Source organism: Nuphar pumila, chromosome 13, assembly GCF_984573655.1.
Source record: "Nuphar pumila chromosome 13, dmNupPumi1.hap1.1, whole genome shotgun sequence".
In the NCBI taxonomy this organism is placed as follows: domain Eukaryota; kingdom Viridiplantae; phylum Streptophyta; class Magnoliopsida; order Nymphaeales; family Nymphaeaceae; genus Nuphar; species Nuphar pumila.
Window position 1 is genome coordinate 44,872,620 of NC_143261.1, and position 72,089 is coordinate 44,944,708.

Below are 72,089 nucleotides of genomic sequence, written 5' to 3' on the forward strand. Positions count from 1 at the left end.
TAAATCTTTTTCATGTTGATCAACCAAAAGGATGAAAGAAATATCCTCGGTATGATTAGTGAAATAAATATTCAATGACATTGAAAAGCCAGAATCGAATTGATATTGATCATAGCTATGATGCATGTTTAAAAGACGATTTCCTGGCAATTAGGCAGTGGAAATATCCTGAGCCATAAAAGAATCCACTTAATCCATATCACCTTATCCAGTTTAAAGCTGCAATCAAATATCAGCAAAAGGGATCTCTCAATTGTCGTCAAGATGATGGCGAATTAAGCGAGTAGACCCCCGGGGCCAAAGAAGATTTGAAACATCTCCAAGATGACGGAGTTTGTGACGGATCCTTCCAGGGAAAGTTTGGATCACCGTCGAGATGAAGGCGGATGTGATGGACCTACCGACAAACCCTAAATGATATTTGATTTCAGTTATCATCTAAAAGACCTTTTGAGCCAATATCAATAGAATCCCTGAGATATAAGAAGGATCGAAACATCTCCCAGATGAAGGAGTTTGTGACGTACCCTTCCTTGAAAAAGAGAGAAAAGTCAGGACATCTCCAAAATGAAGGATGATGTAAAATGCCCGAAAAACTCAATGACTCAAAAAGAGTGCAAAAAGATCATCATGAGAAAAACACTCAGATATCAAACTGCCTAAATTGCCAGAAATCATCTTTTCTTATGCAAAATATCTTTTATCAATGTCTTTTCACTACCTGCTTTTATGAAATTGAGAATATTTCTTCTCTTCTCATATCAAGGAAATGGATAACTTCCTTGAAGAAAATCATCAGCGCTAAAATTTTGAATGTGACTCTTAAGACCGAGAAGTTAACCTTGTTGGAGGAAATACTCTAGGTAAAAGAGAGAATATCTTTTGCACACATGTGCACATTTTTAAGCATTGAAGTCAACTATAAAATTATCTTATTGGCAAAATTTTCTAGATATTCTAAAGAATGAAATAAATATTCAATATCTATTTTGATGCAACCTAGCGTTGTTTATATCTTCCAGAAGAGTTACCCCATTCAGTTGAAGTATCTCTCCTGTCCCATCACGGTTTCGAGAAATCCGTATGGTTGTTCCCACTCAGGTTAAGGGTCAAAACCTGTACTCCCTGCGAGAGGTCATTAAATTCAAAAGTTGGTTTCAGTCTCAGCAATGAGACACCCAAGATCATCCATTTTTCAACGCTTTAGGGAACCCCATTTCCTTCCTCCTTTCGCAAACCCCTTTTCAGATTTGTTCGTCCAAACTCCGAAGGTCCCATCATGGTCTCTTCACTCGAGGATTCCGTATGGTCGTCCCCTTCAGGTTAAGGGTTAAGCCTGAACCTCGGGCATCGAGGTATCTTCCTTTTTCAGGTTTGGGTTGAACCTGAGTCTCGTTCTAACGAGGTTTCTTGTTTTGACGAGGTGTTTCCTTCCAAGTCCCATCATGGTCCTTCCCATCAAGGAATCCATGCTTCGTATATCCATCCAGGACAAGATCCTACTTAAGCTTCATCTCACAAGGCATTTTCACAAAAATGTCCTATCAAGGTCCTCGCATATTCCTTTCCCCATTCAAGGTATCTTGATATATCTTCGTCCCATCCAGGTTAAGGGCTAAACCTGAGTCATTCTGAAAAGATTGATCTTGTCTGGCCCACGAGACTTGATCTAAATTCTTACCTTTCATCATTTCGGGACCTTCACCCAAAATCCCATCACGATTTCCTCATCTTCTACTCAGTCATATCACTTTCGAGGATTTCGTCTTCCAAAAACCATTCAAGGATAAAGTTTTAAATTCGAAAAACATGTCTTTTAAATTAAATTCTTCCACACCCAGTTCAGATCTATTGACTGGGGCATTTTTCAAAATTTGGAGTGTTTTCTTTGCCACTAAGCTCGGCTTTCAACCGGCTTAGTAGCAAAGAAGGGCATCTGTGAACACCCCAAATTTTTCAAAATCTTTTAAATATTCCCTTCTTGCCCCTAAATTCATTTTTTGAGCAAATGTGTCATTGTTAAATATAAATTCCAGTTCATTTCTCAAGTTTTACTGAAATCAAATTCATTTTATATGTTTAAATTGATTTCGGATCTGGATCCATTGTCCAGATCCAAATCTAAATCTCCTTGTTCAAATTTAAATTATAGAAAAATACCAAAAATAGTCTTTAAATAGCTCGAACAGTCCATTCGACATCCGTTTGGATCCATCACATGTATTTCTCAATTCGAGCTTCAAAAACTCAAACATTTTCTCAAAACTCGGGTCCGAACCCATTTTCTAAAGAAATTTCTCAAAATAGCCTTGAAAACCTTCTTTTTGTAAATATTTCTCAAAAATACAAAAAAATTAGTTTAAATCCTTGTTTTGCCGTACATTTTAGGATTTTGTATTTTCCAAAATACAAAAAAAATAAAAATACTCAAAAAAGAACAAAAGTAAATCAAAAATAAATGAAGAAAATTGCAAAATGGTTTTTAGAAACCCGTTTTCTGAAAAACTTTTATAAGGAGGCCTCTTTTGGAAAAAAATAAAACCTCTTGCATGGCTCACAAAATCGGGTTAGGGTTTCAAACCCTCTGGAGTTTTTCCCTCTTGCGGCTTCTCCTCTCCAAACAGCCGCACGCCCCATGTGCGAGCTCCTCCATCGCCCTCCAACCTTCCATCTTCAACAACTCCTCCACCACTCAACCCTTCATCTCCAACAACAAATCCCCCCCTTCGAGATGCTTCTAACCCCTCTTTAAGAACCAGCGGAAGCAAAAAGGAGGGCCACCGTTATCACCCCTCCACCTTCTTCAACTTCACGGGACCGTTATCACCCCAGCACCCCTCTTCTCCTTCACAATCGCCTTTCCCCTGCATCCCCTATTCTCCGTTGGCATCAGCTCCCGCCCTCGATCGAATGAAGGAGATCCTGCAATAAAGAGAAGACCCTACAAGCATAAGGAAAATCGTGCTTCACCCCCCCTTTTCCTCTTATTCTTTTTTTTTTCTCTCATTTCGGTCTTGGATTTCTTCCCGATCAGTTGAAGAAGATCGACTGCTCGAGGTAAGGTAATTAATCATCATCTCCCCTTTGCATTTTCTGTAAAATCGTTATCCCTTAGCATTCCCCTCTTTTAGCTTTCACTTTCTTTCCCGTTTTCATTCCTTTTTAGGCATTAAGGGTTTGATCGACCTACATATAGCAGGATCGATCCACTCTGTGCCATAGTAATGGAATCTCTAAATTCCAACATTTGTTTTTATTTCTTTAAAAAAAAAAAATTTCTTTAAAGATTTTAGTTGATGTTCACTGGATGCTCCATGTTGTTCTAATCCATTGGATGGATATCATGACGTACTTGCATTGGTTTAATTGGTCATAGCGTCCCTTCATTTGGATATGTTTTCTAGCATCATATTATACCAATATCGGCCTGAAGATCGCTTATGGGTTTGAGTTTGGAAATGGATGATAAAACCTTACTGTCTGAGGATGTTTACAGCACCACCCTCATCCATAGCCTGATGGTTCCTATCTGATCAATATGCCATGCCAAGTTGTGAACAAAGCCATATAATCGATTGTCAGATCAATGGGAGTTGTTATTGCTGCCTTACGTTTATGTTTCTCTTTTGCTGTCTTCGTTTTATCATTATGATTCCCATCTTCATTTTTTTCTCTTGTTAATCTGACTTCATTATGTCAGCACCATATTTAGCATATGGGATTGCATCGGTACCATCATTGGTCAATTCAAGTGCATAACAGGGCTTCCTGCAAAGACTTGTTATTGAGAAATTCCTGGATCTCTTATCAAGTCTCCTGCAGAACAAGCCTTTAAACAAGAGTCGCAGCTCCCTTTCAGCAGATACACAGGGTCGTCAGGCTTTGGAAAGGACCATTCAACGTCATCATCATTGTTTCAGACGCATAAGCAATTAATGATGGATTTTGCACTGGAGGTTTCAGCATTGTTGACCATCAAACATCTCAGCAGCTCTGGCGATGTATTTTTCTGCACCTTTGCCACTGTATCTAGCAACTGCTGCAATGACTGGATTCAATGTTTTAAAATCCTAATTGGCTGTCAGAGTTGAAGGATAATGTTTCTCTCCTATGGAGAGTTACTTGAAGATATTATTGAACGAATGCTGAGAAAAGATTCTGTGCTTTTTTTTGTTGTTTCGAAGAGGCATCAGAGTCATCAAAGTGAGTCGCCAAGTCCGTTTTCCCTGAAAATCTGGTTGATTAGCTGTTCTAATATTTGCCGCAATGCTGAGTTGTACAATGTGAGTTGGTCTCACTCCCGTCCAGTTGGGAAAATGGCCATGGTATGTCAGCTTATAAAAAAAAAAAAAAAGGGGAATTGCCTGCTCAAGTCATGTAAACAGGAGATTTAATCCTCTTGCTTTATCTTATTTCATTAAAATCTGATTTGAGGTGTCTTTATTTTTCTGACATTATTGACATAAGCACTATTACATTTTTTTTTATTATTATTGTCCACGAATTCCTCATTTCGAATTAATCTTGTTTACTTACCCACAGTAATATTTCACGCACTACATTATTCCCCGTGTGCATTCTTCTTTGTTTAGGTAAGGGCTCTTTATCGTATATCTGTTGAATCCATAGGTATCGGTATGTCATCTTACCTACATTTTTTTTTTTACCTTGTATCCACAATGTTAGCCCATGACATTCTTACATCATTGTTCATTCTAATCTTCTGTTTTATATTTTTTTTTTTATTATTTTGTCTGCGTCTGTTTGTCATGTCTATGGTATAAGTGGTTCATGGCATACTGTTGCTATAGTTTATTAGCTTCCAGCTCACTATCGCTCAATGCATTCCCTCATGGCCCTGTATATCTATTTCATTCTCTGCATGACGTCGATCCCCTCATTCCCATGTGTAAAATCATCTTTGTTGCTTTACATCATAATCATTCCCTACTTCCTGTGCGTGAGGCGAATATGAAAAAAATGAATACTAGGGCAGTATTTATGCTATGGATTGTGGAAACCTGTATATCACAGAACCTTTGCCTGGTGAAAGTGAAAGAGCCGTTGACTCTAAGGGTGACATATCATCGACCTGGTGGTGATTTATTATTTGTTTCTAACCTTGAATCTAATAGTTGAGTTCTGCAGGGAATGTGGCCTTAAACTGAGGCGCATGTTGTACCTATTACCTGTTTTAAATCTAACCTGCTGCAAAAGAGGACATCAAAATTTTTGTTATATTCTGTTACCTAATCAAAATTCTGTTACCTTTTCTTTCAAAATGTTGCAGTATTGATTCTCAGTTCTTCTTTGCATTTTACCTATTTGCAAAGATCTTCCAGAGACCCGGGATGAGCTTCAACACAGCCCCACTTTACACACTCATCTCCATCCGGATGATGAGCCCAACCTTGCTCTTATAAGGTGTTAATGTTCAAGTCAAGGTTACTTGTGAATAATTGATCCCTGTACAGTTTCGGGGCGCAAGGCTCGAGGTTAGTAACCCAAACTTTTAGGATAGAAATAATAGCGTCATTTTTGCCACCTAAGTAATCTTATTTTGTTTAAAATGCTGTAAATATAAATTTATTTTACATTTTGTTCAGAAAATACTTCCTCTGTCAGATTCATCACTATCAATCGTCTTATAAAATTCGTTTTCCTTTTTCTGTTATCGGTGTCTGTCTTATATTATTCTGTAGCCTTCATGCTAATAATACTAGTTATAAAGGTTTGTTACATGACCACCATAGCTCCATTGTGTTTTGCAGCTACCATAATACTTGTTGTGATTTTCATGTTAACACTCATAGCAGCAACTATGCGCCTTTAGCAAGGCTCAGTTCTGATGAAGTCCTCACTGTCCACAGCTGCCTTCATGCTATCTACAGCATATTCACCTTGAATATACCTTGTACCCCATTGCACTGTTGCAACACCATTGACAATAGCACGAATGTACTCTGTCAATACATTATCGCATTGCCCATTGTGTATCCATTTGTATACAGCCTTAGTACCTATCAGCATACCCATTAACCCAAGGCATCCAACGTATGCCTTCATTAGCTAGAACATCATGAAGACATCCACTTTCCATACATCAGGGACATTCATTATCCATACTTGTATCATACTTCCTTTTTAGTGTATGTATTTACACAAGTATTTGCATATTGCAAATCTGTATCTAGCTGTCCCCTTTGTAATGCCATTCAGTTGTGACATTCATATGTTTTACAACTAGTCTTCACCATTATTTTAGGACATTACATGTATATTCTGATATTATGTGTCTTAAGGTACATCTCATCATTTGTCTTGCAACTCCTTTTAGTATGATCTTAAGATTCCATGTGATATTATTATTTTCTACATACGTTTTCCTCTCAGGTTAACTTGAGTTTGCAGGGATCAAGACTATTTCTCTTCTTAGTCTAGGAATTTGAGTTTAAATTTCACCTGACAATGTAATAACTAGATACAATGAAAATTTACATTCTTTGTATTAGAATAGAATGAATATGTATATATCTTCTAGAATTGCTTGATTCATGACATTTTCCTCTTTCATTTTCAAAACTTCACAAATGGAAACACGAATGGCACGTGCACCATTTCGTAAGAGGTAGTTAATCCTAAGTTGATGATTTACATCAATGGCCATAGTCAGGATGTAAACAAGACTTAGGATTTTTATCTTTTACGAAATAACACTGGATCCACACTGGATCCATTTTCAAAATTCATCATATTTTCCTTAAATATTTTCTTCTTTTATCAGAATTTAACTTAAAATTAATTCAAAATATATACCAATGGCCATAGTCAGGGTATATTGAGAGTTAATTTCATTTTAAATTTTATAAAAGCACCAAATGTGTTTCATTCTTCACTTGAGCTTAAATATAGATTATTATATAATACATTCAATGACCATAGTCAAGGATGTATTATATCTTCAATCTTATTTTGACTCGTTTAAAGAATGGAATAGCTTTTCAAAAACCAAATTCAAAATCCTTCAAATCCATTCATCATTTAGGATAGAACTGTATCATATTTTCAAAATTTCTTTTTTCAAAACTCCAAGTGATGTTAATATCCTCTTAAATCAACCTTCGATTCTTGTAAAAACCAATTCATCTTTTCATTTTCAAATTATATTTCATTTTTCAATCTCAAAGTCCAATTTGACTTTGAAATTTCAAATTCATTTTATATTCAAAATTCCAATTCAAAACAGATTTCAAAGTTCATATTGACTTTGAAATTCCAAATCCAATTTATATTCAAAACTCCAATCAAATCCAAAGTTCAAATTAACTTTAAGATTCTTTTTCATCTTCTAGATTCAAAACTCAAACTTCAAATTCAAAGCCTAAATTGACTTTGAAATTCATTCAAGATTCAAATTGTAAATTTCATTTTTTTAAAGCCAATTCAGAACTTGGAAATTCTTGATTCATCTCCTAAATTCCAGATTCAAGCTCCAAAATCGAAGTCAAATTTGACTTTGAAATTCATTCTTTAATTCAATTCTCAAATTGGAAATTCCAAATCCAAAATCAGATCGACTTCGATCCAGTTTTTACAAATTCTACATTTGGATCTTAGACTTTAGATCCAAATCCATCTTAGGATCCAGAGTCCAACTCTATATTGGATCTCAGACTTCAGATCCAAATCCATGTTAGGACCCAGAATCCAACTTCATCTTAGATCTCAAATTACAAATCCAAATCCATCTTAGGATCCAGAACCCAATTTTATCTCGGATCTCAGATCTCAGATCTTAAATCCATCTTTAGATCTCCGATTCTAGATTTCAAATCCAATTCCATTTTCAGATCTCATTTGAACTCCCTAAATCCATTTTTATTTCTAAATACCATTTGATTATCTCAGATCCATCCCATGCTTCAAAAATCCAAATTCAATTCCATCTCAAGTATTTATTTCCTTTCCTAAATTCAAATTCAAAGTCCATTTTTTTTTTGAAACTTCATTTCCTTCCATTTTAAAGCTTCAAGTCATTCCTTCTCATTTATTCTTCCAAATTCTGATTTACTTCGAAGACTTAGAACTTCTCTGATCTATTTCAAGTTTTAAAGTTAGATTCAAACATTTCTTCACTCCCTTATCAAGTTCATCTCAGAATACTTGGAAATTTCTAAATCAATTTTTCAAAAGGAGCATACATTTTGCATTGCACAAGCATGGTTCTTTGTGCATTCAGAGTTAGAATAAATTCTTAGATTATATTTAGGCAAAGCAAAAGGCATAGATTTGATCCTTGGTTCGATTACCCCTGGTAAAGGCGCCAGGAACGGTCGAACCTCGTACCGACGAGCGAATCCCGTCTCTCCATTTTTCCCGCAAATATTTTCAAAACGGAGGCGAGTTATTTTCTAAATATTTTCAAATCAAGGTCAAGTGAAAACCCGCAAAAGAGTTCCTCTTCTCTCTCTCTTTCTTTCTTTTCTCTTCTCTCTTTCTTTTCTGCCTTTTATTCTTCTCCCTCAAAAAGGAGAAAAATAAGAGGTTAGAAAAGGAAAAGAGAAGGAAGAGAGAGAAACCAACAAGAGAGGAAAAATTTTGCGATGATCACAGGTCCCAGCGCTTAGATGATGCACTTTGGGCATATAGGACTGCATTTAAGACTCCCATTGGCATGTCCCCGTATCGCCTTGTGATGATGCATGAAATGCACATCATGTTAACGAGTTATTCATGCATTTTATAGTGAGATTAAGGTTTTAAACCCATGTTTAGATGCATTTTGATAGTAAGGGGTTATGGTTCGAATTTCAGAGAAATTAGAGTTAAAATGAGAGAGTTATGGCTATTTCAGTATTTGGGCACAAATTGCGAGTTGGATCGGACCCATATCCGACCCAATTAGGCTATTTGGACCTTGGATCAACCTTTAAAAAGCCCAAAATACAACCCACACGCATATCCATATCCATTTCAAAAAGTTTTGCAGAAAACCCCCCTGAAAGTGGCGCATAGGAATAAATTTTTTTATAATAGTGTTTTTGTAAAATCCCCAAAGTATAAATATTTTTTTTTCTCAGCCCTAGAGGTCTTTGGCCCTGGATTTGACATCTCTTACAGTGCCTCTAGCTCCAGCCCCCTTTCTCCCTCTCACGTTCCATCACATCCTCCATTGAAGATTGATTTTTGCTTGGTTTCCAAGCATTATTCTTTCTCCCGTTCCATTTCTAATCACTTCTTTAGCATCCTTGCTGTGCTTTCTCACCATTTTTTGTATTTTTGCAGGTGTAGCAGAGGTGGAGACCATTAACCTTGTATGGGAGTGCGAAACACACCAACAAGGTGAGCCGGCCCTACCTCCATCCGGTTTTCTACGCCCTCCGATCGCGAATCGGCACCCGTTCCATCTTCGGTGGATCTCCAACGTGTTGCAGCTGCTAAAGTACTGTTCTTGGTGATATTCCAGCATCCTCGAACCGTTTGGGACGTCAAGACCAAGCCACTGTTCGCTCTTCTTCATTCCCCACGATCGTCGGATCGCCCGAGAGGTAGGTCTTCTTCTCCCTTCTCTTCTAGCTAAAACCGAATTGTGTGTGTTGATTTTATTTTATTATTTTTTTGTGTGTTTCTTGTTTTTCTTTTTGTTTCAACCTTAGAATAGATCCCGTGCGCAGACCAACACGTTAGATTAGGTTTATTTCATTGTTTGATTCGTTTGAATCTTGATTTTCAACATTTTTTCCCCCAAATCGTGAAAATCGGCTAGATCCTCATCTAGCCGATTCTTCAAGTCTGTCTATCGTGTTTGTCCATGTTATTTCAGCATAAAAAGCCTTTAAAAAGTTTAGTTTGATTTATTTTGGAAGTTGGGTCTAGACCAAAGGACGTTTTTCATTGAAAACCAAAAGAATCGGCTAGATCCATTAGATTCAAGTTGGTTAATTTTTAATTTTAGACTTGGATCGTTTTTTGCAGAAAAACGGGTTTAGCAGGCCTCATTTACATTAGATTCAAGTTGAGTTTGCTGAAGATCCATGTTGGTTTGAGTCGATGTTGTCGTGTGATTTTTTTTTCCAACCCTCTTTGAATTAGAAGTTCCTTTTTGTTAAGTGTGTGTGTTTAGATGGTGTAATTCGTGTGGTCTATTGTTTGTTTTGCTGTTCACAGTTTCGTAGCAGTTGTGATGGTTAAGTTCATTAGCTTAGGATATTTCTAAAGATTGTGTTATTGTTTTAGTGTTTGTGTGTTTTGCTTTATTTAAAAAAAAAAAATACAAAAACCGAATGTTCTTTTGTGCTTGATTGTAGTGATTGTTCAGCCGGCTGCATGTTTGATGTTTAATTGAGTTTTTCAATCGTATAAATTATTCATTCATGTTTATTGAAGTTAGATAGTATATTAGAAATAGATTTAGCATTTTTTATTTTTCTTGCTTCGTGTATTAGGTTAGTCGTTTAGATAATTTAGGGTGTTATATTAGTTTTAATTCCAGCATGATTAGTTCATTTCGTTGTAAATTTTTTTCATGTAAGTAGTTAGCAACAATCGTATGTTAGATTAATTTAATTTAGATTTGCCATTATCGTTTTTCATTAGTTTAAATTAGATATTATGTGTTTCATGTTAGTAGTTTATTTAGCTAATGCTTAGTTCTAGTATTTTAATTAGTTAGTGTGGTTTGCATTGGTAGAACCATTTACGTAAGGTCATTTATTCAATTAGAATTATCATTCGATTTTTTTGTTATAAATTGCATAGTTTAGATTTTTTTATATATTTCATGAATCGATTTTTTTCTAGGTCTTCTTCCCCAAGGAGGGGCAGCAGCCATTAGAGCTCCAATTGAGCTCTAGGCTATTTTAGGTAGGATTTAATTGTAATTAGGTAAATTAATTAGGTTGTCTACATTCAATGTATTAGGTGTTTAATGCCTTAGACGTTTTTAGGATTCCAATTAGGTAGGTAGGTCTTGAATTAGGGTAGCATTTACTTTTAGGAAATCGTGCTTTTCAATTAGGTCTTTCCATTACCCTAGGTAGGTTTTAAATTCTTTAGTTTAGAAAGTCTTAAATTAGGGTTGGCGAATTCTAGGAAGGAGGGTAATTAATAAATTAAAGTTTGGAAATTTTTTGGAAAGAGTGGATGTTTCAAAAATCGTGTGGGGTATTTAAAGAAGAAATTAAATCTTGATTGCCTATTAGCAGGGAGTTACGAATTGAGTTTTGAAAAATTGATTTTTAAAATCAATTAGATTTCCAAAGTGGGTGTTTATGGTTTCAAGAAATAATTAATTGCATTTAAATTCTTTGGAAAGCCAAAATCGTGTAACTATCTAGGTTGGACGGTTTGGCTTCTCAAAAAGGAATTAATAGCAATTAAAGACTTTCACTTACCTTGGGTTGGGAAATTGCATTGATCCAAGTTTCCAAATTGGATTTAAAAGCTAATTAAGGTTGTAACTCCCCATTAGAAGGACGATTTTTGGAATTCTCAATTTCCAAAATTATCTTTGAGCCTTTATTGTGTGCCTATCCCTCTAACCGTCCCTAGTGAGTTAGCATAACTTAGAATTAAATAACATAGTTAATGATGTTAACCTTAGGTTAGTAAGTAGGTTAATAGTTAGGTAAGTTCTAATTAGGGTTATAAATATTAGGCGTGTTAAGGGTATAGAGTCATTAGTGTTATTAATTAATTAGGTTTTAATTTTTAGATTTTTATTATAGCTAGTCCAAACCTAGTCGAGTAAATTAAGTCATCTGAACCTACTTCACCTAACCTAACCTAGTCAACCTAGTTGACTTGGTTAGGTGAGTCGTGCCCCTAGTCTAAGCCTAGTCGAGTCAACCGAGCCCAGTCGAGTCAACCGAGCCCCGTCGAGTCAACCGAGTTAACCTAGTGACCCCCGTCCTAGTCAAACCCTTTGTCATACCCCATTAGTTTAGTTTGATATTTAGTTTTAGTTTCAATTTATGTTAGCTTTAGTGTAAGCTAATTTAGGTCTTTACTTAATTAATTTAGTTAGATTTTATAAGTCCGTGTTTATTACATGTGTAGTTGTTAATTATGTTTGATTCGAGTGATTGCTTATTTAGTTGTATTTAGTTTATATTAACTGCCTTTGTTTAGTTATTTAGTTCAGGGCGTGGATTTAAATAGAGTAGTTGCATTTGCATTAGGATTCAATTTCGCATTAGTCATAATTTGCATAGTATATTCCATTTTCGTGTCATTTAGCATAATTGCATTCACTATCAGCATATAATCTGTTCTTTAGTGTCATTTAGGTTGCATTAGGTTTACTTTGCTATTTTTAGTGTTTAAATAGATTTATAAAGTGAATAGTGCACTCAAAGAAAAACCTGATTTTTGCCTTATCGTACTGTCGTTATTTCATGTGTAAAAATTCTGAGTTTTTAAAAAATTCTTTTTCTATTCACTTTATTGACGTGTTATCTGACTACAGACAAAATTTCAGCTTGATTCGAGTTGGTTTAGTCTGATTTTTAAGCGTTTTGTGAAAACTGCCTTTTCTGGTTTTTAAATTTCGGGACTTGCGATATCCTGGTTTTTCGCAGTTTTGAAACGCTTATATCTGGAGTTCCAGATATGTTTTTTCATTCTGTAAAAATTGTCAGATTATTTAATCTGTTAGTTACAGAACAGAAGAAATTTTGGGAAAATCGGACATCGTTTGCCCTGTTAAACAGTGGTTTTTCAACAAGTTATCAGAAATTTATTTTACACTAGTTAGGGGCATATTGGTAATTTCCTTAATTTCGGCATTTTCATACTGTTTTTAATATTTTCTGCATATTAGGTACTGCATCTGCATACTATAGCATTGTTAGAATTAAATTAGTTGATTTTTGAATTAGTTTAATATTTTAATTAATTGCTTTAGTGTAATTAGGAATTATTTTGCTAATTGCTTAAAAATTAGGTTTAGTTGCATTTTTAACTTGCATTATTAGAATAAGTTACTAACTCTGCATTTTCCTTTGTTTTTAGGTCGAAAAGTATAATCATTTTCCAGGGTTATTGTCCAAGTGTGAAGAGTGGATAATTGGCGAAAAGACGGAAATACCCTTGGCGTGGAACAAAAGATTTATTTGCTTTTCCATTTTCATTTTAGTGATTAATTGTAGTTGTATTAACTTTGTAATTGTAGATTGATATTTGTAATTAATAAATTAAATTTTTGAGAAATATTCTGAGTAATTCCTGTTCCCTGAGGATTCGACCCGCACTTACCACTTCGTGGAAAGTCGGTTTTTATATTTTTGGTTGACGATTTTCCAAAGTTTTATTGAAAATAATTGTTTTAAAAATATTATTTCAAAATATCAACCACCTTGTATTCGGGAAAGCATGCCATCTTCCTGTCGAGCTGGAGCATAGAGCGTATTGGGCCATCAAGAAGTTGAATTTTGACCTTGCCCAGGCTGGCAAAGCGAGAGCACTGCAGCTCTCAGAATTAGAGGAACTCAGGAATGATGCATATGAGAATGCCAAGTTATACAAAGCTCGCACTAAAGCATTTCATGATAAACACATTGTCAGAAAAGTGTTTGAGCCAGAGCAGAAAGTGTGGCTGTATAATTCTCGTCTGCATTTATTCCTAGGGAAATTGAGATCGAGATGGACAGGACCGTACATCGTGAAAGAAGTGTTTCCACATGGAGCAGTGATATTATTCGATCCTATGACACAAGGTACATTCAAGGTTAATGGGCAAAGACTGAAGCCCTACATTTCAGATTCCTTGCAAAATGGTGAGTGTGAGATAGTGCATCTCACGAAGGCATGAAGATTCGACCAGAGGGATGTATCATATGTACATTAGTTTTGTTTTTCATTCTAGTATTTGTTTTATTCCAGTATTTCATTTCATATGTGCTGACATTTATTTTTTATCTATGCAGGTTGAATCTAACATTTGGTGTATGAGAATGAGTTACCAGGTACAGGGAGAGCTTTCAAAGAATTCATTGATCAGATAAAAAAGTCAAATCTATTTCAGAAGCCCGACACAGATCAGGTTGTATCTATCCTTTCTCCCATTTTTTATTTTCTTGTCTTTTAGTGTGCATTTGCATTGCATTTTTTCAGATTATGTATGCCACTAGGGACAGTGTCATTCAAGCATGGGGGGGTGGTTTAGATGCACACTAAAAAAAATAAAATTTTTATGTCTGGTAGCTAAAGTAGGCATTTGAGAACAAAGTTGTAACATATATGATTGTTTTTGGCATAATCTCACAGTTTAGAAATTTTTAAACCCCATGTAAAAAAAAATTTCTGAACTGATTCAAATAGAGTAGTTATTTATGAGAAAATTCAAAGAAAAGATAGTATTTGATTGTTAGAAAATTTTGAATCACTTTAGTATAAGTATGCACAGTATGTTTTGTGAAAGAAAGAAGCAATGGAAAGATGTTTTTGAAAAATGAACTTTAAAGAGTAGAGCTACGTTTAGTTGTTGATGTCTTCGTGAATCCTAGTAGTGAAACTCAGACACGAGATGAAGTGTTTGAGTCTCTTGACGAAAAGGATAACAAAGGAATTCATCCTCTTGTCTAGTCGATATCTGTGGCCTTTGTAGTTTGAGCAAGTAGAATCTGAAGGGTGTTTTACACCTGGTGCCCCAAAGCCAGCTGGTTTGGGAGCCACCGGTTCGAAAGCTTGTTACATGAACTGCATAGAAAGCCTAAGAGATAGAGACATTGCACATGACGAGAGGGAGACTATACGTAAACTATTAGAATAGAAGGTCTAGTGACTCAAGCAATTAAGTCTGAGGGATACTCTGTATCTAGTGCCCTAGGGTCGTCTGGCCTGGGAGTCACTGACCCAAAGCTCGCTACACGGGTCATAAAAACTGGATATTCGAAATAGTGCTCATGTGGGAAGAATGCTCAAGAGAGAAAATTGAAAAAGGGTGAAAAATTGAAAATCCAAAGAAAGAAAAAGAATGTGCTGAATGAGAAAAATTTCATTGCTTAGGAATATGTGTGCATTACTGTGCAGAAAATATACAAGTGAAAAAAAATGAGTAAAACATGATAGTACTTGACTTTCTAAGAAAAATCATAGGTAGCAACAATTTTAGAAAAGTGAAGGAAAAATATTTTTATTGTGGTGGCATGAGATTTTTGAATTTGTTTTGAGAATGTCCATTACATGAAATATTTGTTCTAACTGTTTTCTTAACTGCCTAATACTTTTGAAAAGTCATTCTTGCATTTCATTGATGTTTGTGGGTAGCATCTCTGCAAACCCTCACGAGACCTTACTCGTCCACTGGGGTAACCCAGGAGTTTAAAGGGCCTATTGCATAAGCTAATTGCAACTGTGATTCCTACAAAAGTTAGTTAGTTTTTATGCATTCATTTCTAGCATTTCTTGTCCTGTTGCATAACATAGTTAGTTGTTTGTTAAGGGACTAACAAACATTCAAGCATGGGGGTATTTGATGATGCATGAAATGCACATCATGTTAGCTAGTTATTCATGCATTTTATAGTGAGTTTAAGGCTTAAAACCCATGTTTAGATGCATTTTGATAGTAAGGGGTTGTGGGTCAAATTTCAGAGAAATCGGAGTTAAAATGAGAGAGTTATGGCTATGTTAGTGTTTGGGCACGAATTTCGAGGTGGATCAAATCTATATCCGACCCAATTAGGCTGTTTTGGACCTTGGATCAACCTTTAGAAATCCTAAATCCAACCCACAGGCATATTCATACCCATTTAGAAAACATTTTGCAGAAAACCCCTCAGAAAGTAGCGCAGGGTAAATTTTTTTATTATAACAGTGTTTTTGAAAATTACCAAAAGTATAAATATACTTTTTGGCTGAGCTCTAGACGTCTTTGGCATTGGGATTGATGCCTCCTACTGTGACTCTAACTCCAGCCCCTTTCCAACCCCTCATTCCATCACATTCTCCATTGAAGATCGCTTTTTGCTTGGAAATCAAGCAAAAATTCTATCTCTCTTGTCATTTCTATTCCTTTCTTTACTCTCCTTTTTGTGTTTAATCACCATTGCTGTGTTTTTGCAGGTGTAGTAGAGGTGGAGACCATTTATCTTGCTTGGAAGTGCGAAACACCCCAACAAGATGAGCCGACCCTACCTCCATCCGGTTTTCTAAGCCCTCCGATCGCAAATCGGCACCCGTTCCATCTTCGGTGGATCTCCAACATGTTGCAGCTGTAGAAACCCTGCTCGTGGTGATATTCCAGCATTCTCGAACAGTCTGGGACATCAAGCTAACGCCATTGTCCGCTCTCTTCTTCCCCCAAATCGTCGGATCGCCTTGGAAGTAGGTCTTCTTCTCTCTTTTCTTCTAGTTAAAACCCGAAATCGTGTGTGCTTGTGTTCTTTTGTTATTTTCCGTGTGTTTGCTATATTTTTCTTTTTGCAGCCCTAGTATAGAACTCGTGCATAGACCAGCATGGTAGATCTAGGTTTTATTCCCTTGTTTTTGTGTTCGAGTCTTATTTTTCCCTCGTTTTCACTCAAAACGTGTAAATCGGCTAGATTCCATTCTAGCCGATTTTCTTTTTCTATCCAGTGTGTGTTAGTGTGTTGTTTTTACAGAAAAATGTATTTAAAAAGGTCATTTTGATTCAGTTGGGTAGTTGGGTCTGTTTGATTGTTGTTTCAATTAAAAAAAAAAAAAATCGGCTAGATTAATTCTAGCCGATCTTTGTGTGTTAGAAAGTTTAGTCTTTGCAATTTTTCTGTAGTTCCATTGTGGAATCTGAGTTTGTTCAGCTGTTCCAGTGTCATTTATTTTCGTTTTAGGTGAGGTTTGATTTCTTATGTGTCGTGTGAATTTTTTGCCAAAATCGTTGAATGAAGGTTTGAAGTTGGGTAAGTGTGTGTGCTTCCATTGTGTAATTCGTGTGGTCTGCTGGTTATTTTGTAGCGTGACAGTCTCATAAATTCGTGTTAGTTAATTTCATCATAGTCGATTCTTGTTAAATATTGTTTTGATGTTTTAGTGTTTTAGGCGTTTTATTTATATTGAGAAAATCAAAAAGTCGTGTTCTAATCTTTTGTTTTATAGTATTGTTCAGCCGGCTGTAGGTTTGCTATATAGTTTAGTTTTACAATAGCATAAATTGTTGATTCATGTTTAGTTAAGTTAGATATTGCTTTGGAAATAGATTTATTTTTGTTGATTTTCCATGCTTAGTACATTAGACTAGTCATTTAGATAATTTGTTGTTTATGTGTTCTACGATTTCCATCATGTTAAATACCTTGTGTATGCTATCATTAGTGTAATTTGTTAGTTTTAATCAATTGCTAATTTAGATTTAGCCTTATCATGGTTAGGTTTGTTTAAATTTTTGTCTTCGTTATTGTTGTTAGTTAAAATTTTGAATTTTGGTGTTTTAGTTAGTCGTCTTCCTCAAGGTGGGGTGTCAGCCATTAGAGCTCTAGGCTGCTTTTGGTAAGTGTCTTTTGCATTTAGGAAGTCTTTAGTGAGTCTAGATACATTGTATTAGATCTTGACTGTTTTTAGACGTTTTTATTGAAATTTTTAGTGTCTTAGGATGTAATTTAATTGTCTACATTTATTAGTTATAATCTAGAAAATGTTTTGTGTTAGGAAATTTGATTTGAAATAGTAGATTAATTGTTCCAAAAAGACAAAGAAAAACGGTTTTGATAGAAGTGATTTATCCAAATTTGTTGGCTCCCATTTTGGCAATTTTGAAATTGGGTTCAAGAGAGGATATTCAAGATAGAATCATGATTTTTTTTGGGAAAGTCAAATGTAAGCTTCCAATAGTTTCTCAAAAAGTGAAAACGGTTTTGAAAGAAATAATTACTTGTTTTGTAAATTATCTTTGGAAAGCTAAAATCATGGATACTATCTTAAATTAGATAATTTCAAATTGCTTACTTACCTAGTTAGGTGATGTAAGACTTTAAAGAAGTGTAATTTCCCCTAGTGGGACGGTTTCCACTTCTTGCCTTTTTAAATTGAGATTTATGGTAAGTAAAGACAAGCTTCTAGCTGGACGATTTTTGGACTTATCAACTTTCCAAAGTTGGCTTTGAGCATTTAGTCTTCCCTATTTCATTAACCGTCCATAGTAATTTAGGATAGAGTAAGTCTTAATTAATTTAGTTAAGTGTGTTAACCTTAGTTAGTAATTAGGTTCTTACTTAGCTAGGTTTTAATTAGAGTTAATATATTGGGTGTGGAAGGTATAGGGTTATTAGTGTTACTTATTAGGTTTAATTAATTAGGTTTTGATTTTTTTGTGAGTTCTAATTTAGGTATTGTCAAAATGGGTCAATATAATTGAACCATAGGTGTGGCGTGAACCTAGTCCTAGTCCTATCTTTAAAACCACCCTCATTGGTCTTTAGTGGTTTAGTTACCTTTAGTTTTAATTCTTATTAGCTTTAGTATAAGTTAGTTTAGTTCTTCACTTAATCGATTTAGTTAGATTTTAGAAGTTAGTGTTTATTTAATGTGTAGTTGTTCATTATGTTTGATTTGATCATTTCATTTAGTTAAATTGTATTTAGTTCTTATTACCTGTAGCTGCTAATTCATATAGTTAGGTTTGTACTTTTAATTACCTTAGTTGCATTTGAATTAGTAGTTAATTTAGCTTTAGTCGTAATATGCATATTGCATTTCATTCTTATGTCATTTAGCATAACTGCATTTAGTAGCTGCATATAAATTGTTATTCAGTATCATTTAGGTTTGCATTAGGGTTAGATTGCATCCTTAGTGTTTAAAATAGACTTACAAAGTGAATAGTGCATTGAACTCAAAACTGATTTTTGCCCTGTCGCACTGTCGTTATTTCATGTGCAAAAAATTCACGTTTTCCAAATATTATTTTTCTATTCACTTTATTGGCGTCTTAACCGTCTGCAGACCAAATTTCAGAAAAATCCGAGTTGATTTGGTCTAATTTTTAAGCATTTTGTGAAAACCGCTTTTTCGGATTTTAAAATTTTGGGACCTGCAATATCCAGATTTTTCTCCATTTTGAAACGCTTATATCTGGAGTTCCAGATATCATTTTTTAATTCTGTAAAAACTGTCAGATTTTTGAATCTATTAGTTACAGAATAAAACAAATTTTGGGAAAATCGAATCTTGTTTACTTTGTCAAACGGTTATTTTACGAAGAGCTGTCAGAAGTCTATTTTGCACTAGTTAGGGGTAGATTTGTAATTTCATTCATTTAGTCATTTTCGGTCTGTTTTCAGTATTTTCTGCATTTTAATTGCTGCATCTGCATCATCCAGCATTGTTAGACTTAGATTAATTTATTTTTGAATTTGTTTGATATTTTATTTATTATTTTATTATTAATTAGGTTTTAGTTGTTTAAATTCTTCAGAATTAGGTTTAATTTACATTTTAGTTTAGTTTCATTATGTGATTTACTAACTTTGTACTTTCCTGTGTTTTTAGGTTGAAAAGCATACTAATTTTCCAGGGATTCTTGTTAAAGTGCGAAACTTTGAGAAGTGGCGAAAAGACAAAAATACCCTTGGCGTGCAACAGAAGACTGGAGTGCTTTTCTACGTAGTTGTAGTGTTAATTTGTCATTGTATTAACATTGTATTTGTGATTAGTGTTTATTGATTAATAAATTAAATTTCTTAGAAATTTTTGAGTAATTCCTGTTCCCTGTGGATTCGACCCGTACTTACCACTTCGTGGAAAGTCGGTTATTTACTTTTGGTTGACGATTTTCCAAAGATTTAATTGAAAAATATTGTTTTAAAAATACCACTTCCAAAATATCAACCAAGGCCCATACATATACTTTGAAATTCCATTATAATTTGAATATTTTTCTCAGAAAATTCATGGGTCTTGCACCTTATCACTCATTGCATCATCTCCATTCAACACATCTCTCTCTTCAGCACGTATGTTAACTGAGTTGTTACAATAATCATATTTCATACATGATAAACGTCAAGCATCAGCCCTTTGATCAATTTTTATTTATTTATTACAGCAATGTCCATGTACCATTTTTACAGTATAGCTAGGAATTCCATCATAATCCTTCACAGATGTTCTGCATCAGCCTAAATAAAACTTTTCATTATATGCTTACCTGTTCATCAGCATCCCATCAAACCCGTCTTTCATTACCTGCTACTTATATATTCTCCCCAGAGGTATTGACCTCTCTTAGGAACCTTGAAGGTCTAGTATGGGGAAAAGAGCAGCACAGTGATGCTCTCTTTCATGCTCTGGTTGGTTGTCCCTTTTTAAGCGAGTCGGATATCATAGAATCCAATATGGCTAGTCGTAGCTTAGAAATATTTGTTTGCCATGACAAGTCGCACCATCTTAGCATGACAAAATGTCTTATAAACCACATTTCAGTAGGATATCCTCAGCTAGAATCTTTGTTTTTGAAGCTTACCAACATATCACATGCCATGCTCAGCCGTCCATAACAGAAAGTGTTGAATATAGCTTTCTGCAACAAATTTTCAGATGTTGGAGTGCGATCAGTAGCTTCATATGCATCCATAAACATCTCCCGAACTGCTGTAATTTTCTCAGGCATTCACAGCATTCAGTGAGCTGTTGTAATTTCATAGGCATTCACATCATTTAGTGAGTTGCTGTGATTTCTCAAGCATTCACAACATCCGATGAGATGCTGTAATTTCTTAGGCGTTCACTGCCTCCTGTGGGTTGTTGTAACTTCATTTGTACTTCACAGCATTCCCATGGACTGCTATAGTTTCACATGCATTTACCACATGCCCATGTCTGCTGTAAATTTCATTTTATACAATTCCTCATCAAACATATGTATTGCTCTTAAGCAAATGCACATGTATTCCCTCTGTTAGCATAAGTGTTGCATATGCATTCTCATATATATTTTCTCATTAGCATAAGAATTGTATATGCATTCTCATATATATTTTCTCATTAGCATAGGCATTGCATATGCATTCCCATATGTACTTTCTTATTAGGCATAAGTATTGCCCTCAGGCAAATGCATATGCATTTCTCAATTAGCACTGCATATGCATCCTCATATGCATCTTCTCATTAAGCACATGCATTAGCCTTAGGCAAATATATGTATATTTCTTTATAGCATACGCACCATACTTAGGTAGATGCATAGGCATTCTTTCATTAACATAAGCACCATACTTAGGTAGATGCATAGGCATTCTTTCATTAACATAAGCACCATACTTAGGTAGATGCATAGGCATTCTTTCATTAACATAAGCATCATACTTAGGTAGATGCATGTGCATTTCTTCATTTAGCATTAGCATTGCACTTAGGCAAATGCATATGCATTTCATTCATGCATTAGGCATTTCATCTTCATTAATATATGCATTTCCATTATAGCTTAGGCATAATCATATGCATATTAGTTTTAACATGGTATTTTCAATTTCTTTTCTATATTTTGCATTTTCATTGCCTTGTGCTAATCTTGTAATTGCAAGAAAGCCTGGAAGATGCTAACTTCTTTTCCTAGATTAGGAGTTTTCATATTCAATTTCAATTGTAATAATTTCATATTAATGAGAATTCCTATTTTTCTGTTTAGATTAAAATGTACGAGCATATAGTTGCATTTTAAATTCTTGTAATTATTGTGGCATTTTGTTTTATTTTATTCTTAATTCTCGTAATTGTTGTGGCATTTTGTTTTATTTTATTCTTCAAAAAGCACTATGGAAAAACACAAAAGGCACGTACATCATTCTCATAAGAGGTAAATAACCCTAAGTAGATGATTCATATTTATGGTCATAGTCAAAATGCGAACAATACTTAGGATTTTTATCTTTTATGGAATAAAATTTGACCTACACTTTAGGTCCTTTCTAAAAATCATCATATTTTCAAAAAAAATGTTTTTTCTTCTTTTATCAAAATTCAAAGTAAACATTAAATCGAGATATATTTGTAGCCATAGTCATGAATATATAGAAATTTAATCTGACTTTGATTCTATAAAAGCACAAAAATTAATTTTATTCTTTCTTAGAATTTAAACAGAGACTAAATTAAAATTTATTTGTGGCCATAATCATGAATATTGGTTTGACTTTTGGAATGCATATTTTTAAACAATATTTTTCAATGAAAACAAGGGAAAACCGTCAACCAAAGATATAAAAACCGACTTTCCACAAAAGTGGCGAGTACGGGTCGAATCCATAGGGAACGGGATATATTCTGAATTAATTCTAAAATAACACTTTATTAATATAACAAAGTTTACAACTATGTCAATATTACAATTTAAAGTAAATAATAATCTAAAAACAGGAAAATGCACTAAAGTAGGAAGCTAAGTCTTCTGCAGATCTCCAGGGGCAAAATTGTCTTTTCACCACATGTGCAGTTGCACCTCATCTTTGAAATACACCTGCAAACCTGTTCTAACTTATCAACCTGCACAATGAAAACACAAAATCAGTAAACAATTAATAATTAAATCTAAACTACAAGTTATAATTATTTCTAAATTAATAAATGAATTAAACAGATACCGAAAACTAAAAATCTAATGTCTAACTAAACTAACTAAACAATTAGCCCCTAATCAGTTTAATTAACTCTAATTTACTAACTACATACTAAGAAATGCTAAAAACTACGTAAAACCTAACAAACAACTAAATGACTGTTTTGTCCCTAATCAATGCAAAAGTGGACTCTGACAGCTTTTCACAAACAGACTGTTTGACAAGTCAAACGAATTCCAATTTTTTCCGAAATCACTTCTGTTCTATAACTGACAGATCCAAGAATCTGACACACTTTACATATTTGAAAAATACGTTCTGGATCTTCAGATATAAGCGTTTCAAAATCAGGATAATCTTGGAAATCACAGGACCCGAAATTTAAAATCCCGAAAAAGCTGTTTTCATAAAATGCTTAAAAACCAGACTAAATCAACTCGGATCAAGCTGAAATTTGGTCTGCAGACAGTTAACACACAGGTGTGTAGAATAGAAAAATAATTTTTAGAAAACTCTAGAAAAATCTATATAAAATGACGAGTGCCCGACATGATAAAAATCAGTTTTAAACTTCAGTGCACTATTCATTTGTATACATCCACTAATGACATTAAAACATTAAAGCACACATTAAAACAGTCCTACACTAATCTAAACTACTGCTAAACTTCAGCAAGGACAACAATTAAGCTAATTATATAAAATCTACGAAAGAAGCTAAACAAACAAGTGTTAGTTCTAATCTAAGCACATAGTTAATTTTAATCTATCCTAACTAAGATCCTATTCTAATTAAACTGTTTAAATAACTACTCTAATTAATCCTATTGTATTCTAGCTAACATCACTAACTAACTAACTCACTAACCTATTGTTAAGTCGAAAACCTAATTAAAACAAACAATAATACACGGTTAAATTAACTATGGTTAGATAACTACATAGGATTGACTAGGGTTAGTACTAATTAGGGTTAGTAACTAACTATGGTTCGCTAGGTGTTGGTTAACTACTAAAGTAGCTAAAGTTAATTAATCAACTAACTATGGTTAACTACCTAGGGTTAGGGGTTACTAATGTTAGATAGGGTGGCGGTTTTAGAATAGTGCTTTTGAATTACATGCCACCCTCGGTTAGCTAACTAGGTTAACTAAAATTAATTAACTAACTATGGATTAATAGGGGTTAACTATCTAACTAGGGTTGGAAATTAATCAAGTCAAAACCTAACAATTAAAGACCCTAAAGTAAAATCAATAATTGAAATAATTAATCCTAGAACCTAATCTAATTACTTTAACACTAAATAAAATACAATCTAAGATTATTTCCTAACTAAATAGTAATACATGATTTATACAAAATCAAGCTATTACAACCTTCCTAAATGAATGAGAAGCAAATCAATACTATGTCAAACTAAGAAAGAGTTAAAGAGGGCTAATGAATGCTCAATCACAAAATTGGAAAGAAAGAAATCCCCATCCATAATTGCCTTAAATTTCAAATAGGGAAACTTACTCTTCAAAAACCGTCCAGCCTATGGATTCATACGTTTTTCCATATTTTCATTAAAAGCAAGAGCCATTTTGAAAACCTTTCCCAAAACACGTTTTTGGCAAGAGATTTTAATTTTATAAATGTTTCCAAACGTGTAGAGGGACACATCTCCTATCTTTGCTGGATTAACCAAAGTCAATACTTCCTTTTATTAGAGCCCACGAATTTGAATGGGCTATCCTCCTTCCCAAAACCGTTTTTCAACCAAAATTACTCCAATACCCTTAACTAAAATACAAAATTAGATAAGCAACTAATCTATAATAAGGTTAATCTAGCTAAATTAATCTATGCAACATAATTCAAAGGCTATAAAATGAAATACGAATTGGAAAGATCTATCAATTTAAATTCTACACCAAAATTAAATTACTAAATTAATGCTAAATTAACTAAAACGAAAATTAGAAATTGCAATTACTCTAAGTAACCTATGACTAACTTAACATCAAATACATAAAAAAATTAAACTTCATATCATTACCTACAAAATTTTAATCAAACAGAAACTGAACAAAATATTACGTTAAACCTATACTAAAATATCAACTACACTATATAATACGACTAACTATAATCAAGATCTAAATTACATTACATTAACTCACGATTAAAACTGGAATTGTAAACTATGAAATGCACAAACTAATCTAACATTATGTTGTACAGGAAATCAAGAACAGAAACTGAATTCTACAAAGCACTACAATCGACTAAACTAAGAACCAAACACAAAACAGAAATTCAACACATCTACAAAATTAAAACTACTTAATTTTATACATCCAATGAACTAATTGAAACTAAATTATCAACTAACATACTACAACAAATGATACATCTAATTTAACATTAAACGACTAGCATAGACACACCTAACAAATTTACTATTCACACTCCAATTGACTAAGCCTAATGCAACATTAACATTACTTAAATCTACTTAGCAAGTAAAACACATTAAACTAACCTATCTACACTAGTGATCTACAGAAAATACTACAACTAATTTAACTAATTAATTTACACAACCTACAAAAATCGTTATTCATAAAGATCAATCATACGATCAAGAAAGTAAAAACGAAATCAGAACTGAAATACCTAATTAACATTTGGACTGGACTCAACACAAAGTAGGAATATTATGACTGGACGACACTTAGAAACAATAAACAAGAACTCGATTTTTTGTTTTTCTCAAAATCTAAAAACGCCTAAAGGGAATAAGATCTAGACCCTAAAGTGCTGGTCTCAAGCACCACACGTCTATACTAAGGCTGGAAATACCAAAAACCACACAACAAACATACAGAAAATAAGACTAACACCGCACATGCACACGTTGGGTTTTAACTAGAAGCAGTGGATGGGAAGATCTAACCTCCAGGGCGATCCAATGACTGAGGGGAAAGGCAGAGCGGACTTTGCTTGATTCCACGCCACGGACCTCGGTGATGCTGTCTAACATCTCTTGACTGTCTTCTTTGTAGGGATCTGCAAGTGGTGGTGCTCCGGGGTTCAAGGCCGACCGACCATGGAAGAGCGGGACCTCTACCATGATGGATACACTCCAACTGCAGCTGCAAAGAAACAACTTCAAAGGTTAGTGTGATCATCGCAAATTTTTTCCTATTCTCTTGTGGTTTCTCTCTCTTCCTTCTCTTTTCCTTTTCTAACCTCTATTCTCCTCCTTTTTTGAAGGGAGAAGAATAAAAGAAAGAAAAGAGAAAGAGAAGAGAAAAGAAAGAAAGAAAGAGAGAAGATGAACTATTTTGCGCGGTCTCACTTGACCTTGATTTGAAAAGTATTTAGAAAATTACTCGCCTCCGTTTTGAAAATATTGCGGGAAAAAATGGAGAGACGGGATTTGCTCGTCGGTACGAGGTTCGACCATTCCTGGCGCCTTTACCAGGGGTAATCGAACCAAGGATCGAATCTATGCCTTTTGCTTTGCCTAAATATAATCTAAGAATTTATTCTAACTCTAAATGCACAGAGAATCATGCTTGTGCAATGCAAAAAGGTATGCTCCTTTTGAAAGATGTTTTGAAAATTTCCAAGTGTTCTGAGATGGACTTAATAAGGGAGTGAAGAAATGATTTGAATCTAACTTAGAACTTTTGAGATGGATCAGAGTAGTTCTAAGTCGTTGAAATGAATCAGAATTGGAAGCATAAATGAGAAAGAACGATTTGGAGCTTTTTGAAATGAAGGAAAGTGAAGTCTCAAAGTCAAAAATGAAACTTTGAATTTGAACCTGAATTTAGGAAAAGAAATGAATACTTGAGATGGAATTGAATTTAGATTTCTGAAGTTGGAAATTTGGAATGGATTTGAGAAATCCGGATGGTATTTAAGAATAGAAATGGTTTTAAGAGATTCAGATTAGATCCGAAAATGGAATTGAAATCTAGAATTGGAATTGGATTCCGGATCCTAAACAGAATGGGATCCGAGATTTGGAATCCAAGATGGACTTGGGTTCTGGGTCCTAAAATGGAGTGGATCTGAAGTCTGAGATCCAAATGTAGAATTCGGTTCTGGATCCTAAAAATGAATTTGGATCTGAAATCTAAGATCCAATGTAGAGTTAGGTTCTGGATCCTATAAGAAAATTGGATCTGAAGTCTAAGATCCAAAGTGAAATTGGTGCTGGATCCTATAAGAAAATTGGATCTGAAGTCTGAGATCCAATAAGTGGAATTTTGGAGTTTTGATTCCTAAAGAGGGATTGGATCTGAAGTCTGAGATCCATTTTGAGTGTTGAATCCTGGATCCTAAAAGTGGATTTGGATTTAAATTCAGAAGATTAAATTGAATTTGAAATTTAGAATTTGCATATACAAACGAATTTCAAAGTCAAATTAGACCTTGAATTTTTGGAATTTGGAATTTAAAAGATGAATCAAGAGTCTCAAAATTGAAATTGAACTTTGATTTTGATTTAGAGTTTTGAATATAAAATGAATTTGGAATTTCAAAGTCGAATTGAACTTTGAAATCTGATTTGAATTTGAATTTGAATTTGAACTTTGAGATTTGAAAATGAATTTGAATTTGAAAATGAAATGATGAATTGGATTTTATAAGAATAGATTGAGGAAGATATTTACATCACTTGGAGTTTTTGAAAAGGAATTTTGAAAAATATGATGCAATTCTATCCTAAATGATGAATGATTTAAAAAGAATTTTGAAATTGGATTTTGAAAAGCTATTTCATTCTTTGGATGAATTAAAATAAGATTGAGGATATAATACATCCTTGACTATGGTCATTGAATGTATTATATAATAATCTATATTTAAATTCAGGTGAAGAATAAAATACATTTTGGTGTTTTTATAGAGTTTAAAATGAAATTAACTCTCAATATACCCTGACTATGGCCATTGGTATATATATTGAATTAATTCTAAGTTAAACTCTAATAAAAGAAGAAAATATTTGAGTAAGTATGATGAATTTTGAAAATGGATCCAGTATGGGTCCAGTGTTATTTCGTAAAAGATAGAAATCCTAAGTTTTGTCCATACCCTGACTATGGCCATTGATATGGATCATCAACTTAGGATTAATTTACCTCTTACGAAATGGTGCACGTGCCATTCGTGTTTCATCATTGTGAGATTTTGAGAAATAGAGGAAAAATGCATGAAGAACAAGTAATTCATGATATCTACAATGCTCATTCATTCTATCTAAAGCAGGAATGTAAATTTCTCATTGATATCTAACTATTACAATTCATAAAATCAAATTTATAACTTCAAATAATGGCCTTGTCCACAAGTTTCCTGCAAAAGACTTGATTAGTAGAAGAAAACAGAAGGAAATTGTATATATCATATAGATGTTGAAAGGATTCATACATGATGAAAAGATGATGTATATGTACATCTATATACATGTGTGCATATGGGCATATATATCAATAACTTGGGAAAACATCTGGGCATATATATATGTATATATATATTGCATATACGTATATACATATATATGTATACACATGTGGATATGGATGATGGTAAAAATGCAAAAGTATATGGAGATGGCAAATGAGCATGTAAACACAGCAGGGGATTGCCCCTGTGCCTGTGTTAAGTGTTGGGGTCTTGAAAGACCAACCACAGCAATGCCTTGGCGCTGTTGCATAACAGTGCCGGGCACGGCTATGGATATATGACTTTGACAGCAGTGTATTGACACTGCTGTAAATCTCTATGAAAGGTTACTGCTGTATGTGAAGATATCTGCAGGGTATAATGCAGATAGAATAAGAAGTATAGCAATGAGATACTGTAAGTAAGGTTTGAGATATGTGGGTGCTGTGCATAATGAAAAGGATGCTGTGAAAGAGGTTTCTAGTAAATGCTGGTGGTGTGCAGGTGTTAGGAATTTACAGCAAACAAGATGGATTGCTGAGGGTTTGGAGTGTTTGCTATTCATCAAACATCTTCGTTATTATCATCAACATATACCTATATACTGGACTGAAAACAAACAGAGGTAACAACCATCCAGGAGCATCTACAGATGAGCATGCTGTTAACTCAGACAAGGGTAGCCACCTCTGATTCTTGTGGCACCTTTTCATAAGGTTCCAAAGGGTAGGAACAAGCTCAGAATTGTATGTAAGTCCAGCCATAATATGTCCCAATGGTAATACTGAAAAAGTAACATGCAGTAATGCACGGACTACACCAACAACTGCTATCTCAGAGTCACTTAGTGCACTTTCGTGTGAATAATCATGCTTCATTCCCTTCAATACATTATTTACCAACTGCTTTAGGAAGGAGGAATCTATGGCATTGGAAATCTGCTGTTCCAAATCTCTTCCCAAAAAGATCCCTTTTGGTTCCTCATCTATGTCAATATCACCCTCATCATCAACCTCAGAATTTATCGTATTTTCACTGATGGCCTGCATTGAATTTGGCAAAGATTCCAGCCAAAAAAAATGTCAAAACAACAGCAAAAATCCATGGCTGTCTCAAAGGTACATTCTGGAGAAGATTTTATTCCTGTAACAGTAACATCGATTTTAACACCAGTAAGCAGTTCTTGGTGCTAATGTGCATTCCCCGCCAACGAATCAGACAGGATCCTCAACAAAAATGGTGATAAAACACTTCAAAACCATCATCCGGTCTGTAATTTTGTAAGACAACAGACATATGAACGTGAAACTCTAAAAAAGTGACATCCAAATTTCAGCTGTAATGATGAAACAACCTCCAAAGAGAAATTGCAGATAGGGATTTCGACACTATAAAGCTGCCCAAAAATTAGTTCATGACAGGTTTAATTTTACTGTACCCTTCAGCTGTTCTGTAGAAGTATATGAATCTTTTATATCTCCACGATTTTGTATCAACAATGACTCTAATTCACTCAATAACCCAGTGGGGTTTGGCAGATTAGGGGGTTTACAATAGATCTCACCGTGAATCAGAATTGGTTCACGATGAGATAAAAAAGAAAAAAAAAATTCATAAGTAAATCAATCGTATATGTTATCTAATACTGAAACGATTGAATAGATGGATGTAAACAAAATGCTGACATATTCCAAACATGAATGCAATCGATAAACAGATGACACTGGATCAATATTAGCGATATACGTGGGGATATATGATAATGTAAGGGTGAACAAATGAATTAACAGAAGAAACAAAATGCTGTAAATGGACATAATGATACTGAATCAAAGAAATCACTAAATATAAGCAATCGATTAATCAAAGGGAAATGAGATAACAAAACAGATGATCAATGATGTTAAATGAGAATATCAAGTGAGTGATTCTAATAACATGATATGAGTGGTGAATATCGTGAACAGGAGATTGGAAGTATAGCAGATAATTATGGTCAGTAGATAAAACATAAGTCAGCGAGAAAAAAAAATGAGCAGATTAAGCACGAGAAAAACAGGTATCAAGCTAATAAAAGTGAGGACGGGAAACGATCGAAACAGAATCAAAATAAAGAGAAAAAAAAAAAGGCTAACATCGAATTAGATCAAGGACATATATATAGGAAAAATTGTTGGGATCAGAGATCCCATTGCTGTTTGCACGGCGATGGGTCGAGATTGCACAAGCAATCTAACACCATCAACGATGCATAGATGGAGAAAGAAAAAAAAATGCAGGTAAAGGGTGAACAGTCGAAATGGAGCCTTAGAAGGAAGAAACCCTTGAATGCTGGATAGATTCGAGCCTTTGGTTTTGGGGGAATTCCGGAGATGAAGGGAGCTTCTTCTTTGCTTCCTTCTACAACTCTTTTCCAACGAAGAGAGACGGAAAGCGGAGAGGCTGAAGGCAGATGGCGTCGATTGATGCTTCCTTTCTTTTTTCTTTCAGTGTAAGGGATGGTTCTCTTTTTAAAGCAAGAGGAGAAGCTCCAGAAGCCTCTTCCGTTAGAGATGAAGGGTGGATCAATCGCACGGTGGAAAATGGAGGGAAGATCCGGCAACCGGGCGCTCATGGGGGGTTCGGACGAGAGCGGCTGAAGGAGAGAAACAAACTTGAGAAACCTTGAGAAAACCCTAACTCGACTATTTAGCTTTGTATTTTCCAAAAGAGGTCTTCTTATAAAAAGATTTTCAAAAACGGGTTTCTAAAAACCATTTTGCAATTTTCTTCATTCATTTTTTATTTTTTTGTTCTTTTCTGAGTATTTTTTTTTTTATTTTTTTTTTTTATTTTTTTTGTATTTTGGGAAATACAAAATCCTAAAATGTAAGGCAAAACAAGGATTTAAACTAATTTTTTTGTATTTTTGAGAAATAAAAAAAAAAGAAAGTTTCAAGGCTATTTTGAGGAAATTTCTTTAGAAAATGGGTTTGGACCCGAGTTTTGAGAAAATGTTTGAGTTTTGACACTCGAATCGAGAAATACAATGTGATGGATCCAAACGGATGTCGAATGGACTATCCGAGCTATTTAAAGGCTATTTTTGGTATTTTCTATAATTTTAATTTAAAATTTGAACAAGGAGATTCAGATTGGGATCTGGGCAATGGATCCAGATCCAAAATCAATTTAAACATATGAAATGATTTTAATTTCAATAAAACTTAAAAAAATGAACTAGAATTTAGATTTAAAATGATTCATTTACTCAAAAAATGAATTTAAGGGCAAAAGGGGAATATTTAAAAGATTTTGCAAAATTTGAGGTGTTCACAGATGCCCCTCTTTGCTACTAAGTCGGTTGAAAGCCGAGCTTAGTGGCAAAGACAACACTCCAAATTTTGAAAATGCCCCAGTCAGCAAATCTGAACTGGGTGTGGAAGAATTTGATTTAAAAGACATGGTTTTTCAAATTTTATCTTTGGATGGCTTTTGGAAGACGAAATCCTTGAACGTGGTATGACTGAGTAGAAAATGAGGAAATCGTGATGGGACTTTGAGTGATGATACTGAAATGACGAAGGATAAGGATTTAGATCAAGTCTCGTGGGTGAGACAAGATCAGTTTTTTTGGAATGACTCAGGTTTTAGCCCTAAACCTGGATGGGGCAAAGATATATCAAAATAATCTGAATGGGGAAAGGAATATATTAGGACTTTGATGGAACATTTTTGAGAAAACGTCTCATGAGATGAAGCGCAAGTAGGATTTTATTCTGGATGGATATACAAAGCGTGGACTCCTTGATGGAAAGAGTCATGATGGGACTTGGGAGGAAACACCTCGTCAAAACGAGAAATTTCTTTAGAACGAGACTCAGGTTTAACCCAAACCTGAAAAAGGAAGATACCTCGATGCATGAGGTTCAAGCTTAACCCTTAACCTGAAGGGGACGACCATATGGAATCTCGAGTGAAGAGACCATGATGGGACCTTCGAAGTTTGGACGAACAAATCCGACAGGGGTTTACGAAAGGAGGAAGGAAATGGGGTTCCCTAAAGCTTTAAAAAGGGATGAACTTGGGCGTCTCATTTGCTGAGACTGAAACCAACTTTTGAATTTAATGACCTCTCGCAGGAAGTACAGGTTTTGACCCTTAACCTGAATGGGAAAAACCATACGGATTTCTCGAAACCGTGATGGGACAGGAGAGATACTTGAACTGAATGGGGTAACTCTTTTGGAAGATATAAACAACGCTAGGTTGCACCAAAAAAATGGATATCGAATATTTATTTCATTCTTTAGATTATCTAGAGAATTTTGCCAATAAGATAAATTTATAGTTGACTTCAACGCTTGAAAAATGTGCACATGCGTGCAAAGATATCCCCTTTTTTACCTAGAGTATTTCCTCCAACGAGGTTAACTTCTCGGTCTTTAAGAGTCAAATTCAAAATTTGAGCGATGATGATTTTCTTCAAGGAAGCTATCCATTTCCTTGATATAAGAAGGGAAGAAATATTCTCAATTTCATAAAAGCAAGTAGTGAAAAGACATTGATAAAAGAATTTTGAATGAGAAAGGATGACTTCTGGCAATTTAGGCAGTTTGATATCTGAGTGTTTTCTCATGATGATCTTCTTGCACTCTTTTTGAGTCATTGGGCTTTTTCGGGCTTTTTACATCATCCTTCATTTTGGAGATGTCCTGACTTTTCTCTCTCTTTTTTTTTTCAGGGAAGGGTACGTCACAAACTCCTTCATCTCGGAGATGTTCTGATCCTTCTTTTTCTCAGGGATTATATATGATGATATTGGCTCAAAGGTCTTTAGATGATAGCAGAAATCAAATATCATTTAGGGTTTGTCAGTAGGTCCATCACATCCGCCTTCATCTTGACGGTGATCTGAACTTTCTCTGGAAGGATCCGTCACAAACTCTATCATCTTGGAGATGTTTCAAATCTTCTTTGGCCCCGGGGGTCTACTCGCTTAATTCGCCTTCATCTTGACGACAATTGAGAGATCCTTTTTGCCGATATTTGATTGCAGCTTTAAACTGGATAAGGTGATATGGATTAAGTGAATTTTTATGGCTCAGGATATTTCCACTGTCTGATTGCCAGAAAGTCATTTTAAAACATGCATCAAAACTATGATCAATATCAATTCGCTTCCGGCTTTTCAATGTCATCGAAAAGTCGGAAGCGAATTGATATTGAGGCTCTCTCCCGAACTATGGTTCAGTGAGACAGCCCAGCAACGTGAAGACCGGGACAATATAGGTAGGGATGTTTTCAAAATATGATCAACATGCAATGAAATCAGAAGGCTCTAATGCAAGTCCTAAAGAGATAGATTTAAATGAAGAGAAGCATACACTTGTATACATTGTTTTGCATTCAGTCCCTAAAATTAAGGAGAGTTGTATTTAAGACCTAAATCTAATGTGAACATGGGTATAATCTCCTCAATATGGTCCTACCAAACCATACTTAGATCCTATATGCAATGATGTCAGCTTTAGGACAGAGTCTAGGCTCCTAAGGTTTGCATGAAAATGTAGCTGACATATGTTGGAATAAAGACTTAGATTATATAAAAGCAAAGCAAAGGCACAAATTTGACCGGACGAAGTGAGGTCCCATCTCGGTCGCCAAAACTGTGATCATCGCAAAATTTTTCCTATTCTCTTGTGGTTTCTCTCTCTTCCTTCTCTTTTCCTTTTCTAACCTCTATTCTCCTCCTTTTTTGAAGGGAGAAGAATAAAAGAAAGAAAAGAGAAAGAGAAGAGAAAAGAAAGAAAGAAAGAGAGAAGATGAACTATTTTGCACGGTCTCACTTGACCTTGATTTGAAAAGTATTTAGAAAATTACTCGCCTCCGTTTTGAAAATATTGCGGGAAAAAATGGAGAGACGGGATTTGCTCGTCGGTACGAGGTTCGACCGTTCCTGGCGCCTTTACCAGGGGTAATTGAACCAAGGATCGAATCTATGCCTTTTGCTTTGCCTAAATATAATCTAAGAATTTATTCTAACTCTAAATGCACAGAGAATCATGCTTGTGCAATGCAAAAAGGTATGCTCCTTTTGAAAGATGTTTTGAAAATTTCAAAGTGTTCTGAGATGGACTTGATAAGGGAGTGAAGAAATGATTTGAATCTAACTTAGAACTTTTGAGATGGATCAGAGTAGTTCTAAGACGTTGAAATGAATCAGAATTGGAAGCATAAATGAGAAAGAACGATTTGGAGCTTTTTGAAATGAAGGAAAGTGAAGTCTCAAAGTCAAAAATGAAACTTTGAATTTGAACCTGAATTTAGGAAAAGAAATGAATACTTGAGATGGAATTGAATTTAGATTTCTGAAGTTGGAAATTTGGAATGGATCTGAGAAATCCGGATGGTATTTAAGAATAGAAATGGTTTTAAGAGATTCAGATTAGATCCGAAAATGGAACTGAAATCTAGAATTGGAATTGGATTCCGGATCCTAAACAGAATGGGATCCGAGATTTGGAATCCAAGATGGACTTGGGTTCGAGGTCCTAAAATGAAGTGGATCTGAAGTCTGAGATCCAAATGTAGAATTGGGTTCTGGATCCTAAAAATGGATTTGGATCTGAAATCTAAGATCCAATGTAGAGTTAGGTTCTGGATCCTATAAGAAAATTGGATCTGAAGTCTAAGATCCAAAGTGAAATTGGTGCTGGATCCTATAAGAAAATTGGATCTGAAGTCTGAGATCCAATAAGTGGAATTTTGGAGTTTTGATTCCTAAAGAGGGATTGGATCTGAAGTCTGAGATCCATTTTGAGTGTTGAATCCTGGATCCTAAAAGTGGATTTGGATTTAAATTCAGAAGATTAAATTGAATTTGAAATTTAGAATTTGAATATACAAACGAATTTCAAAGTCAAATTAGACCTTGAATTTTTGGAATTTAAAAGATGAATCAAGAGTCTCAAAATTGAAATTGAACTTTGATTTTGATTTAGAGTTTTGAATATAAAATGAATTTGGAATTTCAAAGTCGAATTGAACTTTGAAATCTGATTTGAATTTGAATTTGAACTTTGAGATTTGAAAATGAATTTGAATTTGAAAATGAAATGATGAATTGGATTTTATAAGAATAGATTGAGGAAGATATTTACATCACTTGGAGTTTTTGAAAAGGAATTTTGAAAAATATGATGCAATTCTATCCTAAATGATGAATGATTTAAAAAGAATTTTGAAATTGGATTTTGAAAAGCTATTTCATTCTTTGGATGAATTAAAATAAGATTGAGGATATAATACATCCTTGACTATGGTCATTGAATGTATTATATAATAATCTATATTTAAATTCAGGTGAAGAATAAAATACATTTTGGTGTTTTTATAGAGTTTAAAATGAAATTAACTCTCAATATACCCTGACTATGGCCATTGGTATATATATTGAATTAATTCTAAGTTAAACTCTAATAAAAGAAGAAAATATTTGAGTAAGTATGATGAATTTTGAAAATGGATCCAGTATGGGTCCAGTGTTATTTCGTAAAAGATAAAAATCCTAAGTTTTGTCCATACCCTGACTATGGCCATTGATATGGATCATCAACTTAGGATTAATTTACCTCTTACGAAATGGTGCACGTGCCATTCGTGTTTCATCATTGTGAGATTTTGAGAAATAGAGGAAAAATGCATGAAGAACAAGTAATTCATGATATCTACAATGCTCATTCATTCTATCTAAAGAAGGAATGTAAATTTCTCATTGATATCTAACTATTACAATTCATAAAGTCAAATTTATAACTTCAAATAATGGCCTTGTCCACAAGTTTCCTGCAAAAGACTTGATTAGTAGAAGAAAACAGAAGGAAATTGTATATATCATATAGATGTTGAAAGGATTCATACATGATGAAAAGATGATGTATATGTACATCTATATACATGTGTGCATATGGGCATATATATCAATAACTTGGGAAAACATCTGGGCATATATATATGTATATATATATTGCATATACATATATACATATATATGTATACACATGTGGATATGGATGATGGTGAAAATGCAAAAGTATATGGAGATGGCAAATGAGCATGTAAACACAGCAGGGGATTGCCCCTGTGCCTGTGTTAAGTGTTGGGGTCTTGAAAGACCAACCACAGCAATGCCTTGGCGCTGTTGCATAACAGTGCCGGGCAAGGCTATGGATATATGACTTTGACAGCAGTGTATTGACACTGCTGTAAATCTCTATGAATTTTACTTATATACAGTCCATTACACAAGCATCACCATTATATACAAGTGTCACACCACTCTGGTGGACATAGGCGGCGAGAAACTATATACATGAGTATATTGACTCCAAAACACAACCAGTTTCTAAGAACTAGATTTTCTCGATGTAAATGACCTCATAAAGGGCCATCGGTTGCCACATCGCCTTGGCTTGGGCACAACTAAAGTTGGCTTGGGCGGCACTTCCGCACTCTCAAGCGAATCTTGTGGATAGATCAATGATGCTGGTCTACTTTCTCACACAGTAGCATCATGACTCGGGGAGTCCGAGATCATAATGAGATAATAAGAGTTGTATCATTCTCCTTGGCCATTCAGACTCGGCGTTTGTGATGCCGCTTCATTCTCCCATACAATAGCACTATGGCTCAGGGAATCCGAAATCATAATGGGATTATAGAAGGAGTTGTTGTATCCCTCATCCAGGTTGTGCAAGCTAGGCGTATGTGATGCATGTTGATAGCCTTGCAAGCGATTGAATTCTGTAAGGAAGTTCAAGTCAAACTCCACCAGATGTGATAATTCATCTGAAGTTGATGGGGTATGGCTACTCCCAACACTTGTGTGATGTGATCCACTAATACACGAGGTCACATCTGTTATCATCGTAAAATTTTTCCCCTCTCTCTGCAAGAGAGAAGAAAAGATTCTGCGAGTCAAACTCGATCAAAGTTTTGAAAATTGGTTTTAAAAATTACTCGTCTCCATTTTTGAAAATTTGTGGGAAAATTCTGTGGAATGGGATCCGCCTGTCAGTACGAGGTTCAATCGTTTCTGGCGCCTTTACCAAGGGTAATTGAACTAAGGATCAAAAGTGTGCTCAACTAAGTTCAAATGTCTAAATTATGCTCTATTTTCCTAAAATGCATAAAGAATCAGGCATATGCTATGAAGTTTTGAAAAGATGCAAGTTTGAGAAATATGATGTCTGCTTGGAATGTTGAAATGTGCTTGGAAAATACTTGGAAAATTATGAATTTCATTTGGAAATCAGGAATTGCATTGGAAAATAACTTTTAAAGGGAAAATTGATTCTCAGAAAAATTGGAACTTTGAGAAAATCAATTTTTGGATATTTGAATTGCCTTTTGAAATGAAAATCCATTTCTAAAGAAGATTTGGAAATTCTGGGAAAAACCAGTTTCAGAAACAATTCAAGGATTTTGGGAAAATTGAATTTTGATCTTTGAACCTTGGAATTGAGAATATTAAAACATTGGAAAATCATGATTTGAACTTGGGAAATGCTTGAAATATCATTTGAAAACTCAGAACTCTGAGAAAATCAATTTCTGAGAAAGACTTAGACAATTTTGAGAAAATCGATTTCTCTGAAATGGAATTGGGAAATGAGTTTGAAATTGATGAAATTTGAATGAATGAATGTGAATTTGAAGGACATTTTCTAAGAAATTGAGAAAATCTTTTGTACTTTTGAAAAATGCAGTGCATTTTTGAAGTTAGCCTAAGAGTGTAGGTTGAATGTGGCTAATACGAAGATCACAAATTTGGGTTTCATTTGTATTCTGACTATGACCATAAATACGAATTCCACCAAGTTTGTTAACTTCCTAAGAGCTTGTGCATGTGCCATTCGTGTCAACCATAGTGGATTTAGAAAAATATGCATGAATCATACATCAGATATTGAATTTTACGAAAGCAAACTATATGCCCCTATTCTAAGCAGAAAATGAAAATTCTTATTCCAAATATTACATCTGATATTTACATTGGATTGAATAAGAAAAATAAATGAAATCTCCTTGAATATTTCTGCAAAACTAGAAAATAAGTTAGCATAAAACTATAGGTTTATCTGGATTTATCCGAAAATATTAGGAAATTATCAGATATTATCCAGATGTAAACCCTAATTCATACCTCCCTGATATAAACATAAGAAATAAATGATAAAAATAAATAGAAAATCCGAAAATAAAGTTTAAAATTTTGAAATTGGGGTCAAAATGTCCAAAATACCCTTGATAGCAAGACTATGGCCTTGAAATCAGGGTTTTCAGAAATATATTTTGTAAAAATGAGATTTTGAAATTCAAATGATGATAAATCAAACACAAGATGATATGATATGATGAAAATATAAAAATTAAAGTATGAAATTTTGAAATTGAGGTCAAAATGACCAAAATGCTCCTGATAACAAGACTATGGTCTTGAAATCAAGGTTTTTTGAAATAATTTTTATAAAAATATGAATTTTGAAATTCCAATGCATGCAAATGAGATGGAAATCGAACATAACATGATATAAAATGATTACATGCATGCTAAAACCCTAAAATGCAAAAATATCATAAAAGCTATGAATTTTGCCTGAATTTCGCCTTTGATTTTAAAAGTTAACTAACACAAAAGGCAAATGAACTTAAAATTAGCTTAAATTTGGCATGGGAACCTAGACTAACCCTAATAACAGAATGGAATCTGAAAATTAATATTTTTGGTATTTTCTAACATGGAAATCAATTAAAAATCTTAGAAAAAATGAGATTTTGCCTAAAAAACTAGATTTTCCCTAATGAAAACCAATTTTTGGGTACTAACCTATCATAGAAATGCACCAAATTTTATGGGGTGACAGAAGATAGTTAGGAAAGGATTTTTATTTTTTATAGATTTAGGATTCTACCTACGGTTAGAGATTTACAGCTCCAGCAAGATCGGTCGAAATCCGATGACCTTAGAGCTTAAGGCAGACTGATAGGTTTTTAAAAACAAATCGAGGAAAAATGACAAACAGTGTCCAAAATGATTGAAGTTTTAGGAGGATTGCCCTGACACACAGAGGAACAATTCCTCTTTTGACAGTTTTGGCATTGAACCTATGGTTTGGGAGGACACAAGGGATTATCAGACCTCTAATTTTGACAAAATTAAACTAACAGGGAATTGACAGGTGAGTTGGTAAAATCTAAAGATAATAGAATCTAAATCCTAAAAATCTTGAAACTCTGGGAAATGATGAAGGAGTTCATGAGGAACAATTCCTCTTTTGATAGTTGGAGCATCCAACCTACAGATTGAAGTGCCACAACAGACTAAGGTCGATCTAGACCCTGACAAGGACATAATCAGATTTTCACAAGGGTCTGCAAAACCTAAATTTTGACAGGGACTAAATCCTTTTAGAAAAAATCAGAAAATTACATGAAAATAGTAGATCTAATCACTAATCTATTGTATTTTTTTGGGGATGATTCGGATCTCCCATGGAAGGAGATCTCGGATCCTCATGTCTACTACAAGGGGGGTTTGGAGTTTTCCAGGGTTTAAACCCCGATTTAGGGTTTGATTTGTTTGATAGGGTTATAAAACCTGAATTAATTCAAAATTTTGGCAAAAAAATCAAAAACATATAACCACGACTATCATGCAATTTTCCAGGATTTTTGAAACAAAAAATTCACATGAAATCATAATTGGACTTTATATATAAATGAAAACCTATACATTCTAAGTCAAATACTAGTAAAACTATATAAAATGAACAAGATGCATAATGAAACTAAACTAAATGTAATATCTAAATATGGAATTACATGAAACATGAAAATAAAATAGAAAACCAACAGGGTATGATCTACTTTGATATTGGCTCTCAAAATAAGAGATTCAATCCATAGAATGGACGGATCTCAACATTCATTTAGTCCACATATGTGACATATGTGTTATTCTATTTTTTTTTATTTTGCAGCCATGGAAGAGTCCTTGGTATCCTCTTGGATCTGATTTTGGGATGGTTGCACATCTCCTTTATGAAAATAAAATTTGGGATGCTCATATCAAGGGGCGACAAAGGGTGCAATCTCATAAAACAAGGAAATATGTGATAAAAGAAATAATAATAATAATAATAAAGGAAAGGAGGAGCTTTACCTTGGGGTGTTGTTGTACCGGCTTGAAGGAGGTGGATACAACAATGGAGGTGCTGTTATGGGTGGAAGTCGACTTCCTTGGAGGGGGTGAGACTGCTGCCAAGAGGGCTGCAAGGTCGGTTGCAATGGAGGCTAAAACAGCAAGTGATGGGCGTCAGCTAGAGGTCTTGAGGGGGAGACCCTGTTGCAATGGCTGGAAGGGCTACACCAATGCTTGTTATTGTAGTTCCTTGTTGGAGCTTATGGATGGAGGCAGGAGGAGACGGGCTGCTCCAAGTTTGGATCAACTGGATGGTGCTGGAAGTGGAGAAGTTGCTGGAACCGTGGGCTGAAGGATGCTGCTGTTGGAGGTACTTGAAGATGGTGTCAAGGTTGGAGCATGCTATGGTGGAGGTGGTTGTAGCCACAAAGGGGGAGTCTGGTGGCTGAATCCAAAGAGGAACCAAGAGAGAGGGAGAGAGCTAGAGAGAGTTGGGCATGTAATTCTTGGAGAATAGAAAGTGAGGAGGGGTCTTAAGGTGTGGGTTGGACCAAGGAGGGAAAGGAAGGAAGGGGGGAAAGAAAGAAGGAAAGAAAGGGAGAAGAAGAAAGGAAAGAAGGAAGAAGAGAAGAAAGGAAAGAAAGAAGAGAGGGAAGGAAGAAAAAAAAAGAAAAGAAGAGAGAAAGAGGGGGGTCGACCAAAGAGAGGAAGGAAAAGAGGGGAAGGAAGAAAAAGGAAGAAGGAAAGAAAGAAAGAAATAAGAAGAGAAAAAGGGAAAGAAAGAAAAGAATAAAAGAAAGAAGAGGAAGAGAAGAAAAAGGGAGAAAGGAAAGAAAAGGAGGAAAAAAAAAGGAAAGAACATGGGGCGAATAGGAGAGGGGGTCGACCCCTCTTGTGGGTCCCACCTCTTCCAGGTGGAAATAGTAAAAAAATAAAAGAAATAAAAAGGAAAAAGAAAAGATTTTTTTTCTAGAAAATTCAAAGTGTGGCACCACATTGACATGGGCCTACATGAGATTTGGAAAAATTCATTTTTGAAGGCCAAAGGAGTAGAATGGTCTTTCAAAAAAAATTTGGATGAAACGAGCTATTTTTGACAGTTTTTGAAATAAGCTCAGAATTTGAAGTTTTGTACCCCGTTGCAGAGCAGATCCAATTTGAAATTAAAAAATCAAGTTCGAAAAGAATCCAGATTGTTTTCTCGGAAAAATATTTCCAAATTTAGAATCTTGGGGGTAAAAATGTCAATTTTGGAAACCCAGGGTTTGAAATTGATTTTGAAAACTTTAAAACTCAAATATGGATTGAAATTTAGTTCTGGGTCTCGAAAATGAAATAAAATATGATGAAATGATGAAAAATGATGAGAATTGATATGAAATGACATGCGAAATGCTAACCCTAGATGAAGAGCTGGGTTTGAGCCAGAACAGAAATCAGTAATACTGAGATGAACTAAAATTACAGCTCAAACACTAGCTCAACTGACTGGACTCAGTTCAATTTCAGCTAAATGAGTTGAAATGGGCTAAAATGGGCTCCTAAACACTTGGAAGTGGTTTTGAACTGAAACTAGAGCACTTGAACTCCTGGTGAGCTCATGCTAGACTCAAGGGAATATGACTGACTCGGAGACAGTTGTCTCGAATTTGAACTAGAAATGAGCTCATTTATGAAGAAATGAAACTATTTTGGCAGGGATGAGCAGAAATGAACATGGTTTGCTCATCGTGAGCTCAAGTGAGCTAGAAATGACTAACATTCTAATTGTTCTGAGCTTGAGAATGAGCTTGGTTGACTCCGACTGACTGAGGGTTTAGGATGACCTATGGGTAAAATGGTAATTTTTCTAGTGAAAGTGGTAAATTGGTAATTTTCTAAGACAGACTCGGGGTTGGACTCCTATACTAACCTACCAGGGTTGACATTTGCACAAAGGGTGTTGTCTGAGAATGGATGAGGAAAATTTGGGGTGTTTACAAATGCCCCTCTTTGCTACTAAGCCGGTTTAGGGCCGAGCTTAGTGGCAAAGAAAAATACATCAAATTTGGGCTATATATAAAAAAATGCCCCAGTTAGAAGGATCTGACTGGTTACGAGAAGATTAGCCCTGATGAGAATGATAGATATGAAATGGAGAATGACAAAGAAAGACTCACTCCATAGAAGTGAAGCTCAGGTTTTGCTCTTAACCTGGATGGGACGGAAAAATACCTCGTATAGAAACGAGGCTCATGCTTGACCTTTAACCTGATTGGAAAATGAAATACCTCATCAGAATGAGGCTCAGGTTTAGATCCTTAACCTAATCAGGAAACAAAATACCTCATCAAAATGAGACTCAGGTTTAAACCCTTAACCTAATCGAGAAATGAATGAAATCCTCGAAAGAAGAGACCATGATGGAACCTTCGAGCTTCCGCACAATGAATCCCATAGGAGTTTTGCAAAATGATGAAACTGGGGGTCACTAAAGCTTGAAAAGGGGTTGATTTTGGGTGCCTCATTGCTGAGACTAAATAACTTTTGAAATTGATAACCTTTTGCGAGAAAATGACTGGTGACTTAACCTCGAGCCGAAATTGGACTGTCTATGGTGGGACAGTGGGGACACTGTGAAGTGTGCAAATCTGAGAGCCCAGGCGCTCAGATTATACCAGAGAAGGGAAGAAAACTTGAAAACTCCCGTTATCAAGTCCTAAAGAGGGATGACAAATGATGCTAGAATGTGTCAAAAGTGGAAAACAAGCTCTCACTTCACGTCAAGATAGCTAGAAAATATTGTCAAAATGTAGAAAATCATTGTTGATTCAAAATAATTTAAAATGATGCACATTTGTGTGAAAATATTCCCTCTTTTCTACCTGAAGTATTACCTCTAATCGGGCTTAACTCCGTAAAATCAAGATTCGAATTTAAATTGCTTTCAATTGTATTTCTTTCAAGGAAGCTATTAATTTCTTTGGTATGAACAGAAAAGAGAGTATTCTTGATATTGTGAAAGCAATTTGTGAAAAGATACTGATAATAGAATTTCACAAAATTAAAGAATATTTTTAACAGATTTGGCAGTTTGATATCTTGAGATTCTTTTCTCATGATGATCTTTTTGCACTCTTTTTGAGACATTGAGCTTTCTTGGGTTTTTGGAGAGAAGTTTATTGCATCATCATTCATTTTGGAGATGTCTTGACTTTTCTTTTCTTTTTGGAAGGGTACGTCACAAACTCTTTCAACTTAGAGATGTTCTGAGCCTTCTTTGTCTCAAGAATTATACTAATGATATTGTCTCTTTGGTTGGAAATCGCTTGATGATAGCAGAAATCAAATATGTTTTAGGGTTTGTTGGGAGGTTCATCGCATTCGCCTTCAACTTGGCAGTGATCTGAACTTTCCCTGGAAGGATCCGTCACAAACTTCTTCATCTTGGAGATGATCCAAATCTAATTTTGGCCCCGGGGGTCTAACTCATCCACCAGTCTTCAACTTGACGATGATTGAGAGATCCCTTTTGCAGATATTTAATTGCAGCTTAAATGATTGAGGAGATATGGGAATTGAGTGGATTTTTCTTTCTTAGACAGGATATTTTGACTACCTTATTTCCACAAGAATAATCTTTAAAAATGCGTCATTGACTGTGATCAATATCATTCACTTATGGCTTTGCAACAACATTGAATTTTCTTTGTTAGCCATATCGAGAATTTATTCTTCATCCTTTTGGTTGGCCAATAAAAAGATTTTGAATTTTGAATCCTTTTTCGCGAAAGCTTTGCTCTTTCGGAAGTAATGCTGAAGGTATTCTGAGGTAAAGATTTTGTGCAATAAAGATTTTAAAATCAACAAGTATTTGAGGATAAATTGGCAAAATGTTCTTGAAATCCTATATGAAAGTGAGCATTTGAAGCACGACTCAACGCATCTGTGACAAAAATTCTCCTCTCCTTTCCCCAAAAGAGAAGATTCAAAATGGGAAATAGAAAATACTCCTCTCTTCCCTGAAGAGGAAGTGTTTGCAAAATGAACTTTTGAAGAGAAATTAAGCTTTCGTCAAAACTTCCTAATATTAGGCTTCTCTTATGGAAAGGGGGCCGGTAATGGCGAGGTCGGTGAATTGGTCATGAAGAAACGAGTCTATCACACTCTCCTTGAAAAGAGGGCCCTTCATGATGAAGTGGCCTAGTATGAAAACTGGAGGGGCCACAAGGAAAGGGATCCTTCGTCGAAACTCTCCCTGAAATATGGGTTCCTTCTGTGAAATTGGAAATTGTTTTGCAAACGGTTAACAAAGACACGAGTCCCTTTAAACTCTTCCTGAGAAGGGGTTAAGTGAACAAAAAAGATAGCATGTGAAAAGAATGAGCTCCCTCAAACTCTCCCTGTAAAAAGGGTCCCTCATAAGAGAAAATGATTGAGATTGATATTGAGTGACCAGAAGGTTGAAATTAGAAATTGGGTGACCCGAAGGTTGAAATTGAAAATTAGAAATTGGGTGACCCGAAGGTCGAAATTGAAAATTGGAAATCGGAAATTGGGTGACCCGAAGGTCGAAATTGGAAATTGGAAATTGGAAATTAGGTGATCCGAAGGTCGAAATTAAAAATGGGATGACCCGAAGGTCAAAATTAGAGAATTGAGTGACCCGAAGGTCAAAATTGGAAATTGAGTGACCCGAAGGTTGAAATTGGGCATTGGGTGGCCCGAAGGCCAAAATAGAGAATTGAATGACCCGAAGGTCAAAATTGAGAATTGAATGACCCGAAGGTCAAAATTGAGAATTGAATGACCCGAAGGTCGAAATTGAGAATTGGGTGACCCAAAGGGCGAAATTGGTATAGAGATTGAGTTTTGATGAAAGGTTAGCACGAAGACTGAACCTAAGAGGTCAACTAACGCGACCAATGGACACTGATACAAATGCTAGATTTTGACTAGAATACCAGTATGAATACCGAATTTTGAAAATGTATCTATATAAACATTGGATTTCGAAAATATACTAGCACGAACATTGGATTTTGGAAATGAACCAGTGTAAAAACTGGATTTTGAAAATGAACCACTATAAAAACTAGATTTTGAAAATGAACCAGTGTAAAAACTGGATTTTGAAAATCAACATTGTTTTTCAATTGATACTTGAATTTTTGGAAAGAGATCGGTGCTCTCAAAATATTTGAGAATTATAACGGGAATGATTGCCGGGGTCTCAGGATTATCCCTTATCTTGAATGGGTAGCTCAGGTTTATCCCTTAACCTGAAGGGGAAATGAATGTGATGCAAATGCAAATGCAAATGAAAATGAATGCAGATGTATGCAAATATGAATGCAAAATGATGTAAATGGGTGCACATGCGTGCAAAATGAGAGATTTGTTTATCCTACCTGCATACAGAATATTTGTAGATAAAAACAAAATTTCAAAAATGCCCCAGTATAACTGGGTACGGAGAATTTGGCCATTATTGAAGAAAATTTGAGAAATTACAAAGAATAGGACAGATGATTTAAGTATATAATTTTTTCAAATGTCGAGCATTGATGAGCCGATATGAATTGCGGGGTAATGCCTCCTTGACAACATAGGGACCTTCCCAATTTGGTGACCATTTGCCACCTGGACAGTGCTTGAGATAAGCCGTTGATCTGAGCACTAGATCGTTGACTCGAAATCTTCTTTCAATGACAGACTTTGCATATTGTCTGGCTATTCTTTGACGGTATGATTGAGCATGCTCTGCTGCTTTGAGCCTTTTCTCATCAAGTAAATCAAGTTGTACCAGTCGCTGTTGCTGATACTGATCAAGGGGTAACTCCAGAAGTGATGCGAACTTCAGAGCGGGCTTCTGAACATGTAGAGGTTGTACTACCTCAGTTCCGTAGATAAGTTCTGACGAAGTAGCATTGGTTGAAGTGCGAATGGTGGTTCGATATGCCCACAATGCATCGTGGATCTTCTCATGCCAGTCATGACCTGTTTCCACAGTTCGCTCTAGGATTCAGATCAAAATTTTGTTGGTGGCCTCTACCTCACCATTCCCTTGAGGATAATAGAGAGCAGAGAAATGATGCTGAATTCTGAACTTTGAGCAGAATGTCCTCATTCTCTCATTATTGAAATGACTGCCATTGTCCGACATGATATCATGCGATATGCCAAAATGATAAAGGATATTCTTGTGAATAAATGAGACCACATGTCGACCTTCTATTATGCGTAGAGTGATAGCTTCCACCCAGTTGGTGAAGTATTTTGTGGCAGCAAGAAAATATTTGTGACCATTTGAAGCAGAAGGAGTGATGGGGCCCACAACATCAAAAGCCCACATAGAAAAAATGGTCATGGAGAGACGACAGATTATAGATATGTCGCGGGCGCATGAATGAAAGGTGCATGCATCTGTCATTGAACGCACTTCTTCATAAAATGATAGCAGTCTTGCTGCATAGTTATCTAGTAATATCCTGCTCGAATGATTTGCTTTATAAGAGTTTGGTAGCCGACATGACCACCGCAAATGTCTTCGTGTGCCTATCGCACAACTTCTTTGGCTTTATCTTCGTCTAAGCATCTGGAATACTCAGAACTGAATCCACGACGATAGAGAACATTAGCAAGGATAGAATATCGAGCAGACATGCGCTGAATTGCTCGCTACTCTTTCTTCGAGAGTTTTGGAGGAAATTCGCCAGTTTCTATGAAATTCTTGATGTCATGATACCAAGGCTTCTTCTTTTGCTCAGCCTGGTATATCTGTTCTGATGGGATGAAGGCAAGTTGATCAAGTATGCCGATTTCAAAGGAGCAACAGGATTCTCTACTCTTGAAAGACATAATGGAGCCCAGATTGGCTAAACTGTTAGCTACATGATTGAAATCTCTCTTGATATGAAAAAGCTGAAATTCTTCAAAATTACGGGCAAGAGCTGAGACAATCTTTTGATAGGAAAGTAATTTTTATCCTTTACTTGCCATTCGGCTAGGACTTGATTGATGACGAGCAAAGAGTCGCCATAGGCATGCACTCTCTTGACATTAAAGTCTGTAGAATTTTCAGGCCTTGAATCAGAGCTTCATATTCGACCATATTGTGAGTGTATTAGAAATCCAGTTTGAGAGAAAAGGGGATCATCTCCTTCTCAAGTGTGATTAGCATGATCCCGATTCTGATGCCCGCCATGTTCTTGGAACCATCGATGAATAAATTCCAAACTGGAGATTGCTGAATATTGCATATCCGCTCATCAAGGAAATCATCTTCAGCTTTCACATCTTCTGCTAGAGGAAAATCTGCTAGTTGATCTACAATTGCTTGAGCTTTAATTGATTGTTGAGAGACATATTCCAAATCATATTGCATTAATAAGACTTGCCACTTGGCGATCCGTCCACTAAGAAATGCTTACTCTAAATTATACTTGAGAGGATTTAGCTTTGATAAAATCTTGACTTCGGATGCCAACAAGTAATGTCGCAACTTCTGACACATCCAAACCAGAGCTAGACATGTCTTCTCTATTTGAGAGTACTTCTTTTCATAATCAATGAAGGTTTTGCTCACATAGTAAATGACATGCTCTATCAGGCTTCCCTCTTCATATTATGCCAAGAATCCGCCGCAAGCAGCTTGATTAACTGAAATATATAGCAAAAGGGGTTTCCCCAATTCTGGCAGCTTTAAAATAGAAGGATTGAGAAAATACTTTTTGATGTGCTTAAATGATTGTTGGCACTCTGGTCCCCATTCTAACTTTATTCCTTTTCTGAGTAAATGGTTCAAAGGCTCAAATCTTATGGCCAAATTGGATATGAATCGTCGGATCGACTGCATGTGTCCTTGAAGGCTACACAATTCTTTGAGATTTGTTGGGGGCGACATATCAATGATGGCATTTGCTTTAGCAGGATCCACTTCTATCCCCTTCTTGCTGACCAAAAATCCTAACAACTTGCCGGATTCAACCCCGAAGACACACTTTTGAAGGTTGAGTCATAATTTGTAAAGAATGAGCCACTTGAATACTTGATCAAGAGCTTCGATGTGGTCTTCTTCTTCTTTAGATTCACCAGAATATCATCAACATATGCATACATGATTTTGTGCATTTGATCATAGAAAATGACGGTCATTGCATGCTGATAAGTTGCTCCAGCATTCTTAAGCCCAAATGGCATGACAATATAACAAAAAGTGCCCCAAGGAGTAGTGAAAGATGTTTTGGATTGATCATGGGCGGCCAACTTGATCTAATTGTATCTGAAATATTCATTCATAAAAGAGAACATGGCATGACTTGCAGTGCTGTCGATCAAAAGATCAATATTAGGAAGTGGATAATCATCTTTAGGAGTTGCTTTGTTGAGATCTCTGAAGTCGATGCAAATCTGAACTTTGCCATTTTTCTTGGGAATAGCAACGATATTTGCTAGCCAATCTGGATAATCAATGGTTTGAATGAACCCTACTTTGAGTAGGTCTTTCAGACCTTCCTTAACTTGTTTCTCTACTCGGGGATCCATCTTTCTTAACTTCTGCTTGACTGGTTTGACAACTGGTTTCAGAATGAGGCAATGCTAAACCAATTTGGTATCCAGAACCGGCATGTCTTCATAAGTCCATGCAAACACTTCTTCATGCTGCCTGAGGAAATTGGTGAGCCTTTATTTCTCTTCCGGACTCAAACTGGTGCCGATCTTGAGAACTTTGGGATTATCTTTCGATCCGATATTGATGTCCTTAGTCGGATCTTGAACTAAGGATGATGGCTTGTCTTGTTTTTGAATTGATGCAAAATCAGGTAATTCTGGGAGAGTTGGATCAAACTCTATGGATTCTTCTGGCTGCTTTGTAGCCTCACTGCATTCTGCTCTTGCCTTGACCCGATGGATCACTATCGGTTTTGAAAAGGCATTTGGATTGAGGATGAGCTTCTTGATTGATCGGGAAGACATTCTGAAAATTGTAAAATAAATTTTATTCAGGGAAATGTAAACACCCCAAATTTTCCTCATCCATTCCTAGACAACCCCCCTCGTGCAGTGCCAACCCTGGTAGGTCAGTGTAGGAGTCCAACCCCAAGTTTGTGTCAGAAAACTACTATTTTACCTACTTTTATTAAAAAAATTACCATTTTACCCCTAGGCCATCCCAAACCCTTGGTCAGTCAGAGTCGACCAAGCTCATTTGTAAGCTCAGAATAGTTACAATGTCAGTCATTTCAAGCTCACCCGAGCGCACAGTGAGCAGATCATGTTCATTTCTGACCATTCTTGCCAAATGGGATCATTTCTTCAGAAATGAGCTCATTTCTCACTCAAATCCAAGCCAATTGTCTCTAAGTTAGTCATTCCTAGTCAGTCGTATTCCTCTAAGTCTAGTTTGAGCTCACCAGAAGTTGAAGTGCTCCAGTTTCAGTTCAAGACCACTTCCAAGTGTTTAGGAGCCTATTATAGCCCATTTTAGCTCATTTAACTGAAATTGAGCTGAGTCGAGTCTATTGAGCTAGTGTTCGAGCTTCAATTTTAGTTTATCTCAGTATTACTAACCTTTGTTCTAGCTCAAACCCAGCTTTGATCTGTAATTCACTTCACTCCAGTGACCATTTCTCACCATTTCTCTAAAAATGGCAGCTTTTCTTGACAATTCAGTAAGGGAGTTCAGTTGAATCAGTGTCTCGTCAGTCCAGTTGAGTTCTGAAACCCTAAAACCCAGCTCAATATAGTTCATTTTAGTTTAAATAAATTCAAACCCTAATTTTTAGTGTCACAATGGCCCGACAGAGACAAAAATCATTTCTTGAACCATTTTTGCCCATTTCTGTCAAAATTATCATTTTCTGAACTGGTACAACTGTCAATCGGGGCTTAATATCCAAATTTCTTCATTCACGGTTAGCATTTTGCATGGAAATTCTCATCATTTTACATCATTTCATAACATTTCATCACATTTTATTTCATTTTCGAGATTCAGAACTCCAAATTTGAAAATTTCATTCCAGATTTGAGTTTTAAAGTCTTCAAAAATCAATTTCAGACCCTGGGTTTCCAAAATTGACATGTTTACCCCTAGGATTCTAAATTTGGAAATATTTTCTTGAGAAAACAATCTGGATTCTTTTCAAACTTGGTTTTTTAAATTCTAAACTAGATTTGCTTCGCAACGGGGTATAGAACAAATTTTGAGCTCGTTTCAAAAACTCCCAAAAATAGCTCATTTCGTTCGAAATTTTTTTGAGAGACCATTATGTCCCTCTAATCTCCAAAATGAATTTCAAAATCATTCTGGGCTCACTCCAAGGTGGTGCCACCATGAATTTTATTTCCTTTCATCAGAAAAGAAAAAAATAAATAAATAAATACATGTCTTTTCTCATTTTTTTATTTATTATTTTATTCTTTTTATTGAAGTGGGGCCCACAAGGGGGTCTTCCCCCTTGTGAACACCCCAAATTTTTCAAAATTTTATAAATATTCCCTTTTTGCCTCTGGCCCCATTTTATGAGAAAAATGAGTTAATTTCAATCTAAATTTCAGTTATTCTTTGGATTTTCTGGAATAAACTCCATTTTTTATATATACCTGACTCAATTTCAAACCCGGATCCAGTACCAAAATCCAAATCTGAGTCTTGTTACCCAATTTTTAAACCAAATTATAAAAATACCAAAAATAATTTCTAAAAGGCTCAACAATCGATCCAGTGTCCATTTGGATTTGATGCTCTATATTTCTCGATTTGAGGTTCAAAACTCGAATATTTTCTCAAAATCCGGATCTAAACCCATTTTTTTCTTGAAGAATTTTCAAAATTCAAACCCAAATTCTCCAAAAACCCATCTTTTTGTAAATCTTTCTCAAAAATACAAAAAAATAGTTTTAAATCCCTTATTTCTCCATAGTTTAAGAGTTTTATTTCAAAAATACCAAAAAATATAGAAAATGTTAGAAAAAGAACAAAAAAAAAATTCAAATGGAAAAGAAAAAATATAAAAAATAAATAGTTTAAAACCTCTTTTGAAACTTGTTTTCACTAAAACCCCTTTTAGAAAGAACTCATTTGAAAACAACCGTCATTTCGAAAATTTCAAAAAAATAGGACCTCTGTTGCAAGATGCTCAACGGCCCCTTCCTGAAAATTCATCCCAGAGATTGAAGGGCGGAGGACCCTTCAATCAGTTGATCACTTCTCCCTCGTCGATTCCTAACGACCCATCCCGAACCTCCCCTTTCTCGATTCTTCTTCCCTCTCTATATAAACAAAGCAACGGAGAAGAAGAGAGATCATCCATCGTATGCCTATCGATCGTTAATCAAGTTTTGCGTCGTTATCCATTTCATCAAATTTTCTCATCAGTTATTTATCTCCCTTCGCCAGCAAGCCTCTATGATCCGAGAAGCACATCGATTAATCCACTAACCATCGCCAGCAAGCATCGATCGATCGAGAACAAGGCATCTCGCACTTCTCTTTCTATTTTCCTGGTTCCTCCTCTCTGGGTGGCTTCCCTTCTCTCCTTCGTTCATAATCTCAAGCAAACTAAGGTACAAACCACTTCTCCCATTTTCTAAATTTTGTTTTTCCCCCTTTCTACTGCTTCATCTCGCTCTTTTAATTTTCTATAAGCTTCTTTTCTCTTTTATTTTGATTTTCTGAAGAAGTTTTCTCTTATCACACTCCTTTCTTTACCATTTTATTTCTTCTTATTTGCTATGTCATCGTGAAGCATCAGAGGCATGATCGACCTGCATATAGCAGGATCGATATACCTCCCACTATAGCAAAGGAATGAATCATTCCAATATTTTCTTTTACTTTCATTTTGACAATTTATTTTAGCTTCTCAATTCCGATGTATATTTGTTTCCTCTGTTATTCATGTTGTAACATTTTTTTTTGTTCTTCTTTTCTTTTCCTCTTTTATATGTCTTCAGTCTGCTATGTGTTTTCATGCTAGAGCTCGATATGCTATCGATTGTTTGAGTATGGTTAACGATGCCGATTTGTGATTCACTATGTGTAATCAGTTCACTGGTCTCAATCGTGTAATGAGGCATGCTACACGACTGATTCACAGTAAGGTTTTCTTACATGATTCAATTTTTGGGAATTAAGATATTAGTACACCTAGTCGTTGGATTACTTGGCAGGAACTTCCTCTGGTTTTAATGAAATATAGGGTTCACGGCTCAGCAGAATGGATGCCTCACCCAAATACTTCATGCTAAACTGTGTCATTATGTGTGAATGTAATTCATCAGGTACCTTTGTTTTAGGTTGTCTCGCCAATCTACCCCTAATCCTCCTGATAATTTCCCTCCATCCATCAAAAATTATGTATGCTAAGAGGCAAAGACCTGAGATCAAAAGGGATGAAGGAATTTTCATGGGAGTACCATTGTTTTGAGAAATTCCTCCTTGCGATTGTGTTATAAGTCTTTTGAAAAACCAGTGGCCTCACTTCAAAATGAAGAGGCTCTAATGTATGACCTTACAGGTAAGTCTTGGAGTAGTGAATCAGATCATTCACTCTTTAGGCATTGCAGGAAGTGCATCTGTCCATTAACGGCTACCTCTCCATCTCTGTGCATTAACCTCATAATTTACCTTCCAGTATTATGCTTCTGCTACATTTTTGTTGTCTCAAGTCTTTAATAAATCCATCTTCAAGTCGGGATGTTCCTCTGTTGCTGGATCAGGTAAAGAAGCCCATTGGCTGATAGCCATGGTCATCATTTTTCCTTATTTATCATTATTTTATTTATTTTATACCTGGATTCCTGTTCTGATTTGCTAACTCTTTCTTTGGGATGTTCTGTTATTTCAGATATTCATCTGTGTCACATTATAGCACTTCATTCCAGGTAAATGGTCCACTCATTCATTTGCCCTTTTTTTATTATTAATTTATTATTTTGGCTACCGTTTACATCTCTATTTCCTGTTAGCATAGCATGCTCATCTACGTTTGCCTTTTTTTTTGTCATTGTGTATCTTGTTTTCATTGATGGTATTTTCTAAATTTTGATTTGTATCCATGTTGTGACATCATCCTCATCTCTTATATCCTAGGGGATGTACATAGGCACTGTGTACCTGTTCACCGCCTTATATGCCCTTAATTCTAGCAATTGATATCGCATTTTCATGAGGTCTAGTTGAGATGACATGCTCTAAGCTTTCTTCATTTGTTACATTAGTATTCGATCCATCACCTGTTTTTCATCTCAGTGCATCTTAGTTATGGCTTGAATATCATACTTCATTGTGCATATATTCTTGTTATCTGGGTGTTATTCAGCATCGTCATTTTCTGTAGTGTATTTCCTATTTTCCTTTATTCCACCCATTTTTTATTTTGTGCTTCAATGATTTGATTATTTTGTTATCATAATTTAGGCATTTTTTTTATTATTTGTATCCTGCCAATCCATTTCAACTCAGAATTTGCTTCATTAATGGTCGATGAGAGAGTCTTAATGATAGGTGATTTTGCTTCAATCAATCCTTCTCAAGGTATTTCGTTTATAATCACCTTGCTATTTGAATTCAAATTTGCTGTAATACCATCATCCGGGACAGTAAAAGGAAAGTGGATTGCTGAACTTCCAGGCATGCCAATCACAAGTGATTAGGCTTTCTACTGCTTCATCTCGCTCTTTTAATTTTCTATAAGCTTCTTTTCTCTTTTATTTTGATTTTCTGAAGAAGTTTTCTCTTATCACACTCCTTTCTTTACCATTTTATTTCTTCTTATTTGCTATGTCATCCTGAAGCATCAGAGGCATGATCGACCTGCATATAGCAGGATCGATCTACCTCCCACTATAGCAAAGGAATGAATCATTCCAATATTTTCTTTTACTTTCATTTTGACAATTTATTTTAGCTTCTCAATTCCGATGTATATTTGTTTCCTCTGTTATTCATGTTGTAACATTTTTTTTGTTCTTCTTTTCTTTTCCTCTTTTATATGTCTTCAGTCTGCTATGTGTTTTCATGCTAGAGCTCGATATGCTATCGATTGTTTGAGTATGGTTAACGATGCCAATTTGTGATTCACTATGTGTAATCAGTTCACTGGTCTCAATCGTGTAATGAGGCATGCTACACGACTGATTCACAGTAAGGTTTTCTTACACGATTCAATTTTTGGGAATTAAGATATTAGTACACCTAGTCGTTGGATTACTTGGCAGGAACTTCCTCTGGTTTTAATGAAATATAGGGTTCACGGTTCAGCAGAATGGATGCCTCACCCAAATACTTCATGCTAAACTGTGTCATTATGTGTGAATGTAATTCATCAGGTACCTTTGTTTTAGGTTGTCTCGCCAATCTACCCCTAATCCTCCTGATAATTTCCCTCCATCCATCAAAAATTATGTATGCTAAGAGGCAAAGACCTGAGATCAAAAGGGATGAAGGAATTTTCATGGGAGTACCATTGTTTTGAGAAATTCCTCCTTGCGATTGTGTTATAAGTCTTTTGAAAAACCAGTGGCCTCACTTCAAAATGAAGAGGCTCTAATGTATGACCTTACAGGTAAGTCTGGGAGTAGTGAATCAGATCGTTCACTCTTTAGGCATTGCAGGAAGTGCATCTGTCCATTAACGGCTACCTCTCCATCTCTGTGCATTAACCTCATAATTTACCTTCCAGTATTATGCTTCTGCTACATTTTTCTTGTCTCAAGTCTTTAATAAATCCATCTTCAAGTCGGGATGTTCCTCTATTGCTGGATCAGGTAAAGAAGCCCATTGGCTGATAGCCATGGTCATCATTTTTCCTTATTTATCATTATTTTATTTATTTTATACCTGAATTCCTGTTCTGATTTGCTAACTCTTTCTTTGGGATGTTCTGTTATTTCAGATATTCATCTGTGTCACATTATAGCACTTCATTCCAGGTAAATGGTCCACTCATTCATTTGCCCTTTTTTTATTATTAATTTATTATTTTGGCTACCGTTTACATCTCTATTTCCTGTCAGCATAGCATGCTCATCTACGTTTGCCTTTTTTTTGTCATTGTGTATCTTGTTTTCATTGATGGTATTTTCTAAATTTTGATTTGTATCCATGTTGTGACATCATCCTCATCTCTTATATCCTAGGGGATGTACATAGGCACTGTGTACCTGTTCACCGCCTTATATGCCCTTAATTCTAGCAATTGATATCGCATTTTCATGAGGTCTAGTTGAGATGACATGCTCTAAACTTTCTTCATTTGTTACATTAGTATTCGATCCATCACCTGTTTTTCATCTCAGTGCATCTTAGTTATGGCTGGAATATCATACTTCATTGTGCATATATTCTTGTTATCTGGGTGTTATTCAGCATCGTCATTTTCTGTAGTGTATTTCCTATTTTCCTTTATTCCACCCATTTTTTATTTTGTGCTTCAATGATTTGATTATTTTGTTATCATAATTTAGGCATTTTTTTTTATTATTTGTATCCTGCCAATCCATTTCAACTCAGAATTTGCTTCATTAATGGTCGATGAGAGAGTCTTAATGATAGGTGATTTTGCTTCAATCAATCCTTCTCAAGGTATTTCGTTTATAATCACCTTGCTATTTGAATTCAAATTTGCTGTAATACCATCATCCGGGACAGTAAAAGGAAAGTGGATTGCTGAACTTCCAGGCATGCCAATCACAAGTGATTAGGCTTGTGCTAATAAATCGGGTGATCATTGATTCAAATGATCCCCTGTATTCAGAAAAGATGATATCCCAAGGCTTTCAGAGTCTGTTGGTTGGAGGGATGAAACACACAAAGGTAAGCTTATGACTTACTGAGGTGTTCCATCTTTTTGGAGAAGTATCACTTTTGGTGAACTTCATTTGATCCATTTACGATGAAGGATGTTCAGAAACAGGAAGGAGGAATCCAGTGCTAAGTTGTTAACACAATGTACACAACACTTTATTTATGCACCTTGGATATATATATATATTTCTTCTTTTTTTCTTCTCTTTCCTGTTTGTTCTGCATGTTAGATATAGTACCTGGGTTAGAGTTAGTCAACATAGTTTCAGTTACTGTATACATGTTCACCATGCTCATTTTATTTTATCATATCTCCACCATCTTCATTTCATTTTATCATATCTCCACCATCTTCATTTCCTTCACAATCACTTACATTTTGACTCACTAACACCTCATTTTTCACTGTGTCTTGCCTTCAACCTTTATGCCCATCTGCCCACTACACCTACACGGTATGCACTGTTTGTTGCATTTCACTTTTGCTATACCCATGTTACACCTGTATTAACATCTTCATCACATTTTACGTAGCATCTGTATCTATCTTAACCTGTTTACATCACAGCCTCCATTTCCTTCTAGCGTAACAGTTATTGCTTACCACATATACACCTTCCCTTGCTCAGCTATAAACTCCACTCCAAGTACCCACAACCATCTGCAAAACACCCTATTCACCTCACCTTTTTCTTCACCTAGCCTACCTCTAACAACACATTTCCCATGTATGCTATCTCACCCCACTATCTGTTATAATAATGCCTGATGCATTTCCATATTTGTATATATGCATTTAGTGTCTTTTGTCACCCCTTTCAGCAACACTTAGGCTCTGCTGTAGTATCAACTCTCATAGCAACAATCAAGTATTGTTATGACCTCATCATGACCACCTTTTGCAGTGCTGGACACTGTTGCAGCTGGTTACCTTCAGTAAACTCCACCACAGCCCATCTTGTATACATACAGGGAATCACCTTCAACTCGCATAGCATTGCTAGCATAGCGTTGCTAGCATAGCGTATACACATGCTTAGCTCCAGCATTATGCATCACATGTACATAGCACATGCATATCAGTTGTTGGCCATTTCCTGCATTCATCTTGGCATATTTCATCATTCCATATACATGCCTATGCTCATTAGTTTAGGGATCAATCAGTACATGCTTCCAAAAGTAATATATGTCTTACTATTAATTTAACCTATTATATAAGCATCAACATATTACTTATGTATTTTAGGCCGTCATTCCCTCATTTAGTGCATTCCAACGTATATGTCTTCTTACCCATGACATATTGAAATCTCATTAGCTTAAAGCATCATACATTGAGCATTCCATCTTCTTCCTATATTCACATCTCACTAACTCTATTTTTGCAGGAAAGTTATAAATCATTGGATTTCTTTAGCAAATTTCAAGTTGTAATAACTAGATATAATGAGAATTTTTACATTTCCAGCTCTAGATTAGAATGTATGAGCATGCATATCCTCTAGAATTGCTTGTTTCATGTCATTTTTCTCTTTTATTTCAAAAATTCATGAATGAGAAACACGAATGGCACGTGCACCATTCTAATAAGAAGTGATTAAATCCTAAGTTGATGATTTGCATCAATGCCCATAGTCAAGGTGTGAACAAAACTTATGATTTTCATCTTTTATAGAATAACATTGGGTCCACACTAGATCTCTTTCAAAAATCATCATATTTTTCTAAATATTTTCTTTTTTTATCAAAGTTTAACTTAAAATCAACTCAAAATATATATCAATGGCCATAGTCAGGATATATTGAGAGTTAATTTCATTTTAAATTATATAAAGACACCAAAATATGTTTTATTCTTCATTTGAATTTGAATATAGATTATCTTATAATACATTTTATGACCATAGTCAGAGATGTATTATATCTTCAATCTTATTTCAATTCATTTAAAGAATGAAATATGCTTTTCAAAAAACCAATTTTAAATTCTTTTAATTCATTCATCATTTAGGATAGAATTACATCATATTTTCCAAATTCTTTTCAAAATCCAAGTGATTCTAAGATAATTCTTCAAATATCTTCTTCACTTCTCAAATCAATCTTCAATTCCTATAAATTCAAATTCTTCTTTCTATTCTCAAATTCTATCTTATTTCAAAAATTCAAAACCTCAATTTCAAAGTCTAATTTGACTTTGAAATTTCAAATTCATATTCAAAATTCAATTTTCAATTCAAATCAAAGTTCAATTCAACTTTGAAATTCTAAATTCATTTTCAGGATTCAATTTCAAAATTCAATTTAACATTTCAGATCAAATTTCAAAGTTCAAAGTTCAATTTAAACTTTGAAATTCCCAGATTCATCACCTGATTTCAAAAATTCCAAGTTTTAAAATCAAGTTTTATTCTTTATTCTTCACTTCAGGTTCTCAAATCTTTTAGATCATCTTCTAAATTTAGAATTCAAGTCTAAATTTAATATTTATTCTTTATTTCTCAAAATTCCAAAATTCTAAGTCTTAAATTAGACTTTAAAAGATCAAAACTTGGTATTCACTCTGAAAAATCGATTTTTTCTAAAATCCATCTCCCTTTCAAAATTGATTTATGATTTCTCAGACCCAATTCTGAATATCATCTGGATTTCCAAAATCAAAATCCCATTTTTTAAAATCCATTCCCCATTCCAGATTTCGGATCCAACTCCATATTGGATTTCAAATTTCAAAATCCCATTCCACCTTGGATTCAAATTTTTGGATCCAATTCCATCTAGGATTCCAGACTTCAGATTCAATTTCATCTTGGATTCCAGACTTTAGATCCAGTTCCATTTAGGATTCCAGACTTCAGATTCAACTTCATCTTGGATTCTAGACTTAAAATCCAGTTCCCTTTCAAAATTCTATATCAAATTTGAATTATAGATTCAAAATCAAATTCAAAGCTCATTCTGACTTTGAAAATTCATTTTTTACTTCAAAAATTTTATCTCAGTTTCAAATCTCCCCTTTTCTTTATTTCTTCAAATTCAAGATTTATTTTCAAGTCCCTGATTATTCCAAGACTTGGAATTTCAAAGTCTCTTCTTCCAGATCTATTTCAAATTCTGACTTAGATTCAAAATCTAACTTTTTCAAATCAATTTCAACCCTTTGAATCATTTATTTACTACATTATCAAATTTATTTCAGAATCACTTGGAAAATCCCAAAAAATTCTAAATTATTCTTCGCAAAAGCATACATCTTTGCATTCACACAAGCATGATTCTTTGTGCATTTTAGACTTAGAATAAAATTCTTAGATAATATTTTAGCAAAGCAAAAGGCATAAAGTTCGATCCTTGGTTCGATTACCCCTGGTAAAGGTGCCAGGAACGATCGAACCTCGTACCGACGAGCAAATCCCGTCTCTCCATTTTCCCATAAATTTTGAAAATGGAGGTGAGTAATTTCAAAACATTTTCAAAATTAAGGTCAAGTGAGACCTTTGCAAAAGAGTTCCTCTCTCTTCTTTCTTTTCTTTTCTTTTTTATCTTCTCTTCTATCTTTTATTCCCCTTCAAAAAGGGAATAGAGGCTAGAAAGGCAAATAGAAAGAAAAGAGAGAAACAAGAGGAAAAAATTTGCAATGATCACAGAAGTTGGCGACCGTGATGGGACCCGTCTTTGTCCGGTTGAATTTGTGCCTTTTGCTTTGCTTTGATATTGTCTAAGTCTTTATTCTACAAATGTCAGCTTCATTTTCATGCAAACCTTAGGAGCCTAGACTCTGTCCTAGCTGACATACTGTATATAAGATGTTAAGTATGGTTTGGTAGGACCATATTGAGGAGATTATTCCATGATCACTTAGACTTAGGTCTAAAATACAACTCTCCTCAATTCTAGGGATTGAATGCAAACAATGTATGCAAGTGTATGCTTCTCTTCATTTAAATTCTATCTATTTAGGACTTTGCATTAGAAACATCTGGTTTTATTGCATGTTGAACATGTTTTCGAAAACATCCCTACCTATATTGTCTCGGTCTTCACATTGCTGGGCTGTCTCACTGAACCATAGTTTAGGAGAGAGGCTCACAACTGGACCACTTATTTGGGTTAACACCCCCCTACCACGTACTTAAGGGCCATAGTGTGATCATGCAAAAATTTTCCTCTCGTTCCTCTTTCCCATTCTTTTTCCTTTTGAGGGGAAAGAGAGAGAAAGAAAGAAGAGAAATGAACTCTTTTGCAAGGTCTCACTTGACCTAAATTTTAAAAATATTTTGAAATTACTCGCCTCCATTTTGAAAATTTGCAGGAAAAGATGGAGAGACAGGATTCCCTCATCGGTACGAGGTTTGACCGTTCCTGGCGCCTTTACCAGGGGTAATCGAACCAAGGATCGAATAAATGCCTTTTGCTTTGCCTTAATATTATCAAAGAAATTATTCTAAATCTGAAATGCACAAATAATCATGCTTGTGCGAATGCAAGGATGTATGCTCTTTTGAGGAAAAATAGTTTGGAAATTTGGGATTTTCCAAGTGATTCTGAGATAAATATGATAATGGAATGAAGAAATGATTCAAAGATTTGAAATTGGTTTGGAAAAGTCAGATTTTGAATCTAACTTAGAATTTGAAATAGATCTGGAAGAAGAGACTTGAAATTCCAAGAGTGATCAGTTTTGAAAAGATAAGCCTTCAGATGAAGAGAAAAAGGATTTAGAATTAGGATTTTAAAATAAGAATGAATTTTCAAAGTCAGAATTGAATTTGAATTTGGATCAATTTTTAAGAATCGATTTCGAATTCAATATCTAATCAGGAATTTGAATTTTGGACTTGAGAGATGGATTTGAAATTGGCTTTGAAAAATGAGAATTGGAAAATTAGATTTGAAATCTAGGATAGAATTTTGATCTGAAATCTGGAATGGATTTTGATTTGAAATCTGGCATCCAAGATGAAATCGAATCTGGGATCTGGTATCCTAAATAGAATTGGATCCAAAGTCTGGGATCCGAGATGGATTTGAATCAGAAATCTGGAATCCTAAATGAGATTGGATCTGAAGTCTGGGATCCAAGATGGAGTTGAATCTGAAATCTGGAATCCTAAATGGGATTGGATCCGAAGTCTGGAGTCTAAGATGGAAATCTGAATTCAAGGTGGAACTGGATTCTAAATCTAGAATCCAAGATGAAATTAGATTTTGAAAATCCAAATGGGACTTGTTAATGGATCTAGATTTTAGAAATCCATATTTGAATTTAAAACTTAGGAGAAATTGAATTTTGAGATTTAGAGTCAATCTCAAAACCTTGATTTGGGATTGAGAATCAAGACTCAATCTTTAGATAGCACTTTGAAGATGAAGAATAAACTTGATTTTAAAGTTTGATATTTGAAGTCAGAATAAGGAATTTCAAAGTTAAAATTGAACTTTGAAATTTGCTCTGAGATGTTAAATTGAATTTTGGAATTGAATCCTGAAAAATGAGTTTGGAACTTCAAAGTCAAATTAAACTTTGAAATTTGATTTGAATTAGAATTTTGAATTTTGAATATAAAATGAATTTGAAAATTTAAAGTCAAATTGAAGTTTGAAATCGGATTTTGAACTTTTGAAATGAGATAGAATTGATGAATTAAAATAGAAATTGAAGAAAGATCTTCAAGATCACTTGGATTTTGAAAAAGAATTTTGAAAATATGATGCAATTATGAATTTAAAGAATTTGTAATTGGATTTGAAAAGCATATTTCATTCTTTAAGTGAATTAAAATAAGATTGAAGATATATAACATCCCTGACTATGGTCACTGAATGTATTATATAATAATCATATTTGAATTCAGGTGAAGAATAAAACATATTTTGGTGCTTTTATAGAGTTTAAAATGAAATTAACTCTCAATATATCATGACTATGGTCATTGATATATATTTTGAGTTAATTTTAAGTTAAACTCTGATAAAAGAAGAGAATATTTTTTTTCAAAATATGATGATTTTTGAGAAAGATCTAGTGTGGATCCAATGTTATTCCATAAAAGATGAAAACCATAAGTTTTGTTCACACCCTGACTATGGCCATTGGTGCAAATCGTCAACTTAGGGTTTAATCACCTCTTATTAGAATGGTGCACGTGCCATTCGTGTTCCCATTCGTGATTTTTTTTTAAATAAAAGAGAATGATATGAAAACAAGTAATCTTATGCTCATACATTCTATTCTAATACTGAAAAGTAAAGAAATTCTCATTATCGTCTAGCTATTATAATTCTGGTATTGAAGTTGCAACTGCTAAATTATGAAGAAACATAGCCCCTCTTACATAATTCCTGCAAAATCCAATTTAACCCAAGATAAAAGATGTAAATAGAAGAAGATTGGCAAAATATCATGTTGAATCTGGAATGCAATTGATAGAAGACTCATGCATTTAAACTAATGAGAATGCAAGACAGATGACAAAATATACATTGGAATGATATTTTTAAGTTGATGAAGAGTAAATATCTGAATGATATGCTTAGGCTAAAAATATGCATGTGCATAGCCTAGATGATATGCTTAGGTTGACTGAAAAATGCAGGTGAAGAACCTAAACTATAATGGGAATACATATGAAAAGGTAATACCCAAGCTAATGGAATCGTGGTGGCATATGTAGGTGAGAAGGAAACTATGTTGTTTACATTGCCGCAAGGGTAAAGGCAATACAGCAGTGCTTTTGCGTTGCTGTAGATTCCAATGGACCATAATAATGGCCTTCACTACTGTAAATACAAGGGGAAATCCTAAGATGCTTGGAAGGATGTGGGAAATACAGGAAATGTGCAAGTGATGGTAGGGTGATAACGTGCTATGTAGCAGGGTATTAGCAGGAGGGTTGATGACAGTGAGTATGGGAATACAGTGTATAAATGATTATATACAAACACAGGAAATACCAGCAACATGTGCGGGTGGTAAGCATGCAATGATAGTGGCAGTGATGAGAAATGGTTGGGTGGGATTACTAAAAAGGGCTACAGCTGGGCTTGGCATTGTTGTAGATGCTAGAAGAGCATATACTCGAATGCAGAATATACTCTGTAGGGACATAGACGGCGATACAATTTTAATGTGCGACTAAACATGGTAAAACAAGGATGTAATGATAAAGGAAGTAGCCTTGATATGCACAAAATAACTGAAAGCAGTTATGAACGATATCCTTTTGCATTTCCTTGTAGATCAGAAGATAAAACAATATAGTAATAATGAAAGCTAAAGAAAATACAAGATGGGATGCCAGAAAAAAAAATGAGTGCATATGGAAATTATATGGATGCAAGGTAGAAAATATTAAGTAAAAATGAAAGAATATTCGACTTCAAATGATGTAAAGGTGAATGGAATGCATCAGATCTAGATTCACACACGGTAAATACCAGTTGAAACTGTTAGAGTTTAGAAACCTCACAATTGCGACGTGATAAAGTCAGTGTTATCGCAAGGGAACATTGAAATAAACATCTGAGATATACAATTGTAAGTGAAAAAGTTCTAGTAATATGCATCAGAAGTAGATTGCTATGTAACAACATATTTGAGTGTGCAAGAGAGAGCACGTGGTATGAAAACAGAAATAAAGGTATGTACCTTGTACGCCAAATGTGAACTGAAGTGTGGTATGCCGGATCAACTGAAGACTAATACAACACCGATGAAACCAAGATGGTGGCTACAGGTAAAAGTGTATATCTTCTTTATCGTATTCAAGAATTCTATCAACAAAAATTGAATTCATTGTCTCGAGCCATTCATCAGATATGACTTCTTCAGCTTCTGAACTCCCAAATTCAGCTACTGGATGGAGCCATTCTTTTAACAGAAGCAGATTCATAGTGAAATTTTTGAGAGTTGAATATGTGAAGAACGTTTCAAGCAATAGCCCAGCATCACCCATAATATATTCTTCAAGGGCCCAATCAACAAAAGCATTAAAGAATCTCTTCCACGAAGTGGTATATCTAGAAGGTCTATGGGGTGTTTGTAACGTAGAAAAGGGACTGCTAGTAATGCTATGATGTAGGCGGCAGCGTAATAATATGCCTTAACAAAAATTAACAGGGAAGATACACGATGGATGCATATTGTGAATGTGCAGATATGCAGGGGAATGATAGTAACAGTGATGACTAGTGAATCTAGAGAAGATGGCGTGAACCATCAAATGCCATGAAGTAAAAGAAAAAAAATGAAATATACTGAATTAAATGAACAAAGTGTAGTTTAAATGCTACTCGGATTGGAGATAAACAATCCGACGCAAATATCTTTTCAAAAAGGGGGAAAAGAAACGAGATATATGTGCAGGGGAGATCTAACAAAGCTATGAGCAAAACATGGGATCAATGGGAGACTTCGGCAGAGTAAACTCCATCTAATAGATCGGATGTTACAGAGAGTTTATCTCTGAATTCATATGATCGATGCAGGATGATGCTAAAAATGAAGCATAATTGTAATCATAATGACTGAAATACCGTGAATAGTAGTGAACGAAATACAATCAGGTGCTATCAAAAAAAAAATGCAAATAGATAACTACGATCAATAGAGAGACAAAGCAAATAAACGAAAATAAAAAATAAAAGTGCAAGCCAATTATCAAAACAAAACCAGAACTCTGGTGCAAACCGGAAATTGAAAGGACGAAAGGAATTCAAAAGTAAAATCGATTAAAAAAAAGAAAAGAAAAAAGAATATAAGGTGTGGGAACGATATCATTCTGTTTGTTATTGCACAAGCGAGGGATCGGTATTGCTATAAGCAATCCCACTCCCTCAAGGGTGCGTTAATGGGAACTGAGATCAGAAAAATCGAAAATAAATTAGAGAAAATGAAAAGAGAAAGGGGAAAGGCACTTACCACAGTTCTGATGGGGCAGGCTTCTCTTAATAGATCTTGCTTGTTGTTGTGAAACTTCAAAGCTTGAAGAGAGAGAAGGCCAATGGGGATCGGATCATGCCTTCGTTGTTGAGATTCAACTTAGGAGGGCTGGAGCCGATTGAACTCCTTCGGTTGAGGCAGATGAGAATCAGAGAAAGAGGGAAGGGGAAGCTGGTGAAAACGGATGATCGAATGGGAGAGAGACGATGCAGGATGACCGGATTGAGTGAATCGTGGATGGTTATGCTGATAATGGATGCCCCTTTCTGTTTCTTCGACGTTTGATTATATAGGGAGGGGCAGAAGGAATGAGAAGGGTCGAAGTGGTTAGAGATCGACGGTGGAGATGAAGGGAGTGATCGATGGACGACCTCCGAGCAAGAGAGAGAGCGATGGAAGATGGTTCGAGAAGGGAGGGGTCGTCCGTTGAAGATCAACGGGGAGAGGAAAATGAAGGTGGATGGAGGTTAGGGATCGATGGCCATCCCTGAAGGAAGAGGTGAATGAGGAAGGTGATGCCTGAGCTCAGGGTGATTGTGATCGGGCGAGAGAGAAGATCGTGAAAGCCATTGCCATTTTTTGATTTTTCAAAAACAGGGTCCTTCTAAAAGGATTTTTTTTAAAAAGGTGGTTCTCACTACAAACTGTTTTCAAAGACTTTTGAACCAACATTTTCCGTATTTTCTCCAACTTTTAAATATATATATATATATATATATATATATATATATATATATATATATATATATATATATATATATATATATATATATATATTTGGTGATTTTGAAATAAAGTTCTAAAATTTAAAGGAAAGCAGGGGATTTTAAACTAATTTTATAAAAATTTGGAAATATTTATAAAAGAGAGGCTTTCTGAGAATTCAGGTTTGATTTTTTGAAATTTCTTTAGAAGAGGGGTTTGGATCCATATTTTGAAGAAAATTTCAAGTTTTGGACCTTAAAATTAAGAAATACAAAGTTGCAGATCCAAACGGATATCGAATGGACTGTCCAAGCCTTTCAGAATCTATTTTTGGAATTTTATAATTTTAATTTGAAAATTGGATAACGAGGCTCAAATTTGGATTTTATCACTGGGTCCGGATCAGAAATCGAGTCAGATATAGAAAATGGATTTGATTCCAGTAATCTCGAGAAATAAACTGAATTTTAGATTAAAACTGACTCAATTATTCAGAAAATAGTGTCAGGGGAAAAAGAGAAATATTTATAAGATTTTGAAAAATTTGGGGTGTTCACACATAGTCCGAAGTATATCGGTAGGTGCTCAAGGATATTGGGAAGCCATTACCTTAGAACTGGAGAAATATTTTTATGTCACGTACTTCGAGCTTTGGCTTGAGTATATCGGTGTACCTTTGTGAACACCCCAAATTTTTCAAAATTTTGTAAATATTCCCTTTTTGCCCTTGGCCCCCATTTTCTAAGTAAATTGAGTCATCTTCACTCAAAATTCCAGTTTATTTGTCGAATTTACTGGAATCAAATCAAATTTTCGTATATCTGACTCAATTTCGGATCTGGATCTAGTTCAAAATCCAAATCTGAGCCCCGTTGTCCAATTTTCAAATTAAAATTACCAAAAATACCAAAAATAGTTTTTGAAAGGCTCAGACAGTCCATCCAGTATCCCTTTGGATCCGTGGCTCGGTATTTCTTGATTCGAGGTTCAAAACTCAAATAGTTTCTAAAAAAAAACCGGATCCAAACCTGTTTTCTGAAGAAATCAGACCCGAATTCTCAGAAAACCCTTCTTTGGTAAATATTTCTCAAAAATCCAAAAATAGTTTTAAATCGCTTGTTTTCCCCTAGTTTTAAAGTCTTTATGTCAAAAAAAAAAATCAGAAAATGCAAATAAAATACAAAGAAAAATAAGCTCTTAAAACCACCTTTAAAAAAAAAAAAAAAAAAGAAGAAGAGCCTCGTTTTGGAAATTTTGATAAAATTGAAGGACGTGTTGAGGAAAGAGCCCTAAACCATTTTGGTTTCAGAGGGTCGATGAGGCAATTTCCGCCCTCCTCCTCTCTCTCTCTCTCTCGAGCACCATCAGCCATCGATGCCCAAACCCTTCGATCGGCTACCGCTGGATCTGCTTTCTTCACCCTCCGATCGCCATCCCCGTCCTCAACCCTTGATCCTCAACGGTTCCCTCCGCTGCCAAGGAGAAATCGCAGGATGGAGCTCCATCAGCCGCTTGATTTCCACCCTCCTCCTCTACCGCCCATCGCCAACAACCTCGACGCCTCCTCTCGTCGATCTTCAATGAAATCCCCTCTTCCAGAATCTTCCCCTTTTTCTTTAAAAGAAGCATGCGGGGGTCTTCCAGGAGATCGGGTTTTTCACCTCAGCTCCCTTCCTCTCAAGTTCTTCCCTCTAATCGGGCGAAGAAGGTCAATACTTCCAGCAACACAAGCAAACCAGAAGGCCGATCTCTCCTCCCTCCTTCAGAGTCCCTGTAAATCCGAGTTCCTACAAAGCAAAGGTAAGAATTCCTACCTTGTACCCATGGGTCTCTTTAATTTTCACAGAGTATTAACGTGCATTTAGAATTCAATTTTTATCTGTTTACATATAAATTTTCTTTTTCCTTGCATCTTTATTTCTCGTGTCTATTTCTATTCCAAATTTACTACGGATTTTGATTTTTTATTTATTTCTTTCTTTAATATCTCTCCTTACATAATGAGGATCGACGATGCCTCCCAATGGCATCATCGATTCATCCAGTGTTTGAGTTTCAGTTTGATTTCTATATTTATTTTTCCCTTGTGATATTTCTGATTCCTCTTTCAGTTCTTTCTGGTTTTGCCCCATCGAAGCACCATCGGTGGTATTGGGTCGCTCATGGCTACCTCAACCCATCTCGTGCAACAGTAAAATGGAATTTCCTAATTCCAACATCGCTTTTGGTTTATGTTTTATGTCTCTTGTTAGTTCTGTGAATCACTCTTGCTTTATTTATGACATCGGATTCAATGAGTCTCCATGGTTTATCTGTATTTCAATCCATTCTCAATCTAGTTTTTCATGATTATTTTCTTTTGAATCCTGGATTTTCCTGCTTATATTACAATCTCTGCTCTTGAAATTAGATTATCCTTTTTGTTTCTTTTCTATGTTGGTTTTATTAGCCATTTTTCCTGTTGGCATTGTGATTCCGAACATTTGATTACCTGTTTTGTTCAGATCAGTATTATTGTTTGATTAAACAGTAGGTCTGGAAGCTTTCTGGCTTCAGATCTTTGTTAAAATCCCACTGCACGATTTTGACGTCCTTACATCTGTCATGGTTAACATATGCTGTGTGATTATAAACACCCCAAAATTTCACCCTCATCCAGTGTTTATATATTTCATGTGTCATTGCATATCATTGCATGCATTCGGCATACCATTTCATTGCATCACATAGCATTGCATGTCATTACATCTCATTTTCGAGATCCAGCACTTCTGTTTTCAAAATATTTGATCCAGATTTGAGTTTTAAAACTTTTCTTTCAAAATCAATTTTTAAAACCTGGGTTTTTAATCAACATTCTGTCATTTGCCAACCCCTAGGACCTTATATTTTGAAATATTTTTCTCAGAAAACAATCTGGATTCGTTTTAAACTCAATTCTCAAATGATTTCAATTCTGAGATGAGACCCATTTAGGTGGTGTCGCTTTTGGATTTCTTCATTTATCAAATTTCTTAAAAACTTCAGAGTTCTAGTTGGATCAGGACTCTATCTTTTTATCTTTTTGTCTTTTTAAAACATTTTCAAAACTCCATTTTGATTTTAAAACAGTTATGGTCATATCCGTTGTCCATTTCCTCCATTTTGGCCAAAATCTTAGACTCCTAGTTGGATCAGAACTCTTTTTCCAGAGTTCCAGTCGGATCAGAACTCTACCTTTTACTACCTTCTCTACTTGTTTTTGGAGAAAACCTTTTAAAATCTTTCATTTCGGCCAAAATCCCAGAGTCCTAGTTGGATTAGGACTCTTCTTCAAGAATCTCAGTTGGATTATGACTCTTCTTCAGAGTTTTAGTCGGATTAGGACTCTGTCATTTGTCACTATTTTTACCTGTTTTTAACCAAATCTTTCAAAATGAGTAAAAAACTCAGAGTTTCAGTCAAAACAGGACTCTGTTCAGAGAGTCCTAGTTGGATCAAGACTCTGACCCTGATTTCAATTTTGAGAGAATCTTTCAAAAATCCTTCTATTTATCTCTTCAGGAATCAAAATTGTTATACCTTTATCATGGAATTTCAAAATTTTGGGATTTTATCCCAGAGTCCTGATCGAATCAGGACTCTATCCCAGAGTCCTGATCGAATCAGGACTCTATCCAAAGTTTGTTTTCTCACTTCATTTTTACTGGTTTTCAAAAGCTTTATTTAAATCTCATCATTTGTTTCTCAGAAAACCAAAAATTCTTAGAGTCCTGATCAAATCGTTACTCTTTCTCAGAGTCCTAATCAGATCAGGACTCTGAACCAAAACTTCAATTTTATCCTGTTTTCAAATATTTTTCAAAATTCTCTTATTTGTTTTCTCAGAAAAACAAAAAATCTGAGAGTCCTAGTTCAATTAGGGCTCTGTCCTCAGAGTCCTAGTTGAATCAAAACTCTATTTTATTTCAATATTTGTTATTGTTTTCACTGTTTCCACAAGTTCTTTCATCTGTTTTCCAGAAAATACCCAAAAAATCTAGAGTTTCAGTCCGATCAGAACTCTGTCCTAGAGTCCTAATCCAGTTAGGAGTCTATTTTGAAGTTTGTTTTCACTTTTATTTTCATTCATTTCCATTTGTTTTTAAAAATTAGGTCATTTTGCAGAGTCTCAGTTGATTCAGGACTCTATTTCAGAGTTTCGGTTGAGTTAGAACTCTAACCCTAACTGCATTTTTTAACTTGTTTTTACCAATTTTGATAAAATCTTTCAAAAACTTCTTCATTTGGCTTTTAAAATCCCAAAATCTCAGAGTCCTAAAAATTCAGGACTCTAGTCCAGAGTTCCAGTTTGCTTAGAACTCTATTTTCAAACCTTTGAATTCCATTTGTTGATTTTAACCCATTTTCAAAGCTATTTTCAGTATTTATTTCAAATTTTTTTAAAACTTCGATGTAGGGCCCACTCAATTGGAGCCATATTCAGAGGAGTTCTGACTCAGTCAAGACTCTATACCATTTCAAAACTTTCAATCTCAAAATATACTTTTAAATCTCTTTTGAAAAACCTCTCAATTTCAAGTTTTAAAATCTTTTTGAAAAAAAACTCAAGTGGGGTCCACTCAGGGTGGCGCCACATTTGAGAAAGTCAGGGTTAGACTAGGGTTAGTCAGTGTCCAAGTTAGTTTAGAGGTTTATGAGAGTGAAGATCTATTTTTGAAAATCCATTTTAAACTTTGGTTTTTAAACTATTGTTTTTAAAGGTTTTAGTTAAAACTTTAAAAACCCAATGTGGAAAGATGCCAAGTGGCTTCACATTTGGGAGTCTTTAGGTCTAGTTAGGAGTTTAATTAGGTATTAATTAGAGTTAATTAGGCTAGGGGTAGTTAGGTAAACACACACCCAAAATCCCCCCCCCCTTAGAGTCCATTTTTTTTTCAAAATTCTTAAGTAAAAAACCTATTTTTTTTGTTATAAATAGTCATCATGGGGGGGTCGACCTCCCTATCTCTCTCCTATTGGATTCTTGGAGCCTCTCTCCCCTCCAGCCCTTCCTCCATTGCTGCAACCTCAAGGTAAGGATTTCCTAATTTTTTTTAGTTTTATTTAATGTTTTTCCATGTTTTAATATGAATTTAGCCATTGACACCTTCCCTTTCATGAATTAAACCATGGAATCACCATCAAGAACCTCAAGTTTCATCCAAGAAGATGATCTAACCTTATTTTACTGTTTTTCCAGGGATTCTAATCCGTTAGAATAATTTATTACGTTGTTTTTTATGTTCTTAACCAAGAAAAGATTAGATTTATCCGTTAAATGGATTAAATCCATGATTTCAATGGTGAAAAAAAATTTCAGCCATGAATTCCTTGTGTTTTATTTATTTTTTTAACATATTAGTATTTATTACATGTATTCCATCATTAAAATTAATTTTGTTTTGCTGTTTTGATAATTTTTATGGTTTTTCATGATTAAACCATATTTTTTTTAGTGTTTCTTAGATTTCTGTAGATTTTAATTTCAGATCAGTAAAAAGCATGTTAGTTTATATTGAAATACTAGCTAGAAATTACTGATTTTTTTATATGTGATACACGGATATGTCAGTGAACTATTGTAAAAATTTCAGATGTTTTGGGATTCGGAAACTTTGTTAATAAAATACAAATTCAAATCGGGATTTCTGTTGATTAAAATTGTTGCTTAATTTCAAGCCTAACTTGCAGATGTGTTATTTCTCTCATCCGATATCCAACTCAAGATTCGTAAAGTGCAGTAGCTTCATGTTGATGTAGGCTATTTACTGTAAAATTTTCATATTTTTGTGCTTCTGTTGGTATTTTTCCTCTGTCAGAAAGTCAGATTCATCTTTTAAAACTCGTTATGATTTGTAAAAACCCTAATTCGACTTGTATTGATCATAGACCTCAAACCGTAGATCCAATTCATGATCTGTAAAAAAAAAAGTTCATTATTTTTCTGTCTACTATTCATTGCTAAAATTTCAAAATTTTTTGATGAAGAATGATATTTATTTCTGTATTTATAACCGTAAGTACCTGTTCTAAGCAATTTTATATTCATTAAATTTTAGTCCAGATTTCCGAAAGGATTTCTCCCTCATCGGAGATGATTTTTCTGATTTGTAAAAAGGAGATTCTCTATTCTTTTGTCTAATTTACCTCTATAAAATTTTAGAAATTGGTATGTGAACATGGATGAAAATGGCATATTTTAGGGTTTTAATGTAATTTTTGGATTGGAATAATGTCAAAAATATATTTTTATGATTCCAATATGATTTTAGGGTGATAACAAGTGCAGGTACCAATTTTTATAAATTTTGGAATCCATTTGATGCTTCAATCAATAAAATTGCAAAACAGGGTGCCCGTAGGATCCTGAAACACTGCCAAAATCATGATTTTCATGATATTTCATGATTTTCGTGTATAAGTTCATGTTTTTAGGGTTTAGTTATGTTTAGAATC